The following is a 72,089-nucleotide window of genomic DNA, read 5'->3' on the forward strand; positions in this document are numbered from 1 at the left end:
AAGACCATACTTCGAATGCCGTCATCGCCCAAACATTTCTTAAAAAAAGAAAAAAAATAAACACAGAAACAAGCCTAGTTTCAGGTTTCTGATGATTATATCTTGAATCAATACGAGGTGCCCCATTTTCGAGGGACATGTAAGGTTCCATCATATGGGAGAGAGCTCCCATTTCTCTTTGAGGGACTATCGCAGGACTATGGAATTCCTTATTGTGGGTGACGTCTCGTATTGAGGCCAGATTAATCATCGAGCGACCTTAAACTCGGTCTTTCTTACAGCTAACAAAGGTTAGTTTGTGTCGTACCCTAATCATATATGGTCTATTTTCCTACATGATATATGCAATGGGTAGGCTTTATAGGACAAAACAAGGTCACCCTTGACAGAACCAATATACCTATCGCTCGTGGTTGCGAATTGCGGGTATGTGGTTCTTTTAACATATCTGGGGAGTAGGTCACACAATCTCAGCGTAATTAGACTAGTGCCTTTTTTTGAGTGGCTGAAGCACCCCACAGCACACTAGTGAATACCCTCACTAGTGATCCTACACTCGTACAGTAAATATCAAAAGCTATAGCTTCGCCGCGAATTACCCATAACTACTCATGGGGTCCAACGACTAACTACAGGGGTAAAATGGGTTCCCATGCAGTGCGTGTGTGCAAGAAAGTGGTACAGGAAGCGGCTATCATCCGATCTCACAGTACTTAGTATGACGTGCCTCACCTCCCCGGGGGTAAAGGCACGACAAGGAGTACCCTTGCCGTTTGATTTCACTTTGAGTACTATGCAAGATGCGGTTAGTACACACAAGGGTTAGCCACACACATATATTATTATATTTTTTTCTTTATTTTTTTATTTTTATATTTTTTTTAGTTTTATACAAAAAACATTCGGAGAGAATATTCTGGCATTTGTCGGTAGCATCTATTTTAGAAAGTTTGACCTCGAGTGGACGTTCATCCACTCATGTCCCCAGTGAAGTCGCCACTATAAGTACCGTGGTCCTTGCCACGACGAGGTTTCCGCAGCCTCTTTGGCGACAAGTGATAGTATGGATAATATTGTCAATGTTCAAGAATGGTGTCGAGGGATTGGGATCATGCATAAAAAATATACAAAAATAATGTGAAGTCACCACCTAGGGTTAGGGCCTAGGACCCATTGAGTGTAGCCCTATCCGTTTGAGAACGAAGTCGGGCTACGTGACTCCATATGGTCTGACCAGAGGTTCCAGGTAAGGGGTCAGGTTACAAGTGTGGGAAGGTGCTAGGCACCCACCTCGCCTGGCCGAAACCGGTCTCTCTGTAATAGATGCTACTAAATGACAAATATTCTCTCTTTTATTGCCGGGGGGGAAATTACGGACTACATTATATCTACAAAATATACATTAAAACGATAAGACACTGAAAGACTGTATTGAATCAATAAAAGTGCAATAATTATACCTATAGAAATGTGTTCCCTTGGCTCAGGGGAGACGAACGAATGGAGCGACGCTATTCCTTGGACAGGGTAACAACTCTCATGGATGGCTTGTTTTTGAACAGTCTGACAGAATAACGGCTGTACTAAAGAGGTTTTGCTTGTTATCCATACACTAATGGGATAACAAGCATGAAGGGAATGGAATCACCTTTGTTTAGGAGGGTAATCGAAGGATCTACCCTCACATGGAAACCCCACTTGGATGCACACTGACGGTGGGAAATCAGGGTAAAAGAAGAAGAAAGGGGGTGAAAATCACCTCTGGAGGGTCTCCCTACCCGAGAACTCTGCTCCTAGAGGGTAGGGGGACCCTCCTATTTATAGGAGGAGGGCTGCCCCACCCTTGGGCCAGAAAAGCCCTCCACGGCGTCGTGGGCAACGTCATCTGGCTGACGTCGAAAGGGGCCCCGACAGTGTGGAAAAGTACACCATAGCCGTAGGACCCCTACACAATGTCGTGGGACACTGTCCACGGTGCCATGGACAGTGTATTTCCCCTTATTTCATTTTTTGGACCTAAATGGGTCATGTTTGGAGCTCAGGGTGTGTCTAGGCCCATGGGCTTGGTGTTCTAAGGCTTAGGAAAGGGGAAAATGCGTCGCCCATCGTCCGTGTCCCGTTGTCATCCTCACCAAGGGTGGTGACAAAAATCGATGTCTACAAGTAGGATGGAGGAGATTGTTAAAAAAGGAAACTTATTGGGTGAATATTGAATATTCAACCCAAAATTGGATTCTTTTAGCAATGTAGATCTTTCCTCATTGAGAAAGATTGGATGGGAAGATAATTGAGTCACAATTGGAAACTCAATATATCACACCCATGTGAGCTAGCCTTTTGGGATTGTGTGAGGTGCAAATATATATTATTTGTGGGATTGCAAAATCACACAAGAGATACACAAGGACCAAAAACCGTGGAGCTCTCTCTCCCTCTCCAAAATCCATTTTCTCCCTCTTGTTCTCTTGATGTTTGATCCTAGAGGAAACCCAAGGCCTTGTGTTCCTTGGTAGTGTGGAGGAGATAGCTTGATCGTGTGGGGAATGCAAAGCTTGTGTGGTGCGTGCAACGATCGTGAAAGGGCTATCATCGACTAGAGGTCTTGCATTTGAGAGGCTCTAGGTAATGATCAATCCCTGTATTGTTTTATTATTGAATGACATCTCCCATCGATATCTTGATCTTGTATTCGCTTCCGCATGGATCGTACTTTGGATGCTATCAGTTTAATATTTATTCTAACTATGAATGACTTAAGTTACTATATATTAATCGGTTTATAGTGGTTTAAATGGTTTGATTTAAACCGTTTAACTAAAAAAATCTCAATTTTAAAACCAAATCAAACCATTTATTAAACAGTTCGACTCGGCTTGGGTAAACAGTTTGGTTTTTACACCCTTACCTACCTTTTTGTGTTTTCACACTGGTAAAATTTTTATCTAATCACTTACTCAGATATTTATAATGACTATTCCTCTTCCCTATTAGAAAACCTAATGGGTTATCTATCTAGACTGTTTACTTGATGTAGAACTTTGCCTTACATAAGCAAAAGAAATTCAATTCAGAATACTGAAAGATCGGATTTATGTAAATAGATTTTTAGTTACATTATGATATTTTCAGAGATACATACAAACAAAGTTAATTCACGTGTTAATGCATTGTTTGCCTTTGATCCACCTTCTTCAGGTAATTGATGGTATGACTTCTGTCATCTTGTATCGGGGGATATCGGGATCCATATTGAATTTGGAAAATTCTCCTCTCTAGAGAGGTCAAGATCCCACATCAGTGGAACATGATTGATGTAGTGATACCATAAATCCTTCGTCGTTTGGTGGTTCTTAGTTTAAATATGTATCGCAACATGAAGAACAAACAAAGGGGCCCAAATAAGAATGACTTAGTGGTTAATCTTACACTAACATAGGATATCTTTTTATCAAAGGACAATCCGAGCTTCTCTTTTTGTAGGCATACTATATCAGGTAAAGTATACCTACAAGGGTTCTACTCCAAAGAGCACACAAGGTGGCTCTGATAAGAATATCCCGATGATTAATTCTTCGTCACTATAGAGTGCCTTTTATCATGGGTCCATTCAAGCTTCTCCTTTTGCAGACACCCTATACTAAATAGAGTACACCAATAAGGATTCTAATAAGAACCTCAAACAATCTTGAAACTTTATTTGTGCGAACCTAGTCATGTATGGTCTAATTCCCAACATAATGCATGAATAAGCAAGCTGATAGGATAGAACAAACCATCATTGACAGAACCAATATACCTATCGCTCGTATATACAAAACAAGTTGGGGGTACTTGATTCCTTTGATATACTAAGGGAGTAGATCCGTTGATCTCAAAATGGTCAAACTAGTGCATTTTTTGAGTGTCGCATGTACCCCAACAACACACTAGTGACCACCCTCTCCAGTGATTCTAAATCCATAAAGTACAAGATTAAGGGGTGTGATACAACCGCGGATTACCAATGACTACACATACATTCCAATGACTAAACCACAGAGTTGAGTGATTCCATGTCGTGAGTGGGTTCATAGGTATAGTATGAAAAGTGGCATCATTTGATCTTAGAATATTCACTAGGAACATGTTGAACACACAGTGCAGATGGCAGTGACTGTGTGTTGGTTGTCATTGTTGTCAACACATTGCATGTGTATTGTTGTGGTCAACATAGTGCATCTTGTGCATTACATGATAGAGGCAGTGTATAGTAGCACTCCAAGACAATTATAGAGCTCAAGCCAGTTCAGGCAGCATATATTCTGGTTGAGTAGACACGCTTATGGCAGTACAGGCAGTAACTGGATAGTATCCCAACATCCCCAATAGTTCTTATAGTGTTCATAGTGGCAGTGACATCATTACAAGGGCTTGGCAGTATATATAGAGGTCTCATAGTGTTTGGGAGTCATCTAGGGGCATTTCTGTCATTTCAGGCATGGATAACATTACAGGGGCATCTCTATAATTTATAGAATACTAATGGCCTAGATGGATGACAGTGAGCATCTAGTAGTATGTTGGTGATTTTGACAGTCACAGAGGTCAGTGGGGTGTTTTGGTCATTTGATAGTATTGTGACATGTTGGCAGTGATGCAGGAACATCTGAGCTTATGTGGCAGCATACGACACTTCATTTTAATATTATAAAGTGTTTGGAAGCCTTAAACAACCTTAGGTGAAGGCTAGGTGCATTAAGAATATTGATTTCATAGGTTTCTACACTGGTAGTGTGTTCGTCGATTTTTTCAGAAGGTGTACTGGCGGAACTAGGCGGACAAATCTCCATTAATATTTTAGCTAGTCGAGTCCTCTTCGAAATGCAACTGGAATCACGCAATTTCGAGTTCGAACGACGAAGTTACAATGACTCCCGTTTGGTCACCTAAAATGTAGGGTATTTTAGGCAATCCGAATTGTTTTGGGTTCCTTGAGAAAATAAGTAAGGATTTTTCTGATGTGGCCAATTTTGATTGGCAGTGTTCACCACAAACGGCGCTCAAGTCAGAGCTAAAACGAAGAAGTTATAGCCTAGATTCCATTTTAGGTGTTCTGGTTGGTCAAGAAGATAAAAGATTCTGATTGTGTGACTCTAGAACACCATACTTATCTAGAGTCAACTCAACTCAAGAGTAAAAAATTAATTAACAAGAGAAATTGAAAAGAAACGTTACCTAAGTAAGAAGTGTCCTAACTTACTTTTCACAATGCAATTATAAATATACAATGAATAATGCAAAGATGCTTAACCTTTTGAGCTTTATACTAGAGGAAAATAAGGCCTTGAATAATGATGTCAAGCTTGAGTGACTAAGATTTCTTCTTGACTTGTGATGATGACACTAAGAGCTTGAATTGACTTTTTCACCTCACAATAAAGTAATCTTTTTTGGATTGTAGTAATGGTGAAAAGGTCTGACACGTTTGGTATTTATAAGTATCATTTAATGCTAAAAAACCATGCTTCAAAATTGCTTTAACGGCTATAAAATGGCTAGTTTTTAGCCTAATCGGTTGAAATCGATTGTTCATTGTTTCTAGCGGTCGATTTGGGATCTACTGCCGGTCGACTAGTTGTTCCACCATTTGGGATTTTAGGACATTTTGTCTGCCTGTCTCTAATGGTCTTTGGTCCAGTCTTTCCCAACTTATGCTAAGGACTTCTAGGATCTTTAAGTAACTTCCTAGAGTCTTTTTATAATGCAAATATAATTTCATTTATACATATGCAAATACAATTACAATTATGCAATAGTGTGTATGTGTACATACATACGAGCAACTTCATTTAGGTCTTCAACTTGATTTCTTCATGTGATGTTCTTCAATCTTCAATTAACCTGTTTTTCAAGATTTACTTGAGTAACTTGGAAAGTCTTCAAAGTCTTGATCTCTCTAGGCTTTGTCTTGAGCTTCCTCGTGTTCTATGTCTTGACTTGTTCTTCTTTGTTTTTTCATCAAATCTATCGACATAATAGTACACAATGGCTTGTGCCACCTCGTTTGTTGTCATCAAAACAATCATGGAGGCAGAGAAGTATTTTTCCAACAAGTAATTCACATCATAACAATTCCTTTCACCCATATTAGTCAATTCAATCAAATGCATGTGTCAGGAAAATCAATCAATCAATCATAACAATTCACATAGCAATTCAAACATCATAACTATTCAATTATTAATCAATCAAATTTTTTGAATTTATATAGTCAATCAATTTCACATAGCTTAAATTCAATTATTCTTCTCGAGTCCTCATCCCTGCCTATGACTCTATATCCATCTATTGGCCTTAAGTCGCATAACTCTATGTCATGGTCCCATATTGGAGCTAAAGGCTCTGATACCACCTGTAACGCCCTGGTCCCGGGATAATGGAAAGGTTCCACCTTCACAGGTGCTAACCGTAAGGTCATGAAATTTAAACCAACACACACCGTATCTCAACATTAAATTTCTCGTCAACTGATACCGTTCAATAATTTTTTAGTTAAATTAGAGTGTATTGCACAGAGAAAAATTTAATTTAATTACAATAATACATTGTCCTCTATACAATTCTACAAAATTACACCTAAGTTAGCCATCGATCTTGTACCAGGTTGTTCAATATGGATGTAGCACATTGATGTCTTTCCTCCATTGCAACGGTGATTATGTCGACTTCGTCCTCCAAACTCTAAAAAGAGGGTGTCCCAGAGGGATAAGCTACAACAGCTTAGTAAGTTAAATCTACACTAAAACATTCACACCACACAACAACAATCAAATTTCTTAATTAAGTTCTGTATCTTGTCTTAATTGGAGTATTACCTTTATCTCATTCATTTATTTTAAAATGTGTATTTATTTCTTACAATCAATACCATCCCCACACTCATGGTGGAATGGCCTCACACTATGATCACTCACACATTGGATTTCTTTAAAATCATCAAGACGCCCATAGCCACGTTCATGGTGGAATTGCTCACAATTTTCATTTTCATCATCCATCATTTCCATGCTCACACTGAACAGGTGACATGGACTCTTGACGGTCTCACACACATTCTACAAAAATGTCTTTATACGCTCACATCAAGTGATTTGGACTCGTCACTTCTCTTCCATTTTCATCATTTCTCATGCCATTGTTCATGTGCCCTTATATCACTATACCTCTACTCCTCCCCTCCCTAAGTGAGGTACACCATTAATTTCCCTCTTACTCCTCCCCTCGCTAAGTAAGGAATTCCACAATTTCCCTCTCACTCCCAGAATGAGGTATCCATCATCCATTCCGTACCCTCCACTCCTCCTACCCCCACTAAGTGAGGTACGCCAATGGTTATCCCATAATCATCATCCATTCTATACCCACTACTACTCCTACCTCTGCTAATTGAGGTGCGGCAATGGGTATCATGTACTCATCATCCATTTCCGTACCCTCCACTCCTCCTACCCCCTCTAAGTGAGGTACACCAATGGATATCATCTCATTTCACATGATTCACACAATGGTACACACACAATGCACATTAACACAATTCATCATTTCTATTCACATGATTATAACAAAAATCATAACACATTTCTCATCAATCATGTTATCATTATTCCATATTTGCAACGCCACACCACTTTTAACAAATTATAATTATTAATACATCACAATGGTCACATTCACTACCACAGATAAATAGAGATTTCACACGGAGGGGTTAGTTACATTCAACCAAATCATACAAATTAGAAAGTGTTCTAGTGTAGACAAACACCCATTAAATCAAAACTCATCCATCATACAATGAGAAGAATGTTTAAGGAATATCCCACCCATAGTGCATTATATCCAAAAAGTTTCATTGACGATCCTTCAGGGTTACTCACCCCCTTCAGTACCTGGCATATAAGGTGGTTCAAAGTATGTTCCACCCCTATTGGGTCCAGCTTGTGAAAACAAGCCAAACATAGTAAAGCAAGGTCATCAAGACTGGCCGGATCATTCTTTCGGACTCACTGGTTTCTTCATGATTTCTAATCTAAACCTTCATACACACGATCCTATGCCTTCTACCATCCAAATACATGTTTTAGAACATGGATTCGAGGATCCAACTCTATTTGGTTCAAAACTCAAACCCTAGCTTGAATTTCAAAAACCCCTTTTCATTTCTTGTCAAACCAAATTTGTGGATGGTTGCATTGACCATCATAGCACTCATCAAAACCATTGAACACGTTTTTAAGCTACCAACTAGAAAACTAAATGGATTTGTGGACATTTACCTTGGTTTGCCCAATCCACCAAGCACCAAACCGGGAGCTCTATGCCATATCTTCCGACTCTACTCAAACCCAAAGTCCTCCAACGATTTTCTTCTGGTGTGGAGTGATGGTAGTACTCCTCTTTTGCATGGTGGAGGTCCTCCCTTGTTCGGTGGAGTTCCTCCATTTTCTCATCTCATTTTTCTTTTCTCATTTGGTTGGATGAATAGTCTCATCCAACCCAACCCCAAACTCTTATTTATAGTATCCAATGAACCACTTGGCCCAAACTTGGGTTCAACCATGGTTCAAGTGAACCCAACCCAAATCCTTATATTTTTCACCTCAATTAAATCCTATTGGCCTAAGTTAAATTATCAGTGTACTCATAGATTTAGGCCCTTATCTCCATTTTCAATTTCCATTTTCAATTTTAATAATTTAACTTTCCGTTCATGATACATCCGGGTCTATTTCCAAACGCTAGAAATTCAAAATCATGAAATTGCCACCACAAGGTCATTGGCCCATATGACATCCTATTTTGGCAATTTCAAAGGTCTATTACCCCACTATAGTTCCCAAGACACTTATTTTATTAAAATAATATTAAATATTTATATCTTGAAAACTAGGGGTATTAAATCTAATACCATGCAAAAAATAAAAGAAGGTGAAGAAGGTGAAGAAGGAGAAGAAGAGAAGTGTTGTTGCAACTCTAGGGAGTCACAACTCACAACCGTGAGTTGGGGGCTCTCTACTTCTATTCATTATATAATAATAACTTAAGGGCATAATAGGAAAAACATAAAAATAAGATAAACAAACTAATAGACACCCAAGGCATATCGGGATTTGCGTTGACTAGCGTTGGCTCTAATCCTAATACCCTATATTCTTAACAAGAAGCTCCCAGTTCTCCACTATGGACTAGACAGACGGGTGGGATAGACAATTATCAATGTACCATCTCCCCACCTAGATGAAAAACTCCTTAGTAGGATCCTTAAAGCTTAAGGCACGATCCCCTGAGATGCTCAAAACCAACACTATAAAAAAGGGAGAAAAGAAATCAAATCCTAGTACAAAAAAGAAATGTAAAAACAAAACAAAACAAGCTGCAAGGGAAGTATCTTACCTCGATGATGTACTATGCTCCTGTGATACAGCGGTTCTGGCCCATAGCCAAAGCGTCAATGCTACGGCATCAGGTATACGTAAATATCACCTCCCCAGTTGTACTTCTTCATCTCGTTCAGCTTCTACAGATAGCCAAGGGGGTTGAGGCTAATCTAGTTGTCAAAGTTGTAGAAGAGGTATTCCCCTGCATAAACATCAGAAAATTCCTCAGTTGGATCCTCATGGTCTTGGACTACTCATCCGTTGCCGCCTTCTTATGCCACTGGGTGTGGAACAAGTTGGCAAAGAGCTTGGTGGTCTTAGGGTAGTCTCCACCAGTATCATCACCCACTCTCTAGTGCTCTCCCACCCAATGAGGCAAGGAATGATGAGTCTACCTCCAAACGACAAACCTGTGTACAAGAAAAAGTATAAATAAAGTGATGGTCATCTCCCCACATGTGAAGTGAAAAGTGTGGTCAAAGGCCATCATCTCTCCACCAAAGTGTAGTATAGGTCTAAGTCACAATTGTGTAACTACAAATATGTAAAATCTTCAAAACCCGCCTTCCTTATCACTTCCTTGATAAAGGGGCATAGGTCGTCATACAATTCTATGACCAAGTTACTTAGATTCGTATTTCTTGAAGCGATGGATACTTTATATAGAAAGAGAAGAGAAAGTGTCAGTTTGTGATCAAAAAAAATTTGACACTCAAGAGCATATAAATAAATAGGGAAAATTACACTGTTATTCCCTGAGGTTTATTCTAATACAGAACGACCCCTGTGTTTTGAAAATATACAATCACACCCTCTAAATGAATGATGTTAAATAATACAATATAAAAAACCAACTTTACCCTCTTCTAATATTATTAACTAAAAATTATTAAATAATAAAATTTAAAATGCCAATTTTGCCCTCTTCAAATCCTCTTTCGTCTCTAATCCTTTCTTCATTCTTCTTCTTCTTGATTTTCTTCTTTTCTGGCTTTTCTCCTCCTTATTGCCGTCGTTGCTTTCATCTCCGCCATTCTAGCCAAACTAACAGCTCCATGCTTCTTTCAGGTACAGAGAACCCATAATCAATAACCTATCTCCATTTCTTCAACCTTCCCATCTCCTAAAACCCTAACCTATCACAACCGAAACCTGTCTTTTCATTTTCACCTCATCCTCTCCATTAAACCCACTTAACCCACTCACTTGAAACTCCCTTCTTCTCCCCTTTCTCCTAAAACTGATTCCCCTCTTCCATCTTGTTTTTTATTTCACCATCAACCAACCCAATTTCTTCTTTGGGTTATTTGATACTGTAGGTTATAGCACCCGCAAACCTGAGTACTTGTATAAGAAACCATCTACTGGACCAGCCGACCAGGGGTAGTGACCCTTCAGTGAACGACCACTAAGAAACCATCGCCGGTGGGTTGCAGTGATCCTAGGAACTAAAGGGTTTAAGGTTAAATAAAATATATTTTATTTTATAAAAAAAGCCTCTGTATCAGCAGTCCCAATACTCAATGATGAGTGAGTGCGTGTGTTCTCTCGCTCGGAAATTATATTGGGAAACCTAAGAACCAGGCTATGCAGTGATAGTTCGGAGAAGCTCTGGATTCTGTTCTGTTCTGAACTTCTCCTTGCCATTGTTTCACTCTTTTTTTATTTTTTGATTAATGGATTTTGAAAAATCTCCACTCCTTCAATCATATTAGACTTCCCCAATAGACCTTTTCATTTGATTGTTTTATATTTGAAGTATTGCAGGGGGTTGAGATTTGAGAACAAGCAGAAGAGGAGAGTAGATACAGAGACAGTTGCTTTGAGTGTAACGGAAATGGCGGTGGAGGATGAGATTGAAAAGAAAACTGAACCTCTGGATCTTTATGAAAGTCAGAATAGCTTGGAAGATCAACTAAATCTGTCCCAGTTCTCTCAAGTACCCAACCCTTCCATTCTCTTTTTACATCTTCTGTAACTGTTAGTGTTTTTCTTTCTCGTAGTTTACCTATTGCTCTGCTTTACAATTTCAGAAAATCTGCTCCTCCAGCTCCACTTTCTACTCTTGATCAATTGCAGGTCAGTCCAAAAAGCCCTTTCTCTGTCGCCGCAGGTAACTTCGAGTAGCAGGGGAAGGGAAGGGGGTGTGAAGTTCAGGCTTCCTAAGGGTAAAATGCTAATCTCACACCCCATTAGGGATATATTTCTCATTTTAAGGCATCAAAGGCCAAAACATCAGTAACTAACGAAAATGCTCTAATGGATGGGGGCTGAGTGTAACAAGTACCCTTAACTCAGGGGTGTTGGTTGTATATTTTCAAAACATAGGGGGTCGCTCTGTATTTAGGACAAATCTCAAGGGATCGCAATATAATTTTTCCAAATAAATAAATAAAGATAGAATAAACATGCTCCACATAAGATATTGTCTCACCTAGCAAGGACAAACCCCTCCCCCCATGATATGGAACCCCACCAATGAGTGGTGGATGCAAGAGATCCCAAAAGTGCATCCACTGCCTGTGTCTCTGTGATATTTGTAGTTAGGGTCTTGTATCCATTCTTGACTACCAGCCATATACTCCGTAGCCCAAGAATTTCAAATATGCCTCAATTTTGATCTTCAAAAAGTTGTAGTCCCTTTAAAAATAGAAAACTTGTTGTGCATGTTATTTCTTTCACTTGATGCCATAATTACTCTCTCGCAATTCTTAACCCCAAGTTGCTAGTCTTCTTCCCTAAGCAACCATGGCTCTGATACCACTTGATAATCCCAGGCTAATACTGAGAGAGGGTGAATTAGTGTCACCAAATTTATCTTCAAAATTTTGACCTAACTGATGTCACACTTGGAATGATTGGGACAATCCCAAGTTTATTAGTATCGCATACATAATCGTATACATGTAGCCCTGCTACCACAAAGTGGCCAGGTCTATTAGACAATGCATACCCAATCCTACATACATCTACATCACTCCAGCATCCACAGTTTAAACACATCCACACAATACACAATATGCGTGATTCGACAAGTTGCATACATCCACGGAGCAATTCCCTATAATCCTGTATATTGCCCAGTAACTCTAATCTGATTGCTACTATAATCCAGGTGCTACAACACCTTCATCAGTCCAAGTTGCAACTCAAACAATGGCTATAATCCCAATCCTGTCAACCCCAACTTGACAAGTTACAATGTATGAAATTCAATACAAGTCCCAACCCCTTATCATTCAAGACATTAGGTACATGCTTCAATTACAACCTAGATGATACAAAATGGACTTGAAAAATAAATTATTACTTCCTGGAGTAATCACAATGGAAGACAATGTAATATGGTCCTCAAAGTAGCTCATTATAATCTTCAACTAACTCTCAAAGATGAGAAACTTGAATCTTCAAGTGTAAATTGGTGTTGGGATCCTTTCTTTCCTACTTCTTCTTCTCCCTTGCATATCCCCAAGATATCGTCATCAATGCATGCACACAATCTTCAAGTTGTTTTAATGGAACTTTAACAATCCATATGTAGGTTGTTGGATGGACTTTCAATGCAAGAACCAACTTATTCTTTAATGCAGAGGAGAGAACATATTTGATGAGGTGTCAATGATGAGGTTTGTAGTTGTGTGTGGAGGAATGGTATTCTTGTTGACTGGATCCAAAGGAGAAGATGAGTTGAGTTGAAGGAAACTCATGTGTATGAGGAGTTTCTTATCTCTATGGGATTGGAAAGATGCGTTAGGTACTCCCATAGCAGAGTCCGTTCCTCTATTGGCACATGTGTAGGGGGAATTTTGGGTTGTCACATCTTAACTCCCATATAAACTTAGTGGGAATTCAACTTATACCCTTTAGACTTCTTGTCAAAAGGGAGTCTAATATGCAAGAACTCAGATGTGAAGTGATATGTTCTATGTTCGTGTGTTGAAGCAGGCATATAAAGATTGGAGATTGCATTCGCATATGTATGTGTTGCCAACAATTCTGAAGGGAGAGATTGTTGGGGTTATGGAAGTTGGAGTTGTTATTGTTGTCAACATAGTCAAGATCAACATACTTTTATAGTGTCATGGTGCTCATCATAGTCAGTGACACACTCACATAGTGGACAAGTGTTTCTAAGGAAGAGACCAACGTGGAATTTTGACAGTGTTTCAGTGTCAGCTGACAAAAAGGAATTTTGACATGGCAGTACAATCAATAGGTGCACTAATGTGGCAATGCAGGCAATGCACATATGATGATGCAGATAGTCCAGCGCAATGCCAATGAAGTGAAAATGGCTATACAAACTTTGAAAAAATCTTTAATTAAATTCCTGATATCCTATAAGATTGAAAATATCTTCCATGGTCAGTCTCATTTCCATCCTGCAACCAGTCCATTAAACTCTTACAATCAGCCCAAACATCGATGACTATAGCACCTAGCTCTTTTACTCTTTGTAATCCACTAAAGATGGTTCTTCCCCCAGACTACTATGCACTCCTTGTTAGAAACAACCTTGGGTTTTGTCAAATCCGAATCCGTCTTCATACAGAGATCTAGCACACGATTAAATAAAGTAACGGAAAAATAAGTGTACCTGTCACCCACGTATGTTGACGAAGAACAATAACAAGGAAAAGCTCCAAAGCTTGATTTGACCTGAAACAATAGCTGGCGTCCCTCGATCTGGATCTTCCACAACCTTCTCCTCCCACTTTTGTTATCTTTCTTGTGGGAAAAATTGAGAATGAGACTAAAAGACTGTAGGGACTCTGACCATGTATTTATAATAAATACAAATCCTAATCCAATCCACCCCCACAATGAAAAAGACTAGTATACCCCCAATATCCTTGAAACTATTGCCAAACAGGGTTTATGCCTGTGGACCCATACCAACAGGTATGACATAATTAAGCCCACAGAAAATCCTAACAGTCTCCCACTTGGGCTACATTAATTATACTCACTTCCCCACTAGCTTGGCTAGTGAGTCACACAGCAAATAATAGTTTTGAATCCTTGAATAATCAACAAATCGACTCATATCGGACAACAGAAGAAGACACACCTCAACATACGGTGCACAACTTTCTGTTAATCATAAACACAAGTCCATCTGTCAACCAGAATCACATTGGAAAATAAAGCCGCGACAACCACCATGTAATCACAACTTTGTTGTCATGTCCTTAACAGGTCCTTTCTTTAATGTTAACCAACATTGGGCAAACCGCCACAACCTTGTTAACATATAACTTTGGCTTACCGCCTAACTTTGGCTAAATACCGCCTTTGATTATTACCACCATGAAATCTTGGCAAACCGCCACAACCTTGTTAACATATAACTTTGGCTTACCGCCTAACTTTGGCTAAATACCGCTTTTGGTTATTACCACCATGAAATCTTGGCATTACCGTCTTGAAACATTTACATATCAATAAATATATGCATACAACTGCTACATCAAGCAAACCATGCATACTCATAAATACCCATGCTCAACAAAACAAGCATAAATAAGTATATTCACAATTTTCATGCTTCACAAGCTAAGCATGCAACATAACAGTTAAGCATAATAAAACATGCTCCCACTGATTAACCAGAATAAGCAATAGCTCCCACTGATTAACTAAACAAATAACAAACCACCAAGTAAATTGTACCAAGCTTTTGAAACACCTGCCTGAATTTCTGTGTAGCCCAGTCTCACCAAACCTTTAGTTTCATCACGAGTGAACACAACTACCTTCTCCCATGTTTTCATTTTTTTTATCCTGATCTGATCTCCTAGAGTGTTTCTAAATATATCAAGTTTGGACATTGACCCTAAATTTTCTTTTATAGTTATTCTAATACGAGTAAAAATAATAGAAAATATTCTCAAATATGACATCATGCATGGAAGAAGAAGCAATCAACAAGATATTAGACATGAATAAACAGGCCAGTCAATCACATAATTAGTGCACTTACCAATAAAACCAAATAAGAATTGTAACCGTTACTACACCTCTATCCTTTGGGCTAGGGATGCACTGGTTCTCTTATTCACTCGCATTTACTACGAAATGAATAACAACTCCTGAAAATTCTATCACCTTTGGGTAGAAGAGATCCCTGGATTACTGTCCTTTTCAATATGTGTTTCCTTAACTTAGATGACATAACCTATGGGCAAATGTCACAACACTTTGGTGTGATATACCCACACCTACTGAACCATGCCAACAATTAGAACTAGCAAACAAGAGTTTTGATTGTACTACATTTTTTCAACCTTTGGGTAAAAAAATGCACTGGTCCTCTTAGTGCAACTACCACGAGAAGACAATGACGTTCAGAAATCTCCTCCACCTTTGGGTGATAAGAAACCCCTAAGTCATACTTCTCCATTCCTTGTGCATAAAAACTTCTAAACCTTGACAATGTCACCTTTGGATGATCAGTATCTACCTTGCTGCAAAAAAAACTATAGAACCTTGAATTACAAAATATCACAATAAAGACCAGGCATGCCACTTTGGTGGGTCCCGCCTAATCCCGTCATGACACTTTGCAATCCTAATCTCTGCAGTCAAATTTGAGATTTCAAAACCTATGCACAAAATTAACTTTGACATTAAAGTCACTTTGATACTTTTAAGTACCTCAAACCCCAAAATCGGGACACCTATCGCCTATCATAATTAAAATAAAATTTGAGAAAATCAAGTCCATATAGACAAAACCATAAAAACACATCTTTGAAGGGGTCAACAGTACCCAAACAAGGTACCCAAAACAAATCTCAGAAAATTGGACACAACGGTCCAAACCAGAGCTCAATCCAATGCTCCACGCCTATTATAACATGCATTTAAGATTGTAGGAAAACGAAAAAATTACCAAAACCATGGTCTCTGATTTTAACATATGCCGAATTGCATATCAAAATGAAGAGCACGAAAAAATAGACATCCCAAAAAAAAGCGCACCTTAAAATTCATCCAAACGAACCCACACGGGCCTCTGGAAGTTTTTGGTTTTTTGTCCCTTATTTGTTTTTTTTTTTTTTTTTTTGTTTTTAAGAGAGAACCGAACCGATTCAAGCCAAACCGATCCGATTTGACTGAACCAAACTGCCGGTTTGCCCTACCGGGTTCCCAGGCAAAAAAATCAGGTTTGCAAACGGGTCTTTGGTCGGGTCAATTAACTAGGTGGGGTTGCCTTTAACCGGGTCAGAGAATCTTTGACTAGGTCCGCTGACTTTGACCTGGTCCCTGTTGACCGGTCGGGTATATTTGATCTGGGTCGATTCCATCTCTAACCGGGTCAAACGTGACCCGTAAGTCGCAGTGCTAACGTCACGATGACGTCAGCCCTACAACATCACGATGATGTTATAATTAATCTTTTTCTTAATAAACCAGCCGGAGAGTGGATCTCACCCACCGCTTTGGCAGGCGCGTCCGACTACCAGCGGCTTCGATCCACCCATCAAAAGGATCGTCTTGTCGAGCTCTATCACCCCGTATAAAAATTTTCCAGTTTCACTGGTGAAAAATTCCGACAGCTGCTAAAACAAATATAGGTTCGCCCAGAAAAATTCAAAAAAAATCGTTCTTCGTCGTTAAAAATTGATTCAATTGCTCACACAAACAAACAATCGAATCCAGGTCTGTATGGATGGCTTTGATACTATTTGTTAGAAACAACCTTCGGTTTTATCAAGCTCGAATCTGTCTCCATACAGAGATCTAGAATACAATTGAATAAAATAACGGAAAAACAAGTGTACCTGTCACCCACGTATGTTGGCAAAGAACAATAACAAAGAAATGCTCCAAAGCTCGATTTGACCTCGAAAAATAACTGGTGTCCCTCACGTATGTTGGCAAAGAACAATAACAAAGAAATGCTCCAAAGCTCGATTCAACCTCGAAAAATAACTGGTGTCCCTCAATCTGGATCTTCCACAACCTTCTCTTCCCACTTTTGCTCTCTTTCTTGTAGGAAAATTGAGAATGAGACTGAAAGGCTGCAGGGACCCTGACTGATGAGCACATTTATGTGTGAAATTATCGCATTTAATTCTGCATTTTTATCTTCTTTGAATGGAGTTATTCAGGTACTTTTCAGTATTTTAAGGGTACAGGGGTATTTTTGGCATATTGAAAATATTGGACGACAAGTGCACTTTCAAAGCCTAAATTGAGAAAACCAAGTTGGAGGAGTTCAATGCTACACAAGTCCGGCCCAATGAAGACCTCTTGTATTTTTGAGTACAGTGGTGGTCCCCACCTAGCTCCATTGAATTTGGTCCCAAGGGCATAGTCCTAATTTTAGAAAATTGGGAAATTTTCAGAAGATATCCAATATTGTGCTCATATCGTTCAGAATATTAATTGGAGCAACTTTAATTCTCGGATTGGGTCCATCCGGATCTATTATGGAAAGATATTTTCCAAAAGAGATTTATGACTATCCCATCCAATTTCCAATTCATTTTTTTATTTTTTTTTTATTTTATTTTGTTTTCCCGATATCTCTTCCCACTATGGTTTCTCATCTTTAATAAATCCCTCTATTCACAAATCTGTCACTTTCCTCTCTCTTCCCCTGTCTCTCTCCCATCTCTCCTATTATCTCTCTTTAAAATCCCATTCCTCTAAAACCACTCCACGATCTTCTATTTCCCAACTTTCCCCAAAAAGAAATCTCAATTTCTCTAAATCTCTCTTGGCTATTTTCTCTCTCATGACGTTATTCCCATCATCTCTCCATCTCTCTTTCTTCTCTCCATCTCTCACACCCTCTCTCTTCCTCTACCGAATTGTACTTCCTCTCCCTATTTATATTCTTTGTAAAAACGTTAGAAGGGAGACCTAATTCCCCCTAACCATGCTCTCTTTCTCTCTCTTGTTCTCTCTATTTTTCTCTTTGTGCTTAGTGTGATCGGTGTGCTTTGCAAGGGTTAAAGAAATTTATAGTAACTGGCTACAGTTCGGCATCCATCATCATTGCTCTCCAACCTTCATCCTCACCTACGAGTTCAAGCTATAAAGATTTTAATCAGCACTTTATCTCTTAGCACCATGATCGGCTAAGTTCTTTCCATCTTTAGGTGTAGATGAACTAATGGTATTTGTTATGTAAAATTCTGGTATGCATTCTTAATTACTTGATGTTGAGACCCCATCCTTATTTTGATGATTTTAATTGATATATTTAGTTGAGGAATTTTGTTTCTGTGATTCAATATTTTTTCATTCAAACAATCGTATTTTGTTCTTATATAGTTGTACCGATGATGGATTATAGCTGAACGAACTAAGCGTACCAAGCCCTATAGCAAATGACGATAGTACTTGTCAAGATAGTCCATACATAGGAGGAACCCTACATTCTGTGGTGTTATTAGGCCTGTGGTTATAATAAACCGAAGCATGCAACCGAATTGAATAACAACCCATTGGGGATTTGAACCCTAATATCATCTTCTCCTGTATTTGCATATCGTTGTTAGCTTAGATTCGTTTCTTTCGTTCGTAGTTTAAAATCAGATTTATTGCACTTTAATTTTCATCACTTTCATCTAATCATCTTAGTAATTTAGCCATTTAGTTCCCCGTAGATCGACCCTTTACTTGCTCCTTGCTAGATTAATTTCGGATTTTATTTTTGACCGGTTAATGACACGATCAAATTTTGGCACCCTTGCTAGATCAAATTTTGTCAGGGAACTGAAGCACGATTGCTAAGATTGATTGAGTTGTTTTGTGTTACTTTGTTTTAGCTTTAATTTTACAATTCTAGAATTTTTATTTTAATTTTTAATCTCTTTATTAGGTTAATTTTAGTATACCTAACGTTCTCTTTGTTTGTGCAGGAAGCCGAGTAGATTGAGTAAGGACAAGCTGTCCATTTGGTTTACTTTTAATTCCTAGACTTTATGTAATTAGGGTTATTTTATGTAATTTTTTTAATTCCAGCATTAGATTGGGTGTTTAGGTTTAATTTTACTTCCCCCAGCCCCTTAAGATCATATGTGTAACTGTTCATCAGGGGCAGCACGTGGAATTGTGCAATCGCCAACAATTGGTAAGTAATTTTGTTAGTTTTAAATTGGTTTTTTTTTTTTTTTTTTTTTTTTTTTTACTTTTTTAGTTCTGATTTTTATTTTTATTAAGTGTTTTTGATTAGTTATCATGTTTTAATTTTCTAGTTTTAATTTTTGTTTAATTAGCACGTTCAACCTGTGTTGTGCTTTATGCATGGTCGGTGTTCTTTGCACCCCAACCTGACTACCCTTGACCTAGAAATAGAGCAATTTATGGCTAGACCTAAGGAGAAGGATAATAATAATAAAATGGGTGACGAAAACCATCCAACAAGGCCGCTGAGTGAGCACTTCACTCTAACTGCCTATACCCTTGCGTCTTATATTCAGTTGCCTGCCATTCAGGCCGCTTAATATGAGGTCAAGTCCAACATCATATAGATGTTACCATCCTATTATGGACTTGCTAATGAGGAGCCTTACAAGCATCTTGATGAGTTCTTAGAGATATGCTCTACAGTCCCAAAACATCTCTGAAGATGCTTTAAAGTTGCTTCTGTTCCCATTTTCCTTAAAGGACAAAGCCAAACACTGGCTTCATTCCCTAGATTCGGTTAGGATTTCTACATGGGTGGGAACACACTAGGAATTTCTGAAAAAATTCTTTCCCATTGGCGGGACTAATAGCCTTAGGAGAACCATTACTAGTTTCTCTCAATTAGAGGGTGAACAATTTCATAAAGCATGGGAAAGACTCAAGGAATTACTTCAAAAGTGCCCCCACCATGCTGTCCCAAAATGCCAGTTAGCCCAGTGTTTTTATGATGGTCTCCGTGATCGATATAGGCAAAAGGTGGACTCCTCTTGTGGAGGAACATTTATGTATAAGAATGAGACTGAAACGTGGGATCTTTTTGAAACTCTTAGAGAGAATTCCCAACATCATGCTTCAGCCTCTCAGACTGAGATTTCACACACAGCGCAACCAAAGAAGGATGGTCTTTATAAGATCAATCCAACTATAGAGATGACTGCTAAAGTTGACATGCTGTCCAAGAAATTGGACTATTTGATGTCTATAGGGCAGCATCCTATATCCCCTTTCCCAATGAGTTTCCCTCCACCCAATCAGACTGAAGCATGTGCCCTATGTGCTAGCCCTAGTCACTATGTGACGGACTGTCCTTCAACTGTACAATTCCTTAAGTTTGTTCAGGAACAGGTACAAGTGGCTCAAAGTTTCCCTACACTGGGTAATGATCCTTTTTCCAACACTTATTACCCGGGATGGCGAAACCACCCAAACTTTTTATGGAGAAACTAAGTACCTAATAATCCTCCAAACCCACCGTATAAGCCACCATTTAATGTTCAAATCAATGTCTATAGGGGTGGACAGCCACCATATCCTTAACCCCAACAAAATCAACCCTTTGAGGAGAAGGTGCTAAAAGCATTGAGTGGGCTCGAGTAGAACACACAGCTGCTACACTCACATACTTAGTGCATTAATAAGCTAGAGAACCAATTTGGTCAGCTAGCCGATGCTATAAGTTGGAGGGAGGCTAGCCAATTGCCGAGTCAGCCAATAGGTAACCCAAATAGTCAAATGAGCCTAGGGAAAGAACAGGTCCAATCGATCACAGTCCTGAGGAGTGGCAAAAGGGTGAAAAAACCTGATGCACCCTTAGCCACTAATGGGAGGTTGCCTACTAAGTCTCAAAGCCATGGAGAGGCCGAGTCAACCCTAGAGAATTCTGGTGGTGGTGTAGAAACACATGAGTCCATTACTAAAACACCACCTATGGAAATCACTCATCATTTCCCAAGGAAGGGGCTGCACATTTCTACTGTGGAGGGACCATCACCTGATTCCTACATTCCAAAGGTCCCTTTCCCCCAAGCCCTTCAGACACCAACCCCAGCCTTTCTAGATAAAAATGGTGCAAAGATACAAGAGATGATAGACTTGTCCCAACAAGGTCACATCAATCTCCCCCTGTTGGATGCTATCAAGCAAGTTCCTGCTCACGCTAAATTTTTAAAAGACCTCTGCACCCAAAAGTGTAAGTTGAGAACTCAAATCCCTAAGACCGTCCATTTAACTGAACAGGTTAGCTCTGTAATTTCTAGCAACCTACCTCCTAAGCTTAAGGATCCAAGTGCGCCTCTTATTTCCTACATCATTGGAGATCTCTCCATAAGTAGGGCCCTACTTGATTTAGGGGCTAGTGAAAATATCTTGCCTAGTTCAGTCTATGATAGATTTGGCTTAAGAGATTTGATACCCACTGAGGTCATCCTTCAATTGGCTGATCGTTTAGTCAAAACACCTCGTGGTTTGTTAGAGGATGTCTTAAGGCTGATTTGGTATGATTTCTATTTAAATTTCAGGGGGTGATTTCTATTTCTGAAATTGTTTGGTTTGAGTTTTGCAACTTATTTCAGTGAAATAGAAATCAAGTGGAATAGAAATTCTGAAATAGTTGCGGAGCTGTTTCAAAATTTCTATTTCGTTTGATTTAGCACTCTTGCTCTTGAATGAACACATGGTTAATTTCATGGGCAAAGTAGTAATTTTATGTTAAAAATAAAACACCACCCTTCTTCTCCTAATGGTCTCACCACCACCACCCCACTCCCACCATTGCCACCGCCACCACCACCACTACTACCCCATTACCACCACCACCACAGCCGTTGCCACCGCTACCGCCACCACCATTGCCATTGCCGCCACCACCACCACCATAACCACCGCCACTACTTCCACAACCACTGCCACTTCTTCCACAACCACCACCAACACCGCCACTACTTCCATGTCACCACTACCCTGCCACCATCGTCACCATCACCACCACCACTGCCACTACCCTGCCGCCACCACCACCGTCCTTCCCAAAGAAATATAGAGAATCTATTCTCAGAATTTAAACTATCAAATGGATTTTTTTTATTCTTGAAATATTTCATATTGATAAAACCAAAATAATTTCAATTTTTTGACCAAAAACCTATTTGTTGACTATTTCAAGAAATCAATCCAAAATTGAAATAGAAATCATACCAAATCAGGCCTTAGTAAAGGTGGAAGAGTTGTACCTGTGTGTGGACTTCCTTGTCCTTGATATGGATACAGCCACCACAGCCAAGCTTCCCCCTATCATTTTAGAGTGACCTTTCTTAGCTACTACAAATGCTTGCATAAATTATAGATCGGGTGCCATGGACATCTCTTTTAGGAATAAGAAGCTTAGGCTTAACATCTTCAATGCATCCTTAGGTTCCATTTGAGAGGAAGAGTGCTTTGCATTGGATTTGTTAGATGAAGTTGTGGCTGATCACACTTCTCACATACTTATTGATGACCCTTTGCAGCACTATGTAATGTTTGGAGATGAGTCTGAGGCATATACTGAAGAGGTGAACACTTTGCTAGATTTCTCACCCTCTTTAGAATGGCCATCTTGGATAGTTAGGTTTGAGCCTCTCCCCCCTTTGGCTATATCTCCCCAACCTTCTTCTCTAATATTCCCTCCAAAGTTGGAACTTAAACCTCTCCCTTCCACCCTTAAGTATGCATTTTTAGGGAAAGGAGAGACCTTGTCTGTTATTATCTCATCCGATCTTTTGTCCAGGCAAGAGACTCAATTGTTGGAAGTTCTTTCTGAGTACAAGGCCACCATTTGTTGGTCCTTTGCTGATCTTAAGGGTATTGACCCTTCAATTTGTATGCATAGGATTTATTGTGAGGATGGAGCAAAATCCTTTAAGGACCCACAACGTCGTCTGAACCCTAATATGAGGGCAGCAGTGAAAGAACGAAGTGGTAAAGTGGCTTGATGCTGGCATCATATACCCTATCTTGGATAGTCAATGGGTCAGCCCCACTCAGGTTGTCGCTAAGAAGTCTGGCATCATGGTTGTTCCCACGACCAAGGTGATCTTATCCCAACTCGTACCACTAGGGGTTGGGGTGTTTGTATTGACTATCGAAAGCTGAACAAGGTCACTCGCAAAGACCACTTTTCTCTGCCCTTCATTAATCAGATTTTAGAAAAATTGGCTGGACAGAGCTACTTTTATTTTCTTGATGGTTATTCGGGATACAATCAAGTCCCAATATGTCCCAATGACCAAGAGAAAACAACCTTCACTTGCCCCTTTGGTACATTTACATTCAAACGCATGCCCTTCGGGTTGTGTAATGTTCCGGCCACTTTTCAAAGGTGCATGATGGCCTTCTTTTCTAACATGGTTGGCCAATCTTTAGAGATTTTCATGGATGACTTCTTTGTCTTTGGGTCATTTTTTGATGAGTGTCCCCACCGATTATCTCAAGTTCTTAAACGGTGTGTGGAGACCAACCTCATTTTGAGTTAGGAGAAGAGCCATTTCATGGTTCAAAAGGGTATTGTCCTTGGCCACATTGTTTCTGCATGAGGCATTGAAGTTGACCCAGCCAAGATTGATTTGATTGCTAAGTTACCCCTCCCACTTCTATTTGGCAGGTCCGTCCCTTCTTAAGCCATGCCGGCTTCTATAGGTGTTTTATCAAAGACTTTAGCTTGATTTCTAGGCCCTTGTGCAGTTTGCTTGCAAAGGATGCCCCTTATCTTTGATGATAAGTGCCTTAATGCTTTCCACACCCTTCGTGATTCATTGTCTAAAACACCCATTATGAGGTCAACTGATTGGCCTCTCCCCTTTGAGATCATGTGTGACGCGTCCGACTATGTTTTTGGTGTTGTTTTAGGCCAAAGGGTTGATGGGAAGCCTGTTGTGATTTACTATGCTAGTAAAACCCTCTCTAATGCTCAAATGAATTACATCACTACTGAGAAGGAGTTACTCATAGTAGTTTTTTCCCTTGATAAATTTAGATCATAGCTTTTGGGCTCGAAGGTGATTATCTATTTGGATCATGCAGCTCTTTGGCATCTCCTCTCCAAGCGTGATGTTATGCCTAGGCTCATACGATGGATTCTCCTCCTTGAAGAATTTGACCTGAAAATTCGAGATAAGAAAGGATTAGAAAATGTTGTAGCGGACCATTTATCTCGTATTCCCTTTTATCCTTCCACCTCTGAGTTGGTTCGGGAAACCTTTCCCAATGAGCAGTTATTTTCTATATCGTCTAAACTGGCTCCTTGGTATGCTCACATTGTGAACTACTTTATTAGTGGGAAGATTCCTTCTGATTGAGATAAATCAGTTAAGGATCACTTCTTCTCATCGCTATAGTACTACTATTAGGAGGATCCTGAGTTGTTTCGATACTGTTCGGATCAGGTCATTAGACGTTGTGTTCCTGAGAGTGAATTTCAGAGTATATTATCTTTTTGTCATTGTTTGAGTTAAAATAATACCGCAAGCATATGGGTCAATCGCAGCTACAGGTCGAACACAAGGAGATATACGTCACTCTATTTAACTAACTTAAAAGTAATGCAAAATTAACCAAATTAAAGTGTTAAATTAAACTAATTAAACTAATAAAAATTAACGCATTCTAACTCACAAGCATCTAAGGGATTAAATTGGCGTCCTAACACATGAGCATCAAACCTATCAAACTAACGCGAATTGGAACAAATTGGAAGGAATAAAAAAATGCAGCCACACTTCACAACTACATTAAAAAAATAAAAAAATAGAGGGAGAAGAAGAAGAAGAGATAATGAGATAGAAGAGAGGGAGAATGAGTTTAAGAGTTTAGAGAGTAAAACCTGGATGTGCTTGCATGAATGTAGTTGAAGAGCTTGAATACTTGAACAAACTTTGCATGACTTCCTCTTCTAAATCTCCAAGTCTTGTCATCAACTTAGGAACTTAGACTAGAAAGCTTGAAACTAAACTAGAATTATTACAACCATATTGAAGACATGAATTGAAATTAAAGCATAAATTAAACCTATTACAACCATTAAATAAAAATCATAAAAGCAAACTAGAACTTAGAAAAGTCAAAAATCACAAATTAGAAGGAGAAGAAGAGAAGAAATTTCACTAAGTGAATGAACAAATTTTACAAGAGAAGTAGGGGGTATTTATAGGGGGAAGGCGAGAAGAAGAGATAAGAAGGAAAAGGGGAGAGGTTGGAGAAAGATTCCATTCTCCTTTACAATAAAACTTGAACCCCAAGAAAAAAGAGAAAAATAGAAAGTGGGAGAAAAAAGAATCCTAGCTACATAAGCCTTCTATTTCTAGAAAAGTAAATTTCTAATTCTAACTTGTGCTTCCTTTTCCTTGTAGGTGTCTTCTCCAAGCAAAGAGATCAAGGCATCTTTGACTTTTCAACCTTCCATGGATGAGAGAATATTTTTCAAAAGAAATATATCCAAAGTAGAATTTCAAAAATGCCCTTGGAAAGTTGGAGGAGAGAGAGTGTGATGAGGATGACTAGGATTCCACTCACAATTAATGAAATGTCAAATCTGTTCTTCAAAAAACGTGGAGCATGGGATGCTTATATAGGCCTCACTGTTGTATTCCTTACGAAAAATCACCCAAAATAGATCCAAATTTCGTCCAATTTAGAGTTCGGGAGCCCAAGATATCTCAAGTTGAAGTTGGACTGCTCCAAAGCCTTCCAAATGGAATCTTTCAGCTAACAGAAAAGATAACTTCTGCGAATTATGCTAAAGCCCCTCGAATCCAAACTTCCGCTTTACTTTGTCCCCAGCCGAATTTCAATAATTATAAACAAACCCCTATAGACCATTTTCGCGCGTCGCTACGAAAACGGCCGTAACTTCTTCGTTTCAACTCGAAATCAAGTTCCGTTTGAACTGTTGCGAAGCTGACTTGATGGACTACGCATCCATACTATTAACACATAAAAATTATGCTAAGGGATCCACTATAATCACATTCAAATTTGACTAATCGGTGTGATTCTTTCAGTGCTCAATCCAAACTTGATTTTCTCGACTCTTGGGCACTTTCGGCTACTGTCAAACACCACTAAATAGCTTAAAAATAGATCATTAGCATCATTTGCTCCATTTTCACAAGAATTCACCTGAAACCTGAAAACACAAACAAAAACCTCGAGTAGTTCCGTTCCAAGTATAAAAATGCATGCTTTATGGCCCTAAGATTTCACACATAAATGTGTTCATCAGTCATACTCTCGCCTGTGGTGGACACTTTAGTGGTAACAAGACTGCAGTCAAGGTGCAGCAGAATGGCTTCTATTGGCCCACTTTGTTTCGGGATGCACATGTTTTCTATAAAACTTGCGTTAGATGCCAACAGGTTGGTCATCTTTCCCGACGTGATATGATGCCCCTCCATCCTATTCTGGTTGTTGAGATTTTTTATGTTTGGGGGATTGATTTTATGGGCTCATTTCCTGCCTCTTTCGGTCTTGAGTACATTCTAGTGGCAGTCGATTATGTTTTCAAATGGGTCGAGGCTAAAGCCACCAAGATCAATGATAAGGTAGTTATGTCCTTTATTTAGAGTCACATTTTTAGCTACTCTGGTTTCCCTAGGGCTATCATTAGCGATAGTGGGACCCATTTCAGGCATTGGAGGGTAGAAGCCTTGTTGAGAAGGTACTCCATTAATCATAAGGTTGCTACCCCCTATCATCCACAGACATCTGGTCAAGTGGAGGTTTCTAGCCAAGAGATAAAGCAAATCTTAGAGAAGACGGTTAGACCTGACCGTAAGGATTGGTCTACTCGCCTAGATGATGCTTTATGGGCTTACCGGACAGCTTATAAAACTCGTATTGGTATGTCTCCATATTGATTAGTTTTCGATAAAGCCTGTCATCTCCCAGTTGAGTTGGAGCATCTGACATTTTGGGCTATCAAGACCTTTAATTTTGACATGTCCGAAGCTGGCTCCACTCGTCGTCTCTAGTTATCTGAATTAGATGAATTACACAATGATGCTTATGACAACTCGTGACTCTATAAGGACCGGACTAAAGCTTTTCATGATAAACATATAGTCTGAAAGTCCTTTGAGCCCAACCAGCGAGTGTGGTTGTTCAATTCCAAGTTGTGCTTATTCCCTGGGAAGCTTAGATCTCGGTGGGATGGCCCCTTTGTGGTAGTGGATGTTTCCCCTCATGGTGTTGTGGAGGTTCGTAACCCTTAGACTGGACATACCTTTAAGGTCAATGGCCAATGACTAAAGCCGTACGTGGATGGCCTTGCTAATTGCCAACTTATTGAGTCGTTGGAGTTGCATGATGTGATCCTTGACTCTCTATGAGTCATTCTGAGTCTGGCTGAAGACACTAAACGTAGCACTTTGTGGGAGGCAACCCAACATTTTTCGCTAGACCTTTGTTTTCTTGTGGTTGTTTGTGTTTTATTTTTTTTAGGTAGTTGTTCCAGTTTGTTGGATGCACTGCTCTGCCATATCTTGATGATTCCTGCTATCTGGTATATTCCCTGCTTATCCTTGTTCTTTATTTTCTGCATGCATTGAGGCCACTGCATAATTTAAGTGTGTGGGGGGTGTGACCTTGATTGGCAGATTTTTATTTTGACTCTTGGTAATATTTACATGTCTTTCTGTTACTTTGATGCAAAGCGCGAGAGAGAGAAACTTAGGAATCCTAATCTGAAGTAATGAAAACCCTGTTGAGAGGATGGTAGCTAGTATGTATCTTGAGGTGGGATTTGACTCAAACAATAAGAGCCCCATCTAGTTTGAATGGACGGACTGCCTATCTGTCTTGTGTTCCTTGAGCTTTTGGTTAGGAGCTGAGACCAAGTTTTGACATGACATAAAAAATATATACATAATAAAATAAAGGCAGGAGATACTAAAAGTAAGAGTTGAATTCCTTGGAGCTAGACAGGGCACTCTTCCTCAGGAAGCACTGACTTGATCGACACTCCTTGGGATAAAACTTCTGAAAAGGAACTCTAGCATCACTATCCTTGTGGATATATGTAAGAAGCAAAGCTACCAAGTAACTCGGGTGTCTTGTGTAGTGACCCTGCATGGCATTTGAGGAACAGTAGTGGAGTAACAAATGGAGTTCAGAGTTGAAAAAAAAAAAAAAAAAAGAGAAAGAAAGAAATATCATTGCCTTGGTGTAATTGTATGGTAAAAAATGCTCTGAAGCCTAAGTCCTTGGTTCCCTTGACGTCATGAGTGGTCTTACCTTAGGTGAGGTGGTGTTTGGAAGATATGAGGAGATGCCCTAATTAAGATGTGTACCTATTGCTAGACTCAATATTGGGTAATAAGAGCTTAAGTGTGGGGGTACCTTTGTTTTCTTGATCTTAAGTAGAACATCTTAGTTTCGGGTTTGGTGTGTGCTTCTTACCATTGTCAAAATTTAAACTTGCAATCATGAATTTTGAGTGTATATTTTCTGCAAACACTCACGAGACAAAACTCGTCTACTAGGAGTAACCTAGGGGTTGAAAGGCTTGTTGCACATGCTAAGTGCAACCGTGATTCCTACGAAAGTGAGTTAGGGTTTTTGTTTTCTTTATTTTCTTTTTGCTTGAGGAGTAGCAAAATCTAAGTGTGCGGATATTTGATGAGCACATTTATGTGTGAAATTATCTCATTTAATTCTGTATTTTTATCTGCTTAAAATGGAGTTATTCGGGTACTTTTCTGTATTTTTAGGGTACAGGGGTATTTTTGGCAAATTAGAAATATTGGATGACAAGTGCACTTTCAGAGCCTAAATTGAGAAAACCTAGTTGGAGGAGTTCAATGCTACATAAGCCCGGCCTAGTGAAGACCTCTTGTGTTTTTGAGTTCGGGGGTAGTCCCCACCTAGCTCCACTGAATTTGGTCCCAAGGGCATAATTGTAATTTTAAAAAATTGGAAAATTTTCAGAAGATATCCAATATTAAGCTCATACTGTCCAGAATATTAATAATTGGAGCAACTTTAATTCTCGGATTGGGTCCATCCGGATCAATTATGGAAAGATATTTTCAAAAGAGATTTGTGACTCTCATATCCACTTTCCAATTCATTTTTCTATTTTTTTATTTTATTTTATTTTTGCCAATTCTGTTCCTACTGCGGTTTTCCATCTTTCCTAAAATCCCTCTATTCACAAATCTCTCACTTGCCTCTCTCTTCCTATCTCTCTCTCCCATCTCTCCTATTATCTCTCTCTATAATCTCATTCCTCTAAAACCACTCCAAGATCTCCTATTTCCCAACTTTTCCCAAAATGTAATCCCAATTTCCCTAAATCTCTCTTGGTTGTTTTCTCTCACGACTCTATTCCCATCATCCCTCCTTCTCCCTTTCTTCTCTCCATCTCTCACACCCTCTCTCTTCCTTCACCGAATTGTACTTCCTCCCCCTATTTATATTCTTTGTAAAAATGTTAGAAGGGAGACCTAATTCCCCCCTAACTGTGCTCTCTTTCTCTCTCTTGTTCTCTCTATTTTTCTCTTTGTGCTTAGTGTGGTTGATGTGCTTTGCAAGGGTTGAAGAAATTTATAGTAGTTGACTGCAATTCGACATCCATCATCATTGCTCTCCAACCTTCATCCTCACCTGCGAGTTCAAGCTATGAAGATTTTAATCAGCACTTTGTCTCTTAGCACCATGATCGGCTAAGTTCTTTCTATCTTTAGGTGTAGATGAACTGATGGTATTTGTTATGTAAAATTCTGATTTGCATTCTTAATTGCTTGATGCTGAGACCCCATCTCTATTTTGATGATTTTAATTGATATATTTAGTTGTGGAATTTTGTTTCTGTGATTCGATATTTTTTCATTCAAGTAATAGTATTTTGGGCTTATGTGGTTGTACTGAGGATGGATTATAGCTGAACGAACTAAGCGTACCAAGCCTTGTAGCAAAGGACGAAAGTACTCATCCAGATAGTCCATACCTAGGAGGAACCCTACATTCTGTGGTGTTATTAGGCCTGTGATTATAATAAACTGAATTAAATAACAAACCATTGGGGATTCGAACCCTAAAGATAATCTTCTCCCATATTTGCATATCGTTGTTAGCTTAGATTCGTTTCTTTCGTTCGTAGTTTAAAATCAGATTTATTGCACTTTAATTTTCATCACTTTCATCTAATCATCTTAGTAATTTAGCCTTCCAATTTCCTGTAGATCGACTTCTTACTTGCTACTTGCTAAATGAATTTAGAATTTTATTTTTGACCGGTTAACGACACGATCATTGACCATGTATTTATAATAAATACAAACCCTAATCCAATTCACCCCCATAATGAAAAAGACTAGTATACCCCCAATATCCTTGAAACTATTCCTAAATAGGGTTTATGCCTGTGGATCCACACCAATAGGTATGGCATAATTAATTAAGCCCACAGAAAATTCTAACACTCCTGAGAAGTCTAGTCCCACAAATTGGTGAACCTCTAACCCTTTGTAATCTGGAGATACACTATAAGACATAGAGTGCTGCTAGCAGATCAATGCATTCTATTCAGAGCATTAACTTGTCTAAATTTCCTTTCAGCTATAGTTGGATATTATATCTACCCAACAAACAGATAGAAGAAAAAAAACCATTAATAAGACACTATGACTTTGTCTTTGTTAGATGTAATAATGATGTCGGGTAAACTCATGCAATCGCATCATCATCGAAATATCGGCAATAAAAAAATGTCTTAATTTGGACGTGCTAGTTACAAGTCCCTTGGGTCCATCATAAAATCTGGTTGAGGCCCTAGGTGACACACCATTATATTTTATTTTGATTTTGATTTTGATTTTCGGGATTACTTCTCCCTTTCTAATGATGATATTTCTGAATTTCATAATCACTAATAAATGAACAAAATATCCATAACCAAACCCTCCACCTCACCCCCCCCCCCCCCACTCTTACCCTAAAAAAAAAAATTTCCTTGCCCCAACCAAATGTTGGACAGCTGGATCCAAATGCTTCAAATAATAACCATGTAATAGAAGCAAGATAAATAAAACTTTTGTGATTCAGTAAGGCTATGTTTGGTTGCAAGGGATATTGAAGGGAAGTGAAAATTTTCAAACTTAAAAAATAAAGTTTTGTAATCATTATTGAAAGAATAAGGCAAACAACAGAAGCCCATCTACTACGTCAGGCACGTGTTGATTGATGCAAAGACCAGGTATACCAAGATAGAGAAGATAACCTATGCGCTCGTGATCGTGGCAAGAAAGCTAAGGCCATACTTCCAAGCCCACACGGCCGTCATAGTCACAGACCTACCGTTGAAGAAGGTATTACACAAGCCGGACATATCAGGGCGACTAATGACCTGGGCGGTGGAGTTAACCGAGTATGACATCAAGTTCCAACCTCGAACTGCAATAAAAGGTTTGGCCCTAGTAGACTTTATAGTCAAATGTACTTTCTCAATTTCTGAGCCAAAAGAGGTAGGACATGAGGAGCATGATCGAGAGTTGTGGGAGATGTTCGTGGACGGGACGAGTAACGCGGCAGGGAGCGGGGTTGGGTTCATAATCACCAGTCCGAAAGGTTTTTGGATTCAATATGCACTCTGATTCACATTCCAAGCCTCAAACAACGAGGCAGAGTATGAGGCATTGCTTGCAGGGCTACGAGTCACAAGAGCAATCCTGATCACCCACCTAGCCATCCGAAGTGATTCCCAACTTGTGGTAAACCAAGTAAATGGAGAGTACGAGACAAAAGATGAACGCATGGCAGCCTACTTGACGCGAGGTCGTGATTAGTAGCCAAGTTTGAGAAGTTCAAGATGGTTCGAGTCCCGCGGATCGAGAATGTTGTAGCAGATGCCCTATCAAGGCTCACAAATAATGAACTTCAGAACTTGGCCAGTGCAGTATACATCGAGGTACTTCATGAGCCGACATATAAGGAAAAATAAGTCAACGAGATCGAGGAAGGGCCAAGCTAGATGCATCCCATTATCAACTATCTGCAGAATGATGTATTGCCTGAGGATAGGTTCGAAGCTAGAAAGGTGAAAATTCGGGCAGCCAAATACACGTTGGTCGAAGGAGTGCTATACAAGAGAGCAGTCACAGCACCGCTACTTAGGTGCCTAGGACTCGAGAGAGCTAAGTATGCCTTAGTAGAGGTGCATAAAGGAATATGCGGAAGCCACATGGAAGGGCAAAAGCATATAAAATCCTACATCAACGATTTTATTGGCCGAAGATGTAAGAAGAGGCCATAAACTATGTTAAGGCCTGCGAAAAATATCAACTATTCGCCCCGGTACCTCATCAGCCAGCGACATAATTGACTTCCATCCTTAGTCCTATACTGTTCGCCATGTGAGGGATGGATATTCTGGGAGACTTCATACTAGCATCCTTGAATAGAAAATAATTGGTGGTGGCAATCGATTATTTCACCAAGTGGGTCAAAGCTGAACCATTAGCGAAGATAACTAAGAAAGAGATGGAAAAATTTATTCGCGATAAAGTGATCTATCGGTTTGGGGTACCAAAGATTCTTGTCACGGATAATGGGATGCAATTCAATAATCCTGTGTTCAAGACCTTCTGTCAGACGTATCACATTGACTTCCGACCTGTCTCCATATCTTACCCATAGGCCAATTGTCAGGTAGAGGTAACAAATAGAACACTACTCGAAGGAATCAAGAGGAGACTAGATGAAGCAAAGGGGAGATGGGTGGAAGAACTTCTCAATGTCCTATGGGCATACCGAGCAACGGTGAGGACACCCACGGGAGAGAGCCCATTCCGATTAGTATACGAAAGCGAAGCTCTTGCACCGGTCGAGGTCCTTGCCTTGTCACATAGAGTCTTGCACTTCAACGAGCGAACATACGATGATGGACTTCGAGCAAATTTGGATTTCTTGGACGAGGTTCGTGAGAAAGCATTACTACAAAACGTGGCATACCAGTAGTGAATGGCCAAGTATCATAAATCAAGAGTCAAAGAGAGGCTATTCCATCAGGGAGACCTAGTTCTAAGGAAAGCTATTGGCAAACAAGGAAGGACCCTACATAGTTTCCAAGCAGATACGACCAGAGACATATCGCTTGAAAACTCTGGGGGGGACAAGAGAATAGATCGACCGTGGAACTCTGAACATCTGAAAAAGTTCTACTAATAAAGGATCGGCCACAATTAGTTTAGTTATTTTCATGTTTTAAGAATTTTTTGAAGTTTTTTCAAGAAGGATTTTTCGAAGTTTTTTTTGCCAAGTTGAAGATTTTCAAGAAATGAAAGCTCTTAGCTGCACTTTCCAATTGCCGATCAAGTTCGTACAAGCACCAAGGCCATCGGCCACGAGGCTCTATGCCAACCAAGGTCATCAGCCATGAGGCTCTATGCCAACCAAGGCTATCGATCACGAGGCTCTATGCCAACCAAGGCCATCGGCCATGAGGCTTTATGCCAACCAAGGCCATCGACCACGAGGCTCTATGCCACCAAGGCGCCTTGGCCACGAGACAACAGACAAGGGTAAATCGCGATACGTACAAGAAAAAAAAGTAAGATTCAAGGTAAAGATAGTATTGAGATTACGAAAGCCACTACAAGCACATGCCGAAAAAGTATTCTATGACATAAAGAAAGGAATAAAATCATGGCTCAAGAGGAGTAATGGCGACATCACGCTCAGAAGATGACACCCTCGAGAATGAAGGAGAAGGAGCCCTTGAAAGCTGAACGGGAACTATGCTCAGAGACTGAACCACCTCAACACCCTCCTCCAGACGAGGGACATCAGCTGCTATCTCATCAGCATCCACAGCGGCAGGAGGAACATTGCTCTGAAACTCCCTAAAATTGTAGCCAAGAATTCTCCTGAGAACAAAGCCCACGGCGTCGTTTATACCCATAGTATAAACCTCATTGTTGTACGCGTAGAACATATCCTTGTAGGCACGAGATACTCAGAAGTTGGCCACGGCTTGCTCACGAGCGTGGACAAGATCGACATTATGCTTCTGTCGAAGGGCACGAAGCTCATCCTCAAGGGCTCTGACCCTAGTAGATAAGTCTGTGGCCCCGGCCTACAAAGCAGCCTTCTGGGAAGATAATACATGAATTTCCTCGACCATCTTCTTCTCCCGAACGGCACCCTCTTCACACACGGCTTTCCGCTCCAAGACGTCCCTCTCCAAACTCCGCAGGCGCTGGGCATACTACACATTCTGGAAGACGTACTTCTTGAAGTGTAGCACCGCCTCAGCAGTACAATAATGGACCTGCAACCAAATTAAAGTCAGCAAACCCCCAACATATTAAAAAAAGAGAGAGAGAAAAGAAGAAGGTGATCGTCAAACCTAAAGAGAAGGAGAGACAAGCCTAAGAACAAGGCTACAGACCACGAAGGCCCAAAGCACAAAGCCAACAGCCAAAACCGCGGGCGACAAGGCCGAGCGTGGGCAACGAGCCAGGGGCGATGAGCGAGGACGACCAGCCGAAGGTGACCAGGCGAGCGACCAACCAAGGCGACGATCGCGGGCGACCAAGCGGGCGACGAGCGCAGACAAGAACAAGAGCGGGGAGAGACCAAAAAAAAAAAAAGAAGAGATGGGAGAGCCCAAAAGAGAGATGGGAGAGACTAAAAAAGAAAAAAGAGATGGAGAGAGACTAAAAAATAAAAAAAGAGATGGAAGAGACCAAAAAAGAAAAAAGAGATGGGAGAGACCAAAAAAAAAAAAAGATGGGAGAGACAAAAAAAGCAAAAACAAGATGGGAGAGACCAAAAAACAAAAAGAGATGGAAGAGACCAAAAAAGAGGAAGAGAGAGAATGAAGAAAAAGTGAAAAGTGGGGAAGTGGGGAAGTGAAGAATGAAAAGAAAGTGAACAAAAGAAGAAATAGAAAAAGTGGGCAAAAAGAAAGAAAAAGAGGATAAAAGTGTACTGGGGGGTTTTGAACCCCTCACCTCTCCCACTCGCTAATAAGAGAAAAAGTCATCTACCCCAAGAAGCAAAGTTCATCCAATGGTCACGAGTGCTCATCACAAAGTTCCCTTCAAGAAGCTTTATTTGCAATAAGCCTCTCCTAGATTAAAAACTACAACACAGATGCTACTCTCTTGAGTACTCCGTTCCAAGACAGTAGGGGCAAGTGATAAACCAAAAATATATGGGCCAATCCCGAGATGCCACGTGTCCTGACCTGAAGAGGAGGCTAGCTCAAGCCTGGCCGCAACAGAACCAATTCGACAACCCAAGAGGAATAGGACCCAAGAGGCCACCCTAAAGGCCAAGTCTACCAGGCAGGCCACGGGGTCCAACCATGACATCATTGGCAAGATCTACATTATCCTATCACTAAAAGATCGTAACTGGAGGTATACCAAAGGGAGGACTATCCTAAAGAGGTATAAGCCTAACAAAACTCAACAAGAGAAGAGGACATTTAGGAAACCTCTTCCCTACTAGGACTCTACATCTCACAATGAGCTATTCCAAATACAATTCTACTACGTGATGATCTATCCTGCGTAGCACATTCATCACCGATGAGGACTCTCCACACCGCCATACTCAACTATAAATACTCAGGTATTCCAACCCATTATTCATCTTGAATTCCAGTAATTGCTAAGAGAGATCTAACTTAGGCATCGGAGAGTCTTAGGCGGAACCACACCGAGTCTCCCTTATCCCTGACGTCCTTTTGCAGGTTGCGGCACCCAAAGGACCTATCGGAGATTTCCTGACGCAACAGGTCAGAAGGTCGCTATTGCAGGAAAGAAGAACGCTCCTCGTTGATGTTTGGATCTCTTTTCTATTATTGGTGGTGAAAATCTCTTTTGTTTTCTTGATGGAATGCAAGGGAGCCATCAAGATTAAGGGTAGTCCATACATGTTTCTGTTTCTCGGTAATAGCGAAAACAATTTTTTAACATACAACAATGTTTTGTACAGAATTACTCCAAAAATCCAGAAATAGAAAAAATTGATTCTAACTCAGAACCAATTTTTTGAAACATAATGGTTGCCGTACATACCCTTGGTGTTTTTGTTTCTCACTGCATCATTTCATACAGAAGACCAATTTACTTAGTGATGTCTGTAATATAAGCTTCTAGTTTTAACAGGGTAGATAACAGAATTTTGCAGGATATGGAAATATTGAATTGGATGTCTCTTTACATGGGATGAACAATATCCTGCACAAAACCATGTCTTTATGAACACATAATTACAAGGATAAAAATCCTCTACAGTGCATGAATCTAGGATCTTTATCCCCCTCCAGTTCCATGCCTGGCCTAGTTCCCCAGTGTCTCTAACAAGGGGGGCGCAATGACCACCCTACCCCTGCGCAAACACTCTGATCGGGTGGGGTCCAACCCCCCCCCCTTATTAGAGACACTGGGGAATTGGGCCGAGCATGAAACTGGAGGAGATAATTTTCTTGAATCTAGCAGTGCACTGCAGTGTGGGTTCCATATAGTGCCATGTGGCACTACAAGATCGTGTGGTTGAGAACTCCCTAGACCTATTTCAATTGAAATACCCATAGCCATAACCAGGTTGAGCTTTTAGCTGCCCGACGACATCGTCTTCCCTCTTTTGTAATAACCAAAAAGAGCGGATTTTAGGGCTTCAGCACCAAAAGCTCACGGTAGGAGCAGAAACCAAGGGAAAATAATAGAGAAATATCAATTTGGCTCTCCTCCAACCGTGGTGGGAGCTGAAGGGTCCAGCCCAGCTAAACAAGGGTGATTTTGGTCTTTTCACAGGTGGGACCCAAGTACCCCCCCCCCCTGTTTTTGGGTGTTTCTGCTCGGCTGGACCCTCCAGCTCCCGCCACAACTGGAGGCGAGCCAGATCTGAGAAATACAATGGCAGCTATTCACTAACGTCGTAATCATGACCTCCCATGTCGGTTCTTCAATCCCGGCCTCCCGGGTGCTTATTTATGCATATTCTCCCACCAACTTGTCTTCTGTGCCTTGAAGGTACTTGAATTTCAAGTTTAATAATCTGATCTAACTACAGTTGGCGCAAGTCTTTAGTCTTCTCCGTCTCCTATTTCTTTTTAGAAAATCTGGATTTTCTGCTTTTCTTTCTCCACATCTTTACTTTTCTTATTTTGTTATTACAATGTCGTGTGGCGTTGGAGAATGAATCACTATGTTCCGGATTTTGAAACAGAAGACGAAGAGTTGACCTTGAACACGAAGATGTTGGGACTACCCCGGCAGGGGAAATCGAAACTGTAGTCTCTCTCTCTCTCACCTAGCTATCCTCCATCCTTCTGCTGTTTTTCAATTCAATTGTTATGTAATTAGTAGTTATGTTTGATTGATTCTAAACACTAGAACAGTAGAGAGGAAGAAGGGCTCATGGAGCTGGTATGGCAGAAGCTGGTATGGCAGAACAGTCGGGTCGTTCTCGAGAGTCAGATCTCCCAAGAAATCATCACAGAAAGATACAGTCTTGGACGTCTGATCATGTGCAACGACAGCAGAGCAAGGTGCTTCGCTTCACCTGTTACTGCAAGAAGACGAGATGGTTTCATGGATACACTACCCTTACCCTCTTGAAGATTCCTTCGATCGAGATTTCAATGCTGATTTCCTCTACACTTCGTTCCATAGTTTGAACTCGCAGAGGAAGTACAGGCAAGAGAGGGAAGTCGAGAGAGAGAGAAGAGGGAAGACAATGCCATCAGGAGGGTAAAAGCTCAATCCGGTCATGGCTATGGGTATTTCAACTGAAATAGGTCCAGGGATTTCTCAATCACATGATCTTGCAGCGCCATATGGAACTATATGGAACCCACACTTCAGTGCACTGCTAGATTCATGCATCATAGAGGATTTTTATCCATAATTACAATGCTCCTTAACGATCTTATCAACAACACAAGATTCTGAAGAGAAGAATGAGTAGACAGACCAAAGGAAGGTTGGAATACAAGCAGTAAGCAAATACAGATCATCCTTATATATATCTGTCACACTTGATGAAGCTTATGTAGGACTTCCAAGTCCTTGTAAGAGTGTGTTCTCTTGTAATCAATGCTTTAGGGGACAATAATATTCATGAATTTCCTCTTGGCAAATGCCAACCACCATTTGTTTGGAGTTCCATTTGGCCTGTATGCAACACTGAGTAGCCTTCCACTTGTTTCCTCCCTTATCTGCTTCAGATAGTCCCTAAATAGCTCTGCATTCAAGCAGTATAAATCCATAATAGGTAAATGTAAAGCATTTCTATCATTGCATTACCACCAAACTGATCAAGTTGATAAAGGAACCCATTGGCTTTTGGATACCTAACCCAAAGTTTCCATTAGTTATCAGTTACACAGCCCAAAATATCCAAGTTATATTTTCTAAATGCTCGAAAGGAAAAAAAAGGGGGAAAGGAAAAAAAAAAGAGTGAAAGACAAGAAATACAGAGACAATATTTTACTAAAAATACAAACACTAAAAGGAAACCCTTCGGTCAATCCTTGTGGATTAAAAAAGTGAAAACCAAAAAATGCTCAAGCATACAGAACATTCAACAATATAGGATCATAGAGATCATGGATTGTGCAGCTTTCAAATATGATGGACATCATACATGTCTATGCTCACATCACTTACCCTCAGCCATCTTAGTTTATCAGTGTCACTCAGCATCTCATTGGTTTAAGACTTTAAGCCAAAAATCTTCTTTGTTATAATCAAACTTTGTAATGTTGCCTTCAATCTACGTAGAACACTCATGGGATAACAAGAATTACCAATACCAGAGGTTTGTCTATGTTGTTTAGTGCATAGGGTCATGCAGCAAGTTGCAAGATATTTGTGAGAGCCTCAACAGTCTGTAGCAACATATGGTATAGATTTTGTAGGATGATAAATTAGAGTTCATGTTATATTTGGAATAGAAGACGGACCTTGGCTCAGTTGTAAGGTTGCTCCATTGCAACCTAGTGGTTGTGGGTTTGAGTCGGGAAACAGCAACTCCGTGAAGTGGAGGTAAGGTTGCGTACATTATGACCCTCCCTAGACCCACAATGGCGGGAGCCTTATGTCCTGGGTATGCCCTTTTGTTACATATGGAATTTTTATCCACTTAAATAGATCAGGTCATGTGTATTCTCAGGAGTCGAAATCTTCAAACTTACATCTATAACAAAAAGAAAAAGATCCAATGTAGCAGACGTGGGGATGTGGGGTTCCTTCTCACTCTCTCACATAATGAGCTGTGGGTCCCAAATTGACAGTCTCCTCAGACACCATGTGGGACCCTTATTGAATGAAACCATTCCCCAGGCCATGTTTGGTGTCGCGAGAAAGAGCATGGAAAACCTTGCCCCAACAAATATTACACTCCACATCTTCAAGACTTCAGCTGATAACTTATAGGCTTATATCCACGTAAACTACTGCAGGTGATTGGCATATTAAAGCTAAATATCAACATTTGAAGGCTATCCTCTGTATTCCGGCTGATGCTAAACTTTGCACATGGAAATGGATGTGAAACTCTTTGCTCGGCACATAGGTTTCAAAGCGCTAGGCAACTTAAGGCGTTGGAGGGCCTTCTTAAGTGCTTAGACGATAAGGCGGCGCCTAGGCGACCTAAGCATGCATTTGAACGATTTTAAAACATGGATACAGTTTTGTTCCCGGACATAAACCATGTGGCAGGTTAATGGACACAACTGTTTACCTTAAAGTCCCCTTTGGTGTACTATAAGTCTGTAACCAAAGGACAAACACATGAATTCGAAAGGTAGTTGAGCGGAGGAGATGAGAAGAAGTCACGACACACGAAGACATTCTTGAGACTACCTGTTGGAAAAGGCACGGGGCTCAATTGGATAAATATCACCCACCAGCTATACTCTTTTCTCTTTTTCCTTCCTTATCCCTTTGTTTATAATTTTCACCATTATATTAAAGCCAAATAATTTAGGTAAAAAACCCGACCAAGCAAGGTAGTAGAAGAGAAGGGTTCCAACTTTGGTTCCTTTTCCCATGATGAAATCTTCTTCTCCATTTCTTTTTTTCTTTCTTTTGTTTTTGTTTTATTTTTTATTTTATTTTTCAATTTTTTATACAAAGACATGATCCCATTCATCACACTGTATATAAACATTCTACACAACCCCAATCAAAACATGAGAAAAGGCACTTAATCTTATATAATAATAAAAATACCAACGCATTCAATAAAGGCGGTGGAATGCCTAGGTCCCCAAAAGAGCCTTGTTGCCTAGGCGACGCTTTGACGACTATGGCCCAGCATAATACAAATTAGTATAAAACAAAATTCTACATTAACTGAAGAAGTATGCTTGCTGATTCCTAATATTAGAAGTAGCAACAGAAGTGGAAATTAAAGATAGCTAAGGCTTACACTCAAGGAAACTGAAGAAGGAATATTAGAACTAGAATCTAATTTTAAAATATAGACAAAACAGAATTTCAGAATAGAGAAAATGTAAACGTTGATGAAATTATGAAGGGCAGATTAACAATACAAATACTACTTATGTTCCGGTATATCAACAATAAAAATCCTAGAATTCCCCCTAGAATTGAAGGGTTAGATTGAACAGATTAGGGAGAAATACCATTACAGGCAGGTGAACAGAAACTAATAATATGTAGCAATAAACTCGAGTCCAAAGTTCAGGTATGGCAGGGAATGAGAATAAAAGATCAAAAAAGAAATTTCAAAGCAATCCAGACCCAAGGTTTTAAGTATCAGTATCAGATATCGTATCGGAAGGATGATTTTAAGAGATGTATCGTACTGGAGAGACACAATATATGCTAAAAAGACACATGGAAATGCTAAGAATAAATTCAAAATACAGTTTGAAGCATCAACCACTATAAATAAGAACTATATAAAATATATGATGTGTAAAAATGAGAACAAAATTCAATGAGATCATTGCATTCAATTGATTATGGATAAAGGATGAGGTTTCTTATATGTACCAATACCATAGAGAGTTGCAGGCTCATTCAATCTCAGAGTTGGAAGTGGTCTTAGGTAAAAGTGCAAACAAGATGATATTGTGCACAAATCAAACATACGTGCAATACTGCCCCCAGTCGAAATATTGATGGTAGTGTTACCAAGGTTTAAAATATCCATAATTTCTTATTTTACAAAAAAAAAAAAAAAAATGAAGTGGTTTTCAAACATTTTACCCATCTGCCTCGATGTATCCATAATTTTTTCATAATTTTTTATTCTTCAGAAAATAGGAAAATTTTGAAGGACCCAGTTTTTATGCATGGCTGTGTATGTACACGGTCGTGCCTTCCAACCATTTGATGGGGGAGGGGGGGCAGAAATGTAATAACACATCCCACTCTCTCCCCCATCCAACAGTTGAAGGCATGACCATGTATGTTCCTGGCCGTGCATAAAACCTTTGACCAAATTTAAAATACTGAAAAATTAGAAGAATGCAGCAATCAAAGTCCATAATGTATTTCATACATTACATGTAATTTTCAAACAAAATTGGACCCATTTGAATCAATGTATCCATAAAATTCTGGGAATCCTAGCCTACCCTCTAGTCGCCCCTTGGATTAAGGTATGCATGCTTATGATGCGCAGTCATGCTTCAAACAATGATCAATAATCAAACCCAAACAAGTGTTAGTGAGTATGGGTACAAGGTTGACTAAATTCTAGACTGGCCCAGTTATCGAAGATCACACCAGAGTAGGGTCAATAGGGTGACAAACGATATCTGAACCAAAAGAACCAAGTCACTCCCAGTACCAGGTCAATTATAAAACAAGATTACAGTTAGTTGTGGCATTACCTAAATGTTTGAGGCTCTATATCCCTACATGATACATGTTGGTTAGGCTAATAGGACATAAAACCATTCCCTTAGCAAGGTGCACCTATATACCTCTCACCACGCCTTCGCAGGGTGATCCAACGGCAATACAAATTTTTTCTTTTCAAAAATAGGTATGTATTTCTAAAGGTTTTAGAATCGACTGTATTGATTAGTATCGAACTGCATCAATAATTATCGAACCATATCAAGAAGTATTGGCCAATATAGTACCATACAATTTTTTTTTAATAATAAGCATCGTATCAAATACATATTGTATCGGTACAGGTACAATATGTATCGCTAAGAATCGGCTGACATGGTACAATACTTAAATCCTTGATACTCTAGATAGTACTCTAGCAGAAGTGCAGAACCAATTAGAAGAAATATGAAGGAATTGAAAACCAAAACAGAGTGTTGCGGCTGTGCTTAGGTGCTTATATACTGACCTGAGTTTGGATGAAATAAAGCTGGAACGGAAGGAATGATTACCAACAGAACAGAAATCAGCAACACCCTGGAGAATATTCACGAAAGCAGCACAGGAGCTTACCAAAACTCATACAAAAATACCTTTTTCAAAATATTAGAATCATGGTTTACAATGGCAGGCTATACCCTTGAAGATAATTGAAAACCAAATTCCTAAAGCTAACAAAATTGCCAAGGGCACAAGGTGCACTCAAGGGGCAAAGGCCTTCCTAGCACCTGAGGCGTGAGGCACTAGGCAAGGCACGTGCCTTGGGGATATGAAGCACACCTTGCAAATAAAAATGTATAGAAGCACTACATCCATGTTGTGTGATGAAAAAGCAATTTCCCATATGTACTTTAAATGGTATTTATGATGTCTCAGCAATTCCAGAAACGCCTTTCCAAAGCATCAAAACACCATAAATGTCACTCCAAGCAAGTAGACGAGTCGTGCTGAGTAAAGCAAATCTTGCACATCACGAGGATGTTAATTGGAAACTCCCATTCTAAAAAGATGTTCCAAAACTCAGATGTCAAAAGAAGCATAAAGTGATAGAAGAGCACAACTGGAAGATCAAGTGTCAAAGAACTTCACGAGCAAGAAGTGCCATGAAGATCAAGTGTCAAAGAACTTCACGAGCAAGAAGTGCCATCGAAGTGAGTATCGGTAGCGAACACCTTCAAGGGTAAATTCACAAAGGTACAAGCACTTAGGATTAGTTTCCTTACTAGTATACTTTGTAATCCAAATTTGTAAGATTCTCACGTCCTTGACGCCCTGAGACTTGGTCAAAAGTTGCCCAAGTATGAAAAAAGGTCTAACCATCTTAAGTTGGAACTAGACTTGACCAGACCGACCGGATTTAGATTTGACTTTAAGTGGTAAATCTGGTTAATGCAAACAACCAACAAGTATTGGCAGTCAACTGACTGAGGCCTAGGTGCCATCCAATTAGGGCACTGACACGCCAAGCACTGGACACTGGCTAGTTGGTCGTCTAAAGGTCAAGTAGTCAACAGGCTAGTCCAGGCGGTCAACCGACTGAACTTGTTTTTGAACAATTCAATGTTTAACGGTCAATAACGGCTATATTCACAAAAAGGAGGTTGACTAGCTAATTTGAAAAAAAAGTTGTTGGGAGCTCCAACAGCCAGATTTTTTTTTTCTCTTAGATGTTTCTCTATTTAAGGAGAACGTGAGGAGCTTCCATAACACCTTAAGATTAATTGAAAATCTATTGGAGGAGGGGACCTCACACTTTTATGAGTCATGACACAGGTATTCCGTTCCTTCATTAGTCTCTTTTTGGTTGTTTACTTTGACGACATATTGAATTACAACAAGTATCTAGATGACCATCTTGATTGTTTAAGACAAATCTTGAGAGTACTTCACACTGAGAAGCTTCACAACAACCTCAAGAAGTGTTCTTTTATGCTGCCTAAGGTCATATTATTTTAATTCATTATCTCTTCAGTAGAAGCTGATCCAGAGAAAGTTAAGACCATTCTTGATTGGCCATCACTGAACTCCGTAGTTTTCATGGCTTAGAATAATTCTACAGATGTTTCATTCGCAATTTGGGCATAGTAATGGCACCAATCACTGAATGTTTGAAGTAGAGCAAAGGCAAGTTTGAATGGACAACAACGACGACTAATGCTTTTCTTCTTATCAAGAAGAAGATGACAGAGACACCGGTATTACAGGTATTACAGCTACCAGAATTTGATCGCATATTCAAAGTGGCTATTGATGCTTCACATATTGGTCTGGGAGGCGTATTGATGCAAAGTGGACATCCAATCTCTTTCTTTAGCGAGAAACCCAATGAAGCCAAACGGCGCTATTCGACATATGATCTGGAGCTCTATCTTGTAGTCCAAGTGTTACACCACTTAAGGCATTAATTATCTTATCGATAAAGAGTTCATCCTTTACACTGATCATGACGCATTCAAGCACCTTCACTCTGTAGTGTGTAGCTTACTTACAAGAGTTCACATTTTGTGTTAAAAGTACAAAGCTGGAAAAGAGAACATTGTTGCTGATGCACTGAGTCGAAAAGTGTTTACACTTAACACTTTTTCAGCACAAGCAGTTAGCGTTGATCAGATACATGGTAAGTACACATCTGACAAGGATTTCAGCCTGCTTTATCAGGAGTTACAGCAAGGCGGACAGCATCCGAAATATTCAATTCATGATGGGTATATGTTCTTAAGAACTTGACTATGTATTCCAAACGCATCCCTATGTCATCACATTGTTTGGGAGCTACATGGAGGAGGTTTGGGAGTACATTTTGGGAAGAACAAAAGTCTCATTCAGGTTACAGATCGCTATTATTGGCCACACCTATCAAAGGATGCCAATCATATGATCAAGAGATGTCGAGTATGCCCACTTGCTAAAGGAACAAAGCAAAATACAGGTTTATAGTCACCTTTACCTGTTCCTCATACACCCTGATTGGATATAAACATGGATTTCATGCTTGGACTGCCTCCTACACGAGAGCGATATGATTCCATTGTAGTGGTATTGGATCATTTCTCGAAGATAGCCAATTTTCTGCCATGTAGCAAGACTTTTGACGCTTCTCACTTTGCAAAGTAATTCTTCAAAGAAGTAGAGTGACTACATGGGCTACCAGAAACCATTGTCTCTGATTGTGACGTCAAGTTTATGAGTTACTTTTGAAAGACATTATGGCTGAAAACTAAAACCAAACTGCAGTTTTCAACCGCCTTTCATCCACAAATTGACAGACAGACGGAGGTAGATGCCGCATTCAAAATTATGAGAAGACATGGCCAGCCATCCTCAATATTGCTGAATTTGCATATAATAACCCAGTGAACAGGACAACAGGGAATACTCCATTTGAGATACTACTTGGAACTCAGTCACAATGACCTATTGATCTTGTTCCACTGACACCCCAAGCTCGAGTCAGCCTTAAGGATGATGAGTTCGTGTGCTACATAACTGAGTTGCATGGGGGAGTTCAAACCAGGAGACATGATTATGATTCTTGTTAAATCCCGAGAAGTTTCAGACTGGCGCAAATACTAAACTTCACCAAAGGAAGATGGGTTCCTACAAGGTACTGAAACAAGTACGACCAAATACTTATGTGCTCGAATTGCCTTATGATATGACCATAAGAAATATCTTCAACTTATCACTCAGATGATGGTGATACGGAACAAATACTGAGGCTGACCCAACTCAAGTTACCTGTTGATGATGTAATTGAGGTCTTGGATGACACTTACAAGACCACTCGTTGTGGCACTGGTTATCATGTATTTCTTGTCAAATAGAAAGGCCGTCCAAGACTCGACAACACTTGGATTATGCAGATAATTTCAAACGTCTCAATCTGAACTCTTATATGAGCACTACATGTCATTCACTCATTCATCGGAGACGAATGATTTCAAGCTGGGGAGGGCTGATGCAGATCTGAAGACCTACGGCGGGAGGAAGATCAAGAAAGGCCAGCCTAGCGTGGCCTAGTTTATTTACTCTTTTACTTCCGTTTTTAACTTAGTTTCTTTCATGTTAAGTGTCTTTGGTTCAGTCCAAATTGAACCGATGGGTTCAATATAAGTCATGGTCCAATGTTGGTTCAATTTAAGTCTAGTCTTATATTTTCTTTGCTTTTAAGTTGAGTCCACATCACACTTAAAGTCGATACAGGTAAGTTAGACTCTAAGTTTGATTATACTTTGTAAAGAGGAATCAACTAGGAGTCTTCCAAGCCAACTCTATCTCTTTCCTTGTCAATAAAAGCAAACTGTGAGGCACTTTCATAGCCCACAATTTTTTATGAACAAATAAGCTGTTGCTGCTGCTCCTCTTCTCCATTGGTGAAGAACCTAGTGTTTGATCAAGATCCTTGCATTCGATCAACGCTGGTTGGTGTTTGTCTGTTTGATCTATCCAAACACCTTGCGGTGGGAAGCCCGGGTGCCCTTCTCTTTCCCTTATTCTTATTCTTCTTCCTCCGTCTTCTTCTCCATTAACCAAGTAAGTGTTCTTCTGATTTTCTGCAACTCAAGTTCCAATCTAGAATTTATATACAAGTGTTTTTTTTTTGGCATGAATTACGGTTGAGGGAATCTGACCGTCAGATCATCCCCAACTTTTGAAGAGTTGTTCATCATCTCAAACAAGACTATTGACCTTAGTTTAACCTAGATCAGACGTGCTGATCTGTGTTTATTCAAGAGTTCCATTTCTGCCCTGTTTTCCCAGATTTAATACCATCTATTTTAATTGCTACTCGAATCACTGTTGCTGCAGATTTAACATTGCTGATTATTATTGCATATGACCAGATTCAACTGGGCATAATATTTCTGTCAACTGAATTTCAATCTCATTTGTGATATTCTGATATACCCCCCTCTCCTAGTGCAACTAGGTTTGACCCATATCTTCAGATCCAACCATTGGATTGAAGTCAAACTTTCAGCAAGTGTTCTTTACCCTACAAACAAAAGTCGACCTGAATTTCAGGTCCATCTGATATATGGATTTTGTTTTATGCATGTTCTCCTTAGTCTGGAATTTTTCTCTGAGAAATGATTCAGTTTTGGAACTGTTTTGATTCAACATTAGCATCTCAGCTTGAAGTACTCCATGATTTGCCTCAGTTGATCAAGATGATCATCTTTTTTGCTTACTATATATTAGTGTATTATCAAAATAAACAACCAGAAATCTACTAAAAAAAGGACAAAGTACCTGAGTCATGGCACACATGAAAGTACTAAGTGCAATAGTAAGATCAAAGGACATGACTTTCCACTCAAACAGTCAATGTAACACCCCGCATACGTGTTATGATTATTTTATTATTATGTTGGAATGTTTCCTCCATATCCTCTGTTTCTACCCCGCATGGATGGAAAGATGCTATGGCTGATCCCAAGTGGAAGGTTGCTATGTTAGAAGAGATTCAGGCTCTTACGAAAAATGGTACATGGGAACTTGTTCCGCGTCCTCATGGAAAGAAATTGGTAGGGTGCAAGTAGGTATATACAGTAAAGCACAAAGCTGATGGAACTGTTGAACGATATAAAGCAAGGTTGGTTGCTAAAGGGTTCACACAGACATACAGCACTGACTACCAAGACACACTTGTCCTTGTAGCAAAAATGAATTCTGTTCGAGCTTTACTGTCTTGTGCTATAAATTTGGGATGCAATCTGCAGTAGCTAGATGTCAAGAACGCGTTCTTGAATGGGGATCTGGAAGAAGTCTACATGGACATACCTCTGGGGTTTGAATCTACCTCTACAGCAGGAAAAGTGTGTAGACTTAAAAAAGGCTCTCTATAGCCTAAAACAATCCCCCCCCCCCTGAGCCTGTTTAGGAGATTCCTAAAAGCAATGTTAAAATTTGGGTACTAGCAAAGTCAGGCAGATCATACTCTGTTCATCAAGAATGAAAATGGCAACGTTACAGCCTTCATTGTGTTTGTTGACGATATTGTTGTGACTGGTCGTAATGAGGATGAGATCACCAACATTAAAACCCAACTGGCACAGGAATTTGAGATTAAAGACTTAGGACCGCTTCGATACTTCTTGGGAATTGAGGTTGCCCGTTCCGACAAAGGCATCTTTATCTCCCAAAGGAAATACGTTCTAGATCGTCCCAGTGAAACTAGGATGTTAGGATGCAAACCAGCAGAATCTCCCATTGAAATCAACCACCATCTAAGCAGCAACTGAGGTGATTCAGTTGATAAAGAAGAGTTATCAGAGGCTGGTGGGTTGATTGATCTACCTCTCCCTTACTCAGCCAGACATAGCCTATGCAGTTGAAATTGTCAGTCGGTTCTTACATGATCCTCGCACCATGCATCTCGAGGCTGCATACCGGATATTGAGATACCTAAAATCACCACCTGGTAAAGGCCTCCTATTCTCCAACAACAATCTTCAGTTGGAAGTTTTTACAGATGCTGATTGGGCGGGCTCTATTGATGATTGACGCTCTACTTTTGGGTATTGCACCTATCTTGGAGGTAACTTGGTTACCTGGAGAAGTAAGAAGCAATCAGTTGTATCCAGGTCCAGTGTAGAAGCTGAATATTGAGTCATGGCATAAGGAATTTGTGAACTACTCTGGTTAAAGATCCTCCTCAAAGATCTGGGTGTTACTTCTCAAGATCCTATAAGGCTCTATTGTGACAACAAGGCTACAATAAGTATTGCCCATAATTCAGTCCAACATGATCACACTAAACATATTGAGCTGAATCGCCATTTCATTAAGGAGAAGCTTGAAGAAAGCCTGATATGCATACCTTTTGTCAATACTGATAATCATTTGGCTGATATTTTCACCAAGGGTTTGGCGTCTAAGACTCTAAGTAATTCCATCCTATTGTATTCAAGTTGGGCATGCGACACATCTATGCACCAACTTGAGGGGAAGTGTTAAAGGATGATGCAGTGACCCATTTACTCGTATCCAGACCTTGATACACTAGAGTGTCTACGTTCATTTTGCACATGTTGCACATGCCGGTTTATCTTCCATATTTGTAATAATATTTGATTATAAATAAAGAGGTGGCCTCTGTCTTCTTGACAAACCAAATATTCTAATCCTACTCTGATATTCAACTTAAGCTAAAATAGCTAAACAAAAATAGGAACAAAGCTGTCCATATGTGCCCCCAAATCATTGTTCATGGGAACGGTAACTCGGTACTATTCATGTGAACAGTGGTTTTTTTTTTTTTTGGTTTCAGTCATGGTCTATTATCTTCTTCATGATTCTCTCTGGGTTGGGGCTGCCTTAGGTGATGCTCCATTGAATCAAAAAAAACTTGCCACATAATCAGACCAGGTTGCCTCTCACAGCAGTCAAATCCCACAACCTTGTTGGGCTGGTTTTGGGGCTTGTTCATGCAGGCACATATGGACTTGTGATCTACATCAGCTCCCCCCATCTTGAAAAAAACCAAAAACTCGCCCTTGAGTTTGGTGCAGTTATCAAATCAAACTTGCATGATGAATCTTCAATTGGAAGTATAATACAACAACCGTAGATCGTGTCCACCACCTCTCCTTAGCTCTGATACTAAATAATGAAAAAGTCAACCTCGAACCAAGGAAATCAGCGGAAGATCGATTGCAGCCAGGATCAATACAATAAGGATGAACAAATTGAATAACTGAAACTTTTATTGCTTTTTTTTTCTATTTACATATGAAAAAAGAACATAAAAAAAGGATAAGAAGAAGAATAAGGGGATATAGATAGATGAAGGGGGGGGAGAGGGATGGGAGGGGGTAGGCTATCTCAGCCTTGGGTCTCTCACCCACAGTTATCTCAGCTGTTGAACACAAGTCTTCTCAGACAAACACTTTCAAGCAAGCAATTGAAATTCCATATTTCAAGTCTGAATTCAAGTACAACCAATGGGGCTTATTTATAGCTTGGCCTAAGTTTTACAAAATAGGAAGTCTCAAAAATAAAAACCAAACGAAAAATAGAAACTAAATCTAACTAAAAGGAAACAAAGGACTGAAATAGAAACTTAAGAAAACAGAGACTTCTAAATAAAAGCTAAGTCTACTTTCTAAATCTGAAATTAGAAACTAGTACTAACTTGCTAAAACTGAATTTAGAAACAATCTAATCTCCTATTACAACCAAACTGGAAAATAGAAACAAGGTAAACTAACATAGCTAAACAAAAATAGGAACAAAGCTGTCCATATGTGCCCCCAAATCACTGTTCACATGAACAATAACTCGGGTACTGTTCATGTGAACAGAAAGTTCTTTTTTTTTTATTAAATTTCTTTCTTGGTCTCTTATCTTCTTCATGCTTCTCTCTGGGCTGGGGCTGCCTTACGTGCTGCTCCATCGAACCAACAAAAATTTGCCACATCTTCAGATCAGGCTGCCTCTCACAACAGTCTAATCCCACAACCTTGCTGGGCTGGTATTGGGGCTTGTTCCTGCGGGTACATATGGGACTTGTTATCTACATCTCTCTCTTCTCTTTATTCATCATACCTGCATATGTACCAGGTTACTTCTCATTCTTATGCCTATCACCAGCAGATCTTCTCTCAGATCTGCATCAGGGTGCCTAGATGTCTAGGCGTCGCCTAGATGACCATGAATAAGAGAAACAAAGTCCTAATCTAACACCACGATTCGGCCGCGGGCCAATTTTGGACCTGGCCCGCTTCCTCTTGCAAGTGTACTTGGAGTACCTTGCATCTGTATCAAGAGGATCACATAATTAAATGGGCCATTTGGTTTTAAATTTTCAAGGCCGAATATCAAGAGTAAAGCTACACTGTAAGAGTGCTTCTAAATCATTTTAATAATGATGCAATGGCATTGAAGATGACATACATACTAGACTGAGAAGCCAGTGTAATCTAATTGACAAGTATCATTCTTGAATATTGCTGTTTGAAGATTTTATCTAGAAATGCCTCGCCAATATGGACTGCTGAAGATAACAAAATATGGAGAAAGGAGCTTTACCTGCTTCTTGCTGAGACTTGGGAAGTGCAAAAAGTCCTGCAAAGGGAAAACCAGGCTCTCCAGGCACAGGGACCTTCTCAAGACCCAAGCTAATGATAGCTTTGGTCCCCTCAGCCAGTGTTCTGCAGCCCTCAAGCCTCTTCAAAGCAACATTGATGTAAAATGTCAAATAAATGAGAAGCTTGTCAGCTGAGCTCTGGATATCAAAGTTTCTGAAGAAGACATTGGCACGAAAGAATGTGATTGCTTCATCAATGATATCAGTTTTATCTGCAGAAAAATTTGTGTCCAATTGCTTCAACAAAAAACTTCAAAGAAAATTGCTTGGGTGGTAGTTGAACAAAATTTAATACAAAAATTAACCTTGATCTGAAACTGGTGCAGGACCCTTTATATGGCTTTTCAAAGGAAGCAGAGGGCACCCACAAGCTTTTGTTATGCCTTCCTCATTAACAAAACTTGAGTGGTACACCTGTCATCATAACAGTTTCTTAGTTTTATTTGGAGCCAACCATAATACCAATTTTCAAAAAGACAATGGCAGAACATGTAACCGGACATAATTGAGACTCACAAGGAGTGGTAAGCCTACTTTAGAATGTAACCAAGAGTAGTTTCACATGTTGGGCTTCGACCATAAGTTTACACAATCTTCAAGATCTTTCAAGATATAATAATCAAGTCAATCCAATTTAGACAGCTGACATGTTGCAGTAATATGATATTGGACACTAAATGGATTCGCATTATACAACGGAAGTCCCTAGGTTGGTCAAATTCAAGAGTCCAACACATCCAAGCATTCAGCATAGAAGAATAATTTGAAAACCACTAAAATCAATGTTCGATATCACAGAGAAAGCTCGGAAATATCAACAATGCGGAAGATAGTCAATATTCCGGTTTTCAAACAAAGCTACAAACAGCATCTCAGAAGTGCACTCAAAGTCGATTCCCAATGATATTGCGAAAGAATGAAAACCGAAGTAAGGAACTTTAAATTCATACCATGATCAACCGCAGAAGAATCGATCTCCACAAAAGAGCTCGAAGTTCTAAACAGAGTTCCCAACGGGTGAATCAAATCATTAGCAGCGATAAAAATCAAGACGGTGGCTTGGCTGCTTTTTTTCGTTTTCTCCTGAGGCGTGAAAAGGGACGGTTCCTTAACGATTCGGCCCAATTGGATCAATTAGAACCATCGCATTTCCAAAAGTTAGGGATGTCAATTTCCAGCCTGAACCGGTTGGACCGATCGAACCCAATTGGTTTAGACCAAATTGAACCGAATCCTGTTTGTACCCTAATATCGGTCAAAAAAGTAGGGCCGGCAAAGTCTGGGCCCAGGGCGACATGAAAGACAAGTAAGTCAGTTCGTTTAGAGCTATCCAAGACGAACAGGCACAGTCTATGATGGTTACGACCGATCTGTCAAGTTTTTATGCAAGTAGTTTTGATCAGTCAAGAAGGAAGTAATAACTGTTGTTAGCAGAACGTGGAGTTAGAACCGTTACATAAGTACAACAATTGAAGAAGTGACAGGGACCTTTCGTCAAATCAACTAGGAGTAGGAGTATTTTAGATTAGTTTAGTTTCTCCAGTGTGAATATTCCCTCTGTGGGATCTTGTTAATGTATTTTCGTCGTTCAAAATGACGACCAGAACCAATTTCAGTTATCTTCAATCATTTGCTTCATGTTCCTTTAAGTTTTCGTAGTCATCTGAACATTGAAAGTCCTTGGAGCAACTGAAGCAAGAGTGCGATCCATTATCGCCTAAAAGAAGTAAGAGCAAAGTCTGTGATCGAGGCATACTACTTGAGTCTTAACGACTCTAGCACGCTAGCACATCCAACAACGATCTCGAGACCAAAATAGTGGAAACATCTTTTGACACATCCGTTGGGACACTCCAAGTAAGTACTAATGAACACAAGGAGAACCATAAGAAATTCGGATGGAGTTGAAGTGTTTGATTCAACAGTAATCAGTCCTGAAGATGATAACCAACAAGGGGCAATGTCGCTTGACAGTGGGTCATTGAATGACGTGGCACACCAGTTGGTTACTACATTGCAAGGATGTCTTCATCCCACGATAGATGATATGCGACAGTTGGCTGCCGCAGTAACACAGTCTAATAGCGGGCAGCAAGTCCGTATTGAACAATTGATAACTTTGGTCACGGCTCAAACTCAGCCACCAAGTTGAAGCCAGATTCACATAGTCTACATGGAGGGTTGATTTCTCCTGGTCATGTCCGTACAGGAGAACAACTTGCAGATGTGGTCACAAAGTCTTTGGGGGAGTGCATGAGTGAATTATATTTGTAACAAGTTGGGCATGATTAATATCTATGCTCCAGCTTGAGCGGGAGTGTTATTGTGAAGTGTATAAGGCTCGGTATTAGTGTAAGACACTAATATCAAGATATGTGAGGAGGGTATTTATGTCTAGGTTCTTTATTCCTTATTATTTCTTATGTTTCCTGTTTTACCCTTTAGTGAATATATAATGAAGTATTGAGGGAGATTACACATATTGTGCAACTCCCAAGGTGCACATCTCATCTTCTTCTCTCTCTCTTGATTTCCCTTCTTCTTCTTCTTTTTCTCGTATAGTTGACAATCTTCAAGAAGAGGAGTATGATCTTCCATGTTGATGTAGACTCAACTCCAAGATAGGAAGAATCAAAAAAATCGCAAAAGGTGGGAAGTTCTCCAATCGATTCTTGCAGAAAAGTTGAATAATGTTTATCTCATCGAGGTGGGTGTAGGGCAGCAACTATATTCATAAGAATCACCTCATTAGTGCTGCCCTGTCATGGTTTAGAAGAACAAAAGGAAGAAGAGAAGAAGGAAGAAGAAGAGCTGAAGAGAGGGCTTGCGATAGAATGAAGGAAGAAGGGCTGAAAAGAAAACTAGATCAGATTTACTGCTCTGATACCCTGTTAGAAGATGAGAGAATGTTTAGAGGATGAGAGAAAGAGTTTGGGACTGAAATGCTTGGTTAGTCAATTAGACCATCCAAGCTTCTATTTATAATAGAAGCCTCAAAGAGGAAAATTACACTGGTACCCCTACAATGACAAAGAAGCAAAAATACATAGTAAAATACCCATCTACCCCCACGGTATACACCATACAATTTAACATATCCATTTTAAATCTCAATGGGGCTTGAAATCAGAAAGAAATTATGGCATAGTTACTAATTCACTAGGAACAGACGCAACTTCTGCACTGGTTGGTTAAGGACTAGTTCAAACAGCTACTCAGGCAGCATTCAAATTCTGTGGACATGCTTTCCATGTCACCATCTACTGTTGGTAAGTTTCAGTTCCAACGAATTTCACCATGCGGCATTGGACAGTTTGGGCAAGGTTTAAAGTATCGGTATCGAGTATCGTATTAGAAGGGTGATTTTAAGAGATGTATCGTATCGTATCGAAGATACGCAAGATACACATTGAAATATTTAGGATACATGTGAAATACAATTTTGAAGCATAAAACACTATAACGAAGTAAAATGTAAAATATAGTTTATAAGAGATGTATCAAGTGAATCGATCAGTATCAACCATATTGGGTCACGTATTGACCCTATACAGTTGATAACTTTTTTCAAGTATCGTATCGTGCTTATCGTATCAGTATCCTAAAAATAAGATACCTATCGGTTAGTATCGGCGGATACGTTAAGAGACTTAAAACCTTGAGTTTGGGATAATAGATGAATGATAACAGGAAAATTTGGTGCACCACACGAATGAGGTGGGGAGCAAAACTTGCCAAATGGTCAATCCAAAGGATGACCTACCAATCCAAAATTTGGATTGTCAGCCCTCCACAAGGTCTAAATAAGTAGATTGTGAAGGCAAGCTGGAATTTCCCTTTATTTATCCATTAACTATGGAACATTAGAACAGAAAAGGTAACATACAAACAGTGAATCCGTTAATAAATGGCAAAAAGAATAAGAAGAAAACAAAACTGTAAAACATTGAAAACAGGTAAGCTAACCTATAAAACAAGGAACCTATTCAATAACTTAAAAAACTCAAGTAGTAGATATCTCATAAAAATAGCAAGTATTAAAATCTTAGTACAACTAAGAAAATTTACATGTATTCAACCAATAGCTTAAAACAGACTAATGCAGAACCAAATTGGTCTGGTTGGATTGGTTTGGGTTGGACCAAGATGAGAATTTAATTTTGTGGTTCATCTTAAGGTTATAAGGTTCAGTTTTTGGTTTACGTAAGGAACCAGAAATCGTGGAGTTATTTGGAGACTCTTTTAAGCTATTGGTTCCAAGGATTCCTAAATTCTAGGAATCTTATAATTACACAACTTGTGGGGCCCATGGCTTGATCAGGAGTTACAGACCTAATTCAAGAAAAGGCTCCTATTGCCCACTGATGCAGCTCCAAGTAGGAAGAAGAAGAAGAAGAAGAAGTCCTGAATTTAGGGCTTAATTAGGGGGCCGTAGAGTAGGTTTATTTGCTAGTATTCTCCATACTTGGCTTTATTTTCTGTTTTTAGATTGAACCGGTTTAGAATTGGTTGTATCCAATTGGTTCAAGTGGTCCAATTTAAGTTATTTAGCTAATTAGTTCTTAACTTAAGTTAGTAGGGTATCTTAGTCACTTTACTGTTTTAATTAGTTAAGTTTAGATTTAAACCTCTCCTTTCCACGATTTAGTGAAGGAGAAGTATTTAAATTGTATTAGGAATTGGCCTAAGGCCTTATTATAAATAAATAAAATCGTGGAGGCCCCCCACAATTGAATTTTTGAAAAAACGACTGTTTTGTTGGCTGCCGATTGCTGCTGCTGTTGCTCCTTGGAGTGTTGCCTTGTGGATCTATCAAAGAAAAAGGACAGGTGGTAATGTAGTCCTAGATAGGAGGAGACCTACTAGGAGCCAGTTCAACCAGGATCTAATCTGAACAGGTCATCCGAAGGGGTGAAACTTGAGTTTTAGGTCAAAATTAGGGTTAAAGTTAGGTTTAGGTTAGGGTTGTCTTATCTAGTAATGATGGGCAGGTGTAGGGAAGTCTAATGGTATAGGTTTTATGATGTTTGAATGAATGGAAGTAGGTTAGGTGAGTTGGGCAGCAAGATAAGGTTATTTGAGACAATTCCTAATGGAGGTAGGAGAAGGGGATTCTAGGGTTTAGAGTATGATTAGGTTACTAATTTCAGAATTAACATGTCATGAAATCAACTACTTATTCTGAGCATGAAATCCGAATCGAGTATGGGTGAAGGTCTGAAACTGTGCTTTAATGGAGGTAGGGTTTGATGGAGGGAGGGGACTGTGGATTAGATCTAAGGGAAGGTAAAGGAAGGTTAGGAGGAAGAGGGGAAATAATAAAAACAGTAAATTAACTTACTGAATTGCAGGTTCTTCAATGGTAGCTTGGAGAAACTTGATTAAAGAAGAAGAAGGACCTCTCGATCTACAAGATGCAAGGAGTCGCCGGAGTCCACCAGCCCTAACCCTTGATATGACTCACAAGGGATCTTTGATATTATCCATAAGGACACTCTCAAAGAGCAGAGCAGCAGCTATGACAGCAAACAAAAGCTTTTTTTATTAATCAAATTCGTATTCAATACATGGCCCCCTTAGAACCTTATATAAAAGACTCAAAATTAGACTTAGACACTAAAAAGGAATGGCCTAACTCAATCCTTAACCTATTAGCTAACTTAAACTGACTAGGAAACTGAAATAGACTCAAAATAGAGTCCTAATGACTTAAAAACAACTTAAACTACTTAAAATAAAGAAGATTCCCTACTAGCCAATAGGATCACTTCACTTAAATTAAACCAATTGAACCAATTGGATGCAACCAATTTAAACCGGTTCAATTAAAACACAAAATAAAAACTAAGTATAGAACTAAAATAAACTAAGCTAAGGCTCCTACTAAAACCCTAGGCTTAGGGTGGCTTCTTCAATTCGAGGAAGCTAGGATCTGCATCAACTCACCCCGACTTAGAAACATTCATCTCCGATGAATGGGTGAAATCCATGCAACACTCTGGCAACTTGGGGCTGAGCTTGTTGACATCATGTAGGGGAATCCAAGTACCATGCTTATGTGAAGAAACTCGTCCACGGACCTTGTGATGAGGAGGAAGCAACATGTGGGCAGCAGCTTCAACACTTCCCTGGCAGAATTCTGTTGAGGTTAGAACAGTGGGAATATGGTCTTCAAGTCATGGAGCCTTCTCTTCGAAGAACCAAGGGGGCATCACAAAGTCAATGTGTTCAACCTCCATAGGGTCTTCAATATTGATAACCTTCTCATTCAGCCCCACCTCTTCAAGAACAGCAACTTGCTTGTCATTGTCTCCCTGTGAAATCACCTCTTCATTTCCTGTTGTATCAGTACAAGGACTTAGGCTCTCTTGAATGAAACCCTGTTGGAGCAGCTCTCCGACTTGCTTCTTGAGCTCATCATGCTCTGTAGGACTCATTCTGTAGGCTTGCAGATTTGGTAAAATAGAACCACGCACCAAATCAATTACATGCTTGTTGGCATGTATTGGGAAGCTGCACACACCAGCTTGGCTTCTTGGGAAGTTCATCAGTCCAGCTTGTGTGAGTTAAGTCCCAACGGTCATATTTGTATCCGTTTCCTCTTCTTCCCTCTTTTGTTTTCTTCTCATATATATTGTATCTTTGTTCCAAAAATCAATAAGAAAAAATAAGGAGAACTGTTTCACCGTGGATGTAGTGCTTCTACAGAAGCATGAACCACGTTATATCTGTAACTCTTCATCTCTCTTTCTATATTTCTTCTTGAGCAATTCTTATTGAACTGCAAACATGGTATCAGAGCGCTCTCTATGAACCTGGGATCGTTATTCTTCGTCTTGGACTTACATCATCCTGCCTTTCTAAGATAAGTCTTACCTTGTTTCCTTACTTTCTTGTTGCTTTTCTTATTGGACTTAATGGAAGATTCTGCTATCCCCAATGGAGGAAAACTTGTTGGTTCTACTGAGATGGGTGGTCGTCTCACCTCGATTTTTCTTAACGGACGTAACTACTTACCTTGGTCCAGGGCTGTTACCATCGCTCTTGGTGGCCGATCCAAATCTGGCCTTGTTAATGGTACGACAAAGGCCCCGGAACCTACTGATAAAAAATTCGCTGAATGGCAAGCTAATGACCATCTTGTGATGTCCTGGATTTTTAATTCCATGGAATCACAAATTTATGAGATTTTTGCTTACTCAGAGACTGCTGAATCTCTTTAGATTTCGTTAAAAGATATGTACGGCCATGCCGATAATGCATCTCGTGTCTTCGAGTTGCAACAAGAAATTGTTCACACTGAACAAACTGTTGATCAGAATTTTACAGTTCACCTTGGAAACTTAAAGAAAAAATGGGATGAGTTGCGTCAATACCGCCCGCCGGCACAAACGGTTGATGTCTATGCCCAAAGGGAAGAACAAGATAGAATTTTCCAACTTTTGGCCAGCATTCGACCTGAGTATGATGATATTAAAAGGCAAATCCTTATGAACTCTTCTTTGCCTTCCTTTACTAATGTTTGCGCCACTATTCAAAGGGAAGAAACCCGTCGACGGATGATGCATTCCAACACTAAACTCATAGGAATTTCTACTGTTGAAAATTCTGTTCATATTGTGAAAACTTCCACTAATAATCAATCCAGTGGTGGTGGAGCTTGGTTGTTCACAAAACAAAAAGGTAAGAGTAAGTATCATTGTGACCACTGTGGTCGTGATGGTCACTCCAAGGATAGGTGTTGGGGATTGCATCCTCACCTTCGACCTAGCAAAGACAAAGGCGTTGAAGCTCATGTAGCTGTTGGACTTGATTCAAAAACTCCAGAATTTCAGCATGCTCTCGATAAAATCTCTCTTCAACTCCAGCAGCTGATGCAAGCCAAAGAAGTATCATCTTCAACTTCTGATTCAGCCACCCTTGCTCAAACTTCTGGTGCTATCTCTGGTAATGCTTTTAATGCTTCCTCCTCAAAATATTTTATAGTAGATTCTGAAGCTACTGACCATATGAGTAGTACATTACATTACCTCTCTAATTTTCATACTAATATCGGTAATTCTCAAATCACTGTTGCCAATGGATCTCAAATTCCGATTATAGGGCAGGGAACAATTAATTTATTTTCTAAAAATGCAAGTGTTTTGTTTGTCCCTGCCTTGTCTTCTAACCTTCTTTCAGGTAGCAAAATTATTAAAGAATTGATGTTATTTTTTCTCAGCACAAGGTAATATTTCGGAACCGAACCAATGGGAGGACGATTGGTGAAGGAAAATGTCAAAACGGTCTTTATACTCTTGAGCTCCCCGGTGAGGCATTTACTGCAAAAAGAATTAAGGATGATACATCTCAGATTTGGCATTGGAGATTGGGGCACCCATCTGATCGTATGCTCCATGCATTTAATCCTTCTTTTTCTCTTAATTCTAAGGATTGTGATATTTGTCATTTTTCAAAACAACATAGTTTTTAAATAGTACTAGTACATCAACTGAATTATTTGAACTTGTGCATTCTGATGTCTAGGGTAATGCCCCTGTGGACTCTAGAGATGGTTTTAGATACTTTGTGACGTTTATTGATGATAAATCCCGCACAACTTGGTTATATTTGCTAACCTCTAAAAGTGAAGTTCTTAGTGTCTTTCAAGATTTTTGTCACATGATTCATAATCAATTTAATACTCGGATTAAAGTTCTTCGTACCGACAATGGTACTGAATACACCAACACCCCTTTTGAGACTTTTCTTAGAAGTCTAGGAATTATTCATCAAACCTCCTGTGTCGGTACTCCTCAACAAAATGGAGTTGCTGAACGCAAAAATCGACACCTCCTAGAAGTAACCCGATCTCTTCTATTTCATGCTCATTTACCAAAAACCTATTGGTCTGATGCAGTCCTCACCAGCTGCTACCATAGTTGTCACGGCGTCACGGCGATCCAAGTCGGTGGAGGGGTGTCACGTCGATATATCGACATGTCGCCCGCCATGGCGAGCATGTCGACCATGTTTTATTTTTTATTTTCTCTATTTTTAATGTGTTAATAGATGTATACTCAAGCCATGTTTTATTTTTTCTCTATTGTTTCTCAAGTTTTAAGAAGAAAATTCAGAAATCGAAGAAGAAATCGAAGAGGGAAAGAAGAAATCGAAAGAAATCGAAGAGGGAAAGAAGACAGGAAGAAGAAATCGAAGAGGGAAAGAAGACAGGAAGAAGAAATCGAAGAAGAAATCGAAAGAAATTGAAGAGGGAAAGAAGAAATCGAAGAGGGAAGAAGAAATCGAAGACAGGAAGAAGAAATCGAAGAGGGAAAGAGAGTCAGGAAGAAGAAATCAAAGAGGGTCGCCATGGCGTAGGTCGCCATGCAGCCCTCTCCAGCGCCAGGACGCCATGACAACTATGGCTGCTACCTAATTAATCGGTTACCTAGCAAAGCCTTACATTTTAAATCTCCTATGGAGATTGTTATGGGACGCCCTATTAAGTCCTCGCATCTTCGAGTTTTTGGTTGTGTCTGTTATATCCATTCTCCCTCCAACAACAAACTTGACCCTAGAGCTCGAAAATGTATTTTTTTAGGATATTCATCAGTTAAAAAGGGATACAAGTGCTATGATCCTACCACTAGAAAGGTTTATGTCTCTCGTGCTATTAGCTTTGATGAATCTCACATGTTCTTTCCTAGCAGGGATCAAATTCAGGGGGAGACTAGTCCGATCGAGTATGACTATAGTGGTTTTCATTTGGAATTTACTCCTCTTCCGATTATTCCCGACCAAGGTAATAATAATATCGGTAATATAGAGGCAGTTCCCCCCGATGACGATGCTGCTCCCACTCCAACCGAAGCTATCATTCCAACCCTTGTTCGAAGATCAACCCGTGTAAGTCAGCCTCCCTCTAGGTTCAAAGATTATACTTCATTTCATACTACCACTGCTTATCCGATTCAGTCATATGTATGCTATGACAAGATATCACCCAATTGTAAAGCTTTCCTTAAGACCGTTGATGCCTTAAATGAACCTACCAACTTCGCTGAGGCAAAAAACTCTCCTATATGGGCAGCTGCCATGAAGGAAGAGCTCACGGCTCTTAGTAAAAATCAGACTTGGGATATAGTCTCTATTCCCAATGGGAAACGACCCGTAGGTTGTAGGTGGATTTACAAAATTAAATACAAGAGCGATGGGTCTATTGAAAGACACAAAGCTCGCCTTGTTGCTAAGGGTTATACCCAAACATATGGTATAGATTATAAGGAAACTTTTGCCCCAGTTGTAAAAATGAACACCATTAGGGTTTTAATGTCTGTGGCAATCAATTGTGGCTGGTCCCTATTCCAAATGGACGTCAAAAACGCTTTCTTGCATGGGGACCTTGAAGAAGAAGTCTACATGGACCTTCGTCCAGGTCACCCCATGGAGAACCATGATGGAGTTGCTTGCAAACTTAAAAAGGCCATATATGGGCTCAAACAATCCCCACGGGCTTGGTATGGGAAGCTAAGTTCAGCTCTCATCACCTTTGGTTTCAAGAGATGTGAGTCTAACTCTTCTTTGTTTGTCAAGAAACAATCAGAAAAAAATTGAGGTGATCTTAATCTATGTTGATGATCTTGTTATCACTGGAAATGACATCCATGGCATAGAAACTCTCAAGTCTCAATTGAAAGAAAAATTTGATATTAAAGATTTAGGTCGTCTTCGCTATTTTCTCGGAATTGAGGTAGCTAGCTCTAATAAAGGCTTGTTCCTTTCGCAAAGGAAATATGTCCTTGACTTGCTAAAAGAAACTGGAAAAATGGGTGCTAAACCGGCAGATACCCCCATGGACTATAGTAGTAAATTTGTCAATGATACTTCCCCATTACAAGATTGCAATCGCTTTCAGAGATTAGTTGGGCGGCTAATTTACTTAACCATCACTAGACCTGACATTTCCTATGTGGTGAGCTATGTTAGTCAATTCATGCATGCCCCCACTGAGGGTCATATGGAACTCGTTAACCGTATCTTGAGATATCTAAAATCTTGCCCAGGCAGGGGCATTTGGATGAAAAATAATGGTCACACCAAAGTTGTGGGGTACACTGATGCAGACTAGGCTGGTTACCCCACAGATAGACGATCTACTACTGGTTTTTGTACCTTTGTGGGTGGCAATGTTGTTACTTGGAAAAGTAAAAAACAAAATGTTGTGGCTCGCTCTAGTGCTGAAGCTGAATACAGAGCAATGGCGTCAACTACCAGTGAATTGGTTTGGCTCCGGTTTTTACTTCGCGAATTGGGTATGAATCAATGTAATACTCCTATGAAATTATTTTGTGACAATCAAGCTACAACTCATATCGCCTCAAACCCTGTGTTCCATGAGAGAACAAAGCATATAGAGGTCGACTGCCATTTTGTTAGAAAAAAAGTGCATGACAAGACCATTGAAACTCCATATATTCGCAGTGAAGATCAAATTGCTGATATGTTTACTAAAGCTCTATCCAAAGGCACCTTTCAGAAATTACTGGCCAAGTTGAGCTCCGTTGATATCTTCGCCCCAACTTGAGGGAGAGTGTTGGCGTGTATTGGGAAGCTGCACACACCAGCTTGGCTTCTTGGGAAGTTCATCAGTCCAGCTTGTGTGAGTTAAGTCCCAACGGTCATATTTGTATCCGTTTCCTCTTCTTCCCTCTTTTGTTTTCTTCTCATATATATTGTATCTTTGTTCCAAAAATCAATAAGAAAAAATAAGGAGAACTGTTTCACCATGGAAGTAGTGCTTCTACAGAAGCATGAACCACATTATATCTGTGACTCTTCATCTCTCTTTCTATATTTCTTCTTGAGCAATTCTTATTGAACTGCAAACAATGCTGAATATTTCTCAGTGGGGGTAACTCATTTGGCAGCTCCTTTGACATTGCATCAGAAAAATCATGCAATAACTCCTTGATGGCCTGTGCTAACTTGACCTCAGGCTGGGCAGCAACTTGTTGTGTAACCACGTCTAGGATCAGACCTGAATCATGGCTGGTCTGCTCAAGTTCCTTCTGTGGTACAGCTAAGACTTTACTCTCACAATCTGTCCCCTTCTGGTTGGTGTGCATAATTTGTCGTTTGCACACCTCGAAGGGTAGATTAAGAGGATTTAGAATGATCTGTTGTCCCTTGTGTTGAAACACACACTGATTTTTTCTTCCATAAATAGCAACATCGTTGTCATATAACCAAGGTCTTCCCAATAACACATCAGTCATTTGCATTGGGATGATGTCACACCAAACCTCTTCAGCATAGTGTTGGAGTTGTAAAGGAACATAACACCTTTCATGTACCTCTAATTTGTTGCCATTCATCAGAGCAACCTTGTAAGGTAGAGGATGCTTTTCACGCTTTAGATTGGCCTTCTGCACATATCTTTCAGAAACCACATTAACACAACTGCCACTATCAACAATAATCTGAGCAGTGCGTTCTCCAGCCTTCATACGAGTATAGAATATGCAGCTACGTCGCCAATCTTCACCTTCAGTTTCAACTATCAATATACGTGCTACAACATGCACTCCTCGGGTATCTTCATAATCTTCACCCAAGTCTTCATAGTTATCAGCCCCATCATCACCATCATCTGAGGGTAAGGCAAATAAACCTTGTTCATCTGGTGAAGGTGGCAGAACTGGAATGCCATATTCATCCATGGCTTTGATACCAATTTAGTGTAGTCCTAGATAGGAGACCTATTAGGGTTAAAGTTAGGTTTAGGTTAGGGTTGTCTTATCTAGTAATGATGGGCAGGTGTAGGGAAGTCTAATGGTATAGGTTTTATGATGTTTGAGTGAATGGAAGTAGGTTAGGTGAGTTGGGCAGCAAGATAAGGTTATTTGAGACAATTCCTAATGGAGGTAGGAGAAGGGGATTCTAGGGTTTAGAGTATGATTAGGTTACTAATTTCAGAATTAACATGTCATGAAATCAACTACTTATTCTGAGCATGAAATCAGAATCGAGTATGGGTGAAGGTCTGAAACTGAGCTTTAATGGAGGTAGGGTTTGATGGAGGGAGGGGACTGTGGATTAGATCTAAGGGAAGGTAAAGGAAGGTTAGGAGGAAGAGGGGAAATAATAAAAACAGTAAATCAACTTACTGAATTGCAGGTTCTTCAATGGTAGCTTGGAGAAACTTGATTGAAGAAGAAGAAGGACCTCCCGATCTACAAGATACAAGGAGTCGCCGGAGTCCACCAGCCCTAACCCTTGATATGACTCACAAGGGATCCTTGATATTACCCACAAGGACACTCTCAAAGAGCAGAGCAGCAGCTATGGCAACAAACAAAAGCTTTTTTTATTAATCAAATTCGTATTCAATACATGGCCCCCTTAGAACCTTATATAAAAGACTCAAAATTAGACTTAGACACTAAAAAGGAATGGCCTAACCCAATCCTTAACCTATTAGCTAACTTAAACTGACTAGGAAACTGAAATAGACTCAAAATAGAGTCCTAATGACTTAAAAACAACTTAAACTACTTAAAATAAAGAAGATTCCCTACTAGCCAATAGGATATAAGAACCTCTTAGCCAATAGGATCACTTAACTTAAATTAGACCAATTGAACCAATTGGATGCAACCAATTTAAACCGGTTCAATTAAAACACAAAATAAAAACTAAGTATAGAACTAAAATAAACTAAGCTAAGGCTCCTACTAAAACCCTAGGCGTAGGGTGGCTTCTTCAATTCGAGGAGGCTAGGATCTGCATCAGGTGGATCTCCTGTGACTCCTTACGCTGTGACGGCTGGAAGGTTCTCTCTTTGAAGGTGGCTCTATCCTTCATCCCTTATTCAGACTTGCTGCCAGTGGAGTTCTGCAGTAAGTTTGGATCTTAATTTTTGTTTTCCATTCATCCTCCCTCCCCAATCGATTCCCCCCTTTATTTTATTTGATTTTCTCTATAAACCCTAATCTGACATTGTCTCTGTGAGACCCTAGAACCTGTCCAGCCTTCATCCTTCATCTGTTTTTCATAAAAATCAGACCACAGCCCCCTCATACCAACCCCTCCACCCGACCAGACCTGCAGTCTCAAATATCCACCAAAGCCCTAGATTCCCCTACCACCATTAAAACCCCAAAAAACCCTAAATAGCCTAATTTCTGTCTAGAGCTAACCACCCATCAGAATCTGTCCATATTACATTCGAACCTCCCTCCTACACCTGAAAACTCGACCCTAACCCCTGGTTCAGATTCCCATTATAAACCCTAGTTTTGACTACTTGGCTGTTCCCTAAAACCCAAACCCTAACCCTAAAATTTCTGGAAATTGAATTTTGATTCAAAACTTGTTAGAATCTGTTTTAATAGCTTCCCCTAAGCCTGCCTATTAAATCAGATATAACTTACCCCATTCCCCCATACCTAACCCTAGTATTTAGCCTAAAAACCCTAATTCTGCCCATTCGAACCAGCAGTCCTTTTTTGATCCTATTGCTTGGCCTCTAGCGGGATTTTTCTCCTATACCCACGATTTGAATGAATGAAAAAAACTGTCTTGTTAACCATAAGTGCTGTGAGAGGCAGTAGAGTAGGAGAGAGTCCTATGTGAGATGAGAGGCCTAGGAGTGAGTGAGAGACTCAAACTATCTATCCCCTTCTTCCCTTCTTTGATCTTGTTTCTATTTTGTTTTTCTAAAATTTTCAATCATTTGAGAAGTATCCGAAGCTTTATAACACTGCCGGAACTGTTGTGGAACACTGAAGGAGGCTGATCTGTTGCTGATATATCAAACCCTGGTGGAAGGTTGAAGATCATCGCTTACGGTTCACTAATATTGGGGAATTCTGTAGAGAACTTCTAAGGCCTGTAACCATAGTTCAAAATCTCATTTAGGTAGACCATTTCGGTCTGATCGAAATGAGCAAAATTTCACCAAAACTGCGTATTTTTTCCGAATTTTTATCTGCTGCTGTAATTGGAGCGCTGCTGTGCACATCGTGCGGTGCAACAGCGGCCATGTGTGCACAGCGGGCCCCACTGTGCACACATGCTCGCTGCTGCACCGTACGATGCGCACAGCAGTGCTCCAGTTACAGCAGCGAATAAAGGTCCATTTTTTCCATGAGTTTCGCTTGGTCATTTCAGGGGGCAAACAGCCGAAATAACCGAAATTTCGGCAAAACAGTGCTGATTCTGGGTTTTGCCTCCTGTTTCATCTCGGACATGTCAAAATTAGCAAAATTTCGGCGAGTTTTTGAACTATACCTGTAACTCCTGATCAAGCCATCTAAACCAGCCCAAGTTTTGACAGAGTACCCACCTATGGTCCTTCACTCAACAGTACTTCTAGACTGATCTGATGGTTGGTTTGAAAGTTGCTGTGAGTTACTAGTTCATCCTTCGATGGCAATTTGAGATTGATCTACTGGTTGGGTTGGCTATACTCAGTGAGTTACTAATTTTGGGTCACTTACTAAATTTGAGTCTTCTTAGTAACTTTGTATACAGCCATCAGAATAGGCTGAATTTTCAAGAGGATATTCCAGCCTATCCATACTACCCTCGACAGGAAGTTCAGCCCCATCTAAGGAGCTGACCTTCTAATTCTGTTATCTGTTATTTTTCTGGCTATATTGTTCATTCCATGCCATGTGATTGTCCAGAAGATGGTACTGTATGTGTCATCCGTGGTTAGGCTTCACTCCACAGTTCTGTTTCACTTGTCAAAAATTTTAAGAGTTGAAACACCTAGCTGTTAGGTGTTACATTTATGTTCTGTTGCTGATTTGTAGGCTGTAACTTACTGATATTGGCATAAGTGTGTGATCCTGTTCTAGAGTTGGTATCTAGTTGTCTAGTTTGGTAATGGTTCTACATTACGTGCTTACAGCGTCTGACTAAGAAAATGTGTGCCAGCAGTATGGTTTCCATCATGGCTAAGTGGAATTGTGATTGAGTGTTGATTGTTTACCCATCAAATACATACCCATTTATAGTAGCGCAAACTAGGGTTTCAATTAATCAAAACTGAACAGTTTTATCTACTTATCTCTTTTGGTAGTTAAGTGAGTCCATATATATCAAGTACGTAAATTATAAACAAAAATTTATAGACTCAACTGTTAAAAAAAACACCAACAGCTATTGTCAGACCTGTAAAAAACAACGAAGAAAAGTAGATCATAAAATCTCAAGGCCTCCATAATAAATACCACCGCAAAAGCAGCCTAGTAAGGATTTAAAACTGAGAATTAGCAGAACCTGAGCTTGTGCATAGAAAATGAAATACAGATAAACAGATTTAAAAGCAGTCTACCAAGATTGGATTTAAAATTAAAAATCGGCAGTATATCATTCTGTGCAGCTCCAGTAAAAATACAGGTTTGAAAGAAATTTGATAAAATGCAATACATCAAGGCCCATAATTAACTTTAAACTCTGTAAAACATACATGAAGTTGCAAAAAGCATATCTTTCACTAGTGGCAGAGACCAATAACTTTTCCTAGTATGCTTAAGGAGTGGGGGAAGACCACATCAGGCCATCTGGTAAAATTCTTTTGACTTGAGTAATATCAAAGAGTATTGTTTGATAATGCCTACACTCTTTCCCCAAGAAGAGTGGGGAAGACTAAGGGTGTAAATCGGTTTGGAATTGGTTATTCGGTTTGGAATTGGTTATTCGGTTTGGTTCCAGAGAGTGTTGGTGTGATCCGGAGCCAAAGCAAATCGGTTCTGAAATTTGATACTCAAACCAAACTTGCTCGGTTTCAGATCTGAAATTCAGTTTTTACACGGTTCGGTTCCGGTTCTTGTACTCAGTCCATATACTATAATATACAATATATAGTAGAATATATTATTATACTATAATTTTATAGTATAGTATAGTATAGTAGTATTATATAATCTAATACTAATATTAGGAATGTATAGTATAGTATATTAGAATTATAATGTATTAATATACTATAGTAAAGTAGTATCCAAATTTCAGTTCGGTTTCGGTTCTAGAATTCGGTTCCTATGTTGGATCCGGAACCGAATTGGTTCTGAAATCTGATACTCAAACCTATCCGGATTTTATTCAGTTCGGTTCGGTTTGGCTTATCCAGTTTGGTTCCGGTTTCGGTTTTCAGTTTCTGTTCAAAGTTGACACTCTAGGGAAGACTAAAATAGATAAATAAACTAGTTTGAATACCCTTTAGATCGATCATTTAAAGCAGGCTAGTCTTTGATTTGAATGTTTCCTCACATTATTGTGAATTTAATAAGCTAGTTCTAGTGGGAGAATCATTATAGTAGGCAACATGATGCAGATACCCGTTCAGATTCCTAGACCACAAGGAATTGGTTCCAAACTGGGTTGTTGGTTCGGTAGGATATTTAGGGATTTATTTGTTTATTTGGGGTTATCTAGTAATATTTATTTTTATGGGAAGTAAAATCACATAGGAGATTGGTTTCTTTATTTGATGTAGTTACCAGTTTACTACAGTTTCTATTTTAGGATAGACCTAGGAGTATTGTTCTTTCTCTATACATTGGATGTAAACAAACAAAATACACAGAGAATGATAATGAGTTGAATTTTGAAGTTTACCTCCTATCTTCCTTCTTATTCCCTCTATTTCTTCCTATGCTTATTTTTTCCCCTTCTTCTTCTCTTGTTCCTTCTTCTTCCTTCCTGTTATTCCTTGTTTGCTAACCATGGCTCCTACTACTGAATCAACAGGGCTGAGAGAGATTTGATTGATCTCCCTCATCCCCAGCCCTTTCATTTCCAGATTTGGGGTGGGAGTACATCTGACATAGGCGATCCACCGCATCTATTTCCATTTCTTTACTGTTAATAGATAACATACAAAAAGAGTTTCATTTCCTCAACCAAAAGAAACCAACTTGTAATATCAATTGAACCAATTAGCAAGCTGCATTCAACCCTACAGAACTAGGTAACTTCGCCCTAAACACTGCAATGGTTCATCTCTAGCAGCATGCACGGATGCACCTCATCTTTATGATCTTTTCAGACTTTTCACTGGTGATGCTCCTACTGTAAACTGAGCACTTGGCATATGGCTAAAGAAAATGAAGTACTAAGTTGCTCCATTTCTAAATTATTCAATGAAAAGAGCAACACCCAATTTGAGTCTTGGGAATAAAATTTTTTGAGATTAAACCATAGCTGAGAAGAATGTATCCTCAAAGAATCCCCATGAAATTCACAACCAACCATTCTTGAACTTGAATTGGTAGCGCATTGCTCTGCCATCAGGCCTAACAAACAAAGTCTCTAGATTCCCCATTTAATAGGTTCCCTAATATATTAAACCAATTATAACCAACCCAACAGAATTAGGAACCAACTTGCAACATGTCTAGGCGTCCAGGCGCCTAGTTGATGTCGTCTTGATTTTGGACTCTCTCCAACGCCTTGGGTCGCCTAGACGCCGTGACAAAGCAACCCTACAGAATTAGGTAACTGTGCTCTAAACACTGCTACGGTTCATTTCTAGGCCATGTAGACTCCAAACTGAGAACTTGACATATAGCTAAGAAATCAAAGGACAGAAGCACGGACAAAAAGAAATGAAGAATCAGATCAGGAGAGAGGAAGAAAGAGGGTTTTCGGGTCGTTCTGGATTACCGCTTGGAGGGCCAGAGACGGCTTCCCCTGATTGATAAACTGGCGAGCCGTAGTGATCTGCGTCGCCGTCGTCTCAGTGTGCATTTCCATACCTGAACTCTCGTCCATGGCACCGGCTTAGGAACCAACGATATTTTCCCTATTCTTCTCGCTCTCCATTGTTACATGTAACTATAGCTTGATTTGGTATGATTTCTATTTCAAGATTGATTTCATGAAATAGTCAATAAATAGATTTTTTATCAAAAAAGTTGAAATTGTTTTGATTGTATCAATATGAAATATTTCAAGAATAAAAAAATAAATCTATTTGATAGTTCAATTTCTAAGAAAAGAAAATTCTCTATATTTCTTTGAGAAGGGTGATGGTGGTGGTGGTGACGGTGACAGTGACAAAAGTGGTGGTGGTGGCGAAGTAGTGGTGATTGTGGCTGTGGCGGCCCCGGTTGTGGTGTTGGCGGTGATCATGATGGCGGCGGTGGCAATGGTGGTGGCGGGTAGTGGTGGTGGCAGTGGCAATGGTGGTGGTGGTGACATCAATGGTGGTGGTGAGACCATTAGGAGAAGAAGAAAAGTGTTGTTTTATTTTTAACATGAAATTACTATTTTGCCCATCAAATTAAGTGCTCATTAAAGAGCTAGAGTGAAATGTGCTCATTAAAGAGCTAGAGTGAAATCAAATGAAATAGAAATCCTAAAACAGCTCTTCAACTATTTCAGAATTTCTATTCCACTTGATTTCTGTTTGTTTTTAAATACGGTACAAAATTTAAACCAAACAATTTCCGAAATAGAAATCACCCCCCTAGCATTGAAATAGAAATCATACCAAATCATACCTATGTAAGGGGATTTTTATCGTCTCCTGATCTAACACTAGGGGTGAAACAGGGCCGGGTTGAGCCGGGTTTTTTAAAACCCTAACCCAACCCTGGAACCCTTTAGCTTAGCCCATGCTCGCCCTGACCCTGATTCAGGGTCTAAAAAACTCAACCCAGGCCCAACCCTGCCTGGCTCAGCCCAGCCAGGCCCAACCCTGCTGGGCTCAGCCCAGCCCAGGCCCACCCTGATTGACCCTGATCGGGCCAGGCTGGGCCGGGTTGGCCCTGATTGACCCTGATTGAGCCTATGCAAGAGGACAATATCTCTCAATCCTCTCCCTTTTTAATCGATCTTTCTCCTCTTCTGACACCTCTTTGACACCTAGTTAGAGAGAGAGAGAGAGAGAGATGGGTACCTTGCATCCGAATTAAATAGCAGCCAAACAAGGAGGAGAGGAAGAAGAAGTAGGTCTTTACTTTAAAAAAAAAAAGTGGATCTTTCTTTATCACAAGCAACCGAAGGAAAGCACCACAAAAAACCGACAGAGCAACTTAACATTGTCATAAGGGGATTGTAGTTTAACAAGTGTAGCCAAATTAACATTGCCGGCAGCAACCGATGGAAAGCACCACCATAATCTGACAGAGCAGATTAACATTGTCATAGAGGGGATTGCAATTTAACATGTCACACCCCAAACCACCCCCTGGGAGGATTAGGTAGGTGACCCGAATTGCGTAACGGCAATCCGCCAAATCCCACGGATCTAGAAGCAGTTATTACATTTACGGTCCCACATTCATCACATTACTATAGAAGATCAGAGTGCTGCAGATAAACTATAATTATAATATTCAAAGAGAAAGCGTAGTAATACGGGAATGAGGTGATATATATATATATATATATATATATATATATATAATACGGGAATGAGGTGATATATATATATATACAAAGTGTTCTGAAACATTCCCACCCAGATACAACCCACAAAGAGAAACAAAGCTGACAAAAGCCAAAAGAAAGAGATACATACATATATATATATATATATACACAGGGTGAGATAACTCAACCCCAAAAAGGAAAAGAAACTAAAACTGCACCACAAGCAAGGCAGGGCTAAACTCCTAACAAAAACAAAAAGGAGTCCCCAAGACAAAAAGCATCAAGTGCATTCTTCACTGGTCATCATCCATGACCACTGAGAATGCACGCATCATCGGCACGACCTCCGTCGGGGTCCACACCAATATCATCATAATAACCAGGGCTCTCCTCCTCGTAATGAGCCTCCATGCCATAGCGGCATCCACC

At 39.8% G+C, this 72,089-nt stretch overlaps 2 protein-coding genes and 1 non-coding gene across 4 annotated transcripts in view; all 3 read right to left on the minus strand.

Moving 5' to 3' along the window:
• The window catches only part of LOC122653251 (ras-related protein Rab2BV), an 18,556-nt gene extending 16,250 nt beyond the window's left edge, over window positions 1–2,306 (minus strand). The window contains exon 1 of the mRNA XM_043847221.1: window positions 2,297–2,306. The gene's annotated coding sequence lies outside the window, so the exon portion shown is untranslated. The remainder of the gene's footprint in view (window positions 1–2,296) is intronic.
• Window positions 2,307–20,150: 17,844 nt separating this feature from the next.
• On the minus strand, window positions 20,151–20,257 carry LOC122653355. The gene has a single exon (XR_006331786.1). It is a non-coding gene; the product is annotated as a small nucleolar RNA R71 (small nucleolar RNA).
• An 18,050-nt stretch (window positions 20,258–38,307) lies between these two features.
• On the minus strand, window positions 38,308–52,330 carry LOC122653264 (actin-related protein 2/3 complex subunit 3). Of its 2 annotated transcripts, XM_043847238.1 has the most exons (5): window positions 52,241–52,330; window positions 51,596–51,704; window positions 51,233–51,502; window positions 50,917–50,959; window positions 38,424–38,567 (listed from the first exon to the last, which is right to left on the minus strand). In XM_043847238.1, exons 1-5 carry the CDS (start codon window positions 52,241–52,243, stop codon window positions 38,558–38,560), a joined length of 435 nt encoding a protein of 144 aa, XP_043703173.1. In that variant the 5' UTR covers window positions 52,244–52,330; the 3' UTR covers window positions 38,424–38,557. The 2 variants fall into 2 exon arrangements, with proteins under 2 accessions (XP_043703172.1, XP_043703173.1); XM_043847237.1 differs by lacking the exon at window positions 50,917–50,959 and having other exon boundaries at window positions 38,308–38,567; window positions 52,241–52,323.
• Between the last annotated feature and the right edge of the window lie 19,759 nt (window positions 52,331–72,089).

Source organism: Telopea speciosissima, chromosome 2 (genome assembly GCF_018873765.1).
Source record: "Telopea speciosissima isolate NSW1024214 ecotype Mountain lineage chromosome 2, Tspe_v1, whole genome shotgun sequence".
NCBI classification, from domain to species: Eukaryota; Viridiplantae; Streptophyta; class Magnoliopsida; order Proteales; family Proteaceae; genus Telopea; species Telopea speciosissima.

Excerpts from the sequence above, each read along its gene's own strand:
- LOC122653264 (XM_043847237.1), bottom strand. Across the intron at positions 51,503-51,595 it reads TGCACCAGTTTCAGATCAAG|ATAAAACTGATATCATTGAT; the intron begins GTTAATTTTTGT and ends ATTTTTCTGCAG. Across the intron at positions 38,568-51,232 it reads CAAGTCTCAGCAAGAAGCAG|AGCTATTTAGGGACTATCTG; the intron begins GTAAAGCTCCTT and ends GCTTGAATGCAG.